Raw genomic sequence first — 65332 nt, 5'->3', positions numbered from 1 at the left:
CAAGTCTGCTTGTTTTTTTATTGAACTCTTCAAGACTCAAAAGGTTATAGTAACAAATATTGCTCACAAAAAAAACACAAGAAATAGGCTCATTACAAATTTGTCATCTCACAATCTTGCATTTATTGTGTGACAACTTTTACAAACAAAATGTTCTTATTGAAGCCTTAAATGTTTAACCATGTACTGTCATTTATACCGACGGGATATAAAGGGGCATCTCGAAAAAGGTTCAGTCTTAATAGGCAATAATGGGGTGAGGCTCACCACTTTGGAAAGAACTGCAGAGGAAAACAGTCCAACAGCTTAAAAACAACATTCCTGCAAATGTAAGGATTTCACCATCTACAATCCATAATCTAATTAAAATATTTAGAGAATCCAGAAAATCTGGCACTGCATTAAATTACATGATTTTATAAAGGATATTACATGGGCCATGGAACAATTAAGAAAACCAGTCTAAACATAGTTTGTCGCGACATCCACAAATGCAAGATAAAATGATTCAATGCAAAGTGAAAGATATACAACATCCACAAATGCTGCAGACTTCTCTGGGCCTGGGCTCATCTGAGATGGACTGACGCAAAGTAGAACAGTGCACTGTGGACTAAGGTACATTTCATATTATATTTGTAAATCATGGACTTTGTGCTCCAGAGGAAAAGGACCATCCAGATTGTTACCAATACAAAGTTGAAAAGCCAGCGTTCTGATGTATATGGTTGGGTTAGTGCCCATGGCATGGGTAACTTTTACATCTATAAAAGCACCAATAACGCTGGAAAGTACATACTACACTGTGCACAATTATTAGGCAAGTTTTATTTTTGAGGATTCATTTTATTATTGAACAACTACAGTGCTCTCGGTCAATCCAAAATGTTTATGAACCTAAACCTGAATGATTAAGAAAGTAAAAGTGAGGTTTTGTCTTTCTTAAGAGAATATACATACATGCACAATTATTAGGCAACTATTAGTGTGCAGAATTATTATGCAACTAAATTAAAAAACTAAAATTTTCCCATCTCACTTGTTTATTTTCATTATGTTACAGTAATAAAACTCAAAATTTACAAATAAACATTTCTGACATGTCAAAAAAAAAAATCAATTACCAATATAGCCACCCTTCTTTTCAATAACTGTCACAAGCCTTCCATTCATGGAGTCTGTCAGTTTCTTGATCTGTTGATGATCAACTTCTTGTGCAGCAGCAACCACAGCCTCCCAGACACTGTGCCGAGAGGTGTACTGATTTCCTTCACTGTAAATCTCCTGTTTAAGCAGGGCCCACAAGTTCTCAATAGGGCTTAGGTCAGGTGAGGAAGGGGGCCATGTCATTATTTATTCATCCTTAAGGCCTTTACTGGCTAGCCATGCGGTTGAGTACTTTCATGCATGCGATGGAGCATTGTCCTGCATAAAAATCATCGTCTTCTTGAAAGATGCAGCCTTTTTCCTCTACCACTGCTTGAAGAAAGTGTCTTCTAAAAACTGGCAGTAGGTTTGGGAGTTGATTTTGAGGCCATCTTCAACCCTAAAAAGGTCCAACTAGCTCATCTTTAATTATTCCAGCCCATACCAGTACCCCACCTCCACCTTGCTGGCGTCTGAGTCGAAGTGGAGCTCTGTGTCCGTTACTGATCCAGCCACGGGCCCATCCATCTGGTCCATCAAGAGTCACTCTCATCTGATCAGTCCATAAAACCTTTGAAAAATCTGGCTTCAGATATTTCTTGGCCCAGTCTTGACGTTTCAACTTGTGTGTTTTGTTCAGTGGTGGTCAGGTTTCAGCCTTCCTTACCTTGGCCATTCCTCTTAGCACTGAACACCTTGTACTTCTGAACACTCCGGGTAGGTTGCAGTTCTGGAATATGGCAGAATTGGAGGATAATGGGTTCCTGGTAGCTTGATGTTTGATTCTTCTCAAATCTTTGGCAGTTAATTTGCATCTTTTTTTCTCCCTGTTGGCTATTTGCAACAAAACTTTTGATGGTTTTGTGGTCACGCCCCTATGTCTTAGCAGTTTCAAGAGTACTGTATCCCTCTGAAAGACTTTTTACAATTTGTACTGTTAAATCTCTTGTTTGGCCCATTTTGCCTGAGAAAGAGAAGCTGCCCAATAATTATGCACACCTTGATATAAAGTGTTGATCTCCTTAGGCCACACCCTCACTCATTACACATTACCTGGTATGCTTGAATTCAATAAGCACTCAAGTTTATACAGCTTGAAGTTGGAAAATTATTTCAAGCAAGAATTGGGAAATAATTTTGCTTTCAAAATGTCAACAATTAGTTTCCTTGGTTCCTATACGCTTACTCAGTGTTATTAAAAGAAAGGTTGATGTAACACAGGGGTAAACATGCCCCTGTCCCAATATTTCTTTTAAACATGTTGTAGGTACAATATTCAAAATGTGTACATTTTCAAAAAACAATTAAGTTTCAGTTTAAACAAATACATGTTTGTACAGTTTTGTATTGAATACACATCGAAAAGGAATAGGAAATAATCACATTGTTGTATTTACATTTTACATAACGTCCTAACTTTTTCTGAATTGGGGTTGTAAGAAATGTAGACAAAAGGTTGATGGTAAAAATTATTGAAATATAGATTTAAATGGTGAAAGATGTTAATGCCTCATCTCAAACAATTTACTAACAAACACAATAAAGAGTCTGGGAGGAAAGCACAGTCATTGTTAGTCTTTTATTGAGGGTTGTACCCAAGTTTTACAGCTTTGTATGACGGCTGCAGGAGCCAGAGGGTTACAAACAGTAATCAGTATACGAGTACAGCCAACAGAAGACCTACTACCTACTACTCTACACCTTAGTACAGATTCTTTTAAGAGCACTAAAATCCAGAAAAATGAGAAAAAATTACAGAACAAACCAAGCAACAAAAGGAAGGAGAATAAAAAGATTAAATGAAACCAAACAAATAAACAGCATCAGAGGAGACATTCATTATTAGAGCACACTGGAGTTGGTTTTCTATACCTTGTAATATCAGGCAACTTCGTTTCTTTTTTGTCAATTTTTATACCCATACAAATAAAGATTGTCCTTCAAAAAGTGCAGTTTCCCCAAAAAAGTTTAAGATAAAATCCTTTGATGACCCGAGGAAGACGTTTGAAAATAAAAGGTACTTCCCGTTTTTGTTTGTAAGAGGAAGACTTCCTCTCATTGATTATAGACACTGTACGTTTATATTTTAATATATATATATATATATTATATATAGTTTCAACAGTCTCCCAAAGTAATGTGCATAATAGGTTTACAGGTGATCCAACTACACACTGTGGATTGATAGAATCTCTATTAAAAAAACATTGTAGTTGTGTAAAATTTGCAGTTTCACCGGCCTCGCTCCACCTAGGCTTATCGAGCAGAGACGAGCTGTGAAAGTAAAGAAATGGACTTTGCAAATCTTAACCGGTCCTCCTCTCCTGCTACAACTGGCCCTACGGTTGCTAGGTAATAAAGGTTTTTTTCAGTTTTTATTATTATTATTAATAGTAGTAGGAGTAGTACTAGTAGTACGATTCAACAATGGCACAACATGTTTGAGGAATATTATTGGGAATCCCATCTCAGCTGTGTTTTAAAATATTTTTGGGATTTTTTTTTATTATTTATTTAAAGAAAGCAACAAAAAAAAAAAAAACCCTAGGTGGACATGGAAGCCTGGGTTCAACACTCCACTGCATAGTCTCTCTGAGCGACACCCACCCATCCCCTCGGTACTGTGCCCACCCGCCCACCCCGCCCGATAACCCACCCATCCCACCCACATCTTTGTGCTGGTTAGACTAAAGCTTTTCAGGGTTTGTTTGTGTGTATTCATACTAAATGTAAAATGACAAAAAAGACAGCAGATTCTCACAGTTTTTGTGTTTCTTTTGTTGTTGTTGTTTTTTTTTTTTTTTTGTGTCACAAAAATAGCCTTAGTGCTTTTGATCGACATTAGGAGCCGTTGGATGTGTGTGTTATGATATAATATAGCATCTGCTCACAGGATAGTTAAGTCAAGAGAAGAACAAAGTCACATTATTTTTTTTCTTAAACATTAAATAGTAGTATCACCAGCCAGCTTCCCTCCTCTCCTAGCCTCTTTCCTTCCTTCCTCCCCTGGTCTGGCCCTGTCAGGAAGCTGCTTGGCAGCCCTGGGGATTGTACATTGCTCATGGTGGTTTTCACTTACTGAAAAAGGTTTTCCTCACATCATCCTTTTGCAAATGACATGTTTTTTCTTCAAGCATTTAACATTGTCCAGCTTTTTATATACACACGCACACACAAATACACAATAACAAAAAAAATCAATCCCTTTCCTTCCCTCTCTCCCTCCCTCCTCAATTTGGCATGATAATGTGTTCGAAACATACACACACGCACACACACAATTTCATCATCTTCCCACAACACACAGTGGATCAGATAACACAAACAGAGCAAGACTAAGCTGGGAACCAAAACAGTAACATCAATGAGAGGCGTTTTACAGACGTTGCTTGTCCCTTCTCTATTAGCAGAGCAAAGCTGCCTCCTGAGCTGCTGATCGGGTGTCAGATTTTGCCCCACTAATGGCTAAGGTAAGGATACTGGGGAGGGACAAAACTGCTCCCAGATCAGCGCCGGGAGAGAGGCATCGGCAAAATTAGAATGAACGAAAGTGAGGGCGGAAAGGGAACATAGAATACTTAAAAGAGTTCACTTGCATTTTTGCCTTTCCTCTCCTGTAGTTTAAGCTTAGGGAGTTGGGAGAGGAAGAGCTGATCCTGGATAAGCCAGCAGAGAGGCACGTGTAACCCTGTGTCTCTGAAAAGCCAGTCGATCACAAACCACACCCCTGTTGCCTGAGTCACTACGAGCCTACAGGAAACCTTGCCTCGTTTCAGTCGAGCTTAAAGGACACACGCATCTCCATGGCAACGGTCACCAACAACCAACATGACAACCAGGCGTGATCACATCCGTCGTTAACTCATTCAAAATGCAATGAACTATGAGCAGTGGCTGCTTTCCTTGGTTCCATGTTTGAGGCCGATCAGGCGTCGGAGAAGCCGCCTTTTTTTCCAAACCGTTTTGAGCTACATTCACGCTCTGACCAGCCGGCCCAGTGAACGGGGAGAGGTAAACCTGGAGGGGGAGAACAACACCTCCCTTCTCTGGCTCCGTCACTGGGGTCAACAAAGCACCATCGTCTCCAGTCACAACACACTCACTTTACCCTGTCACAATTCTCAGACACACCTGAAAACACAGTCGCCACCAGCAAGCCATCTAACTGACCTTCTGTCTACGCTTGCTTTGCCTTTCCACTGATCCACCCAAGTGCAAAATCCAAGGCTCCCCCACAGTTCAATTAGTCAAATTAAGTCAACTCAACAAATGACAAAAATGGTTCAGATGCTCCACTTGATAACATCTGTTAAACAGGACACACGCACACAAAAAAAACAACAAATACACATCAGTTATATATAGTTTAAGCAAAGAGATCTGGAATTAAGTAAACTAATCTTTTTGAATTATTTGGTAGAGAGCAGTTCAATACTGGCACACACCACTGTCAAGTCTGGCTAATACTCAAGGTTCTGTCTCACTACGTATGCTTTGAAGTCGTTTAATATTCACGGCTAAACTTAAAAACACAACTAAATCTAACGTTTCAACTAGTACTTCTGAAATAAAAACCTATAAATCGGTAGCGTTAGGGGAAAAAAAAAAAACACACTTAACACGGAATAACACGATGAAGTAAAGAAATTAAGGTCCATGGCTTCGCTAATGCTGACTTCTTACACACAAACACACACACACACTCTGAAGCGTTTGTTTCCCCCCGGATATTGTGCATCATAGTAACTAAACAATCACTGGTAGGTAGGTGAATCTATTGTTCACACGTGGATTTTGTCGACAAACACCACTGGTGGATTTACATTCACGCTGTTCTCTCACACACACACACACCACCACATCTCCCCCTCTAGCGGTAGAACTCACATCTGTCGCTACAGAGCATCCTAACACACACACACACACACACACGATTCATCAGATCAGGAACTTCAGATGAGTACACCCCCCCCCCCCCTTAATCAAAGGAAAATATATATATAACAGTACAACAATACAATCATTTTCTATTTGTAAACAGGTAGAAGCCACTTGACTTGTTGCATCTTCGGACACAATTAGGATCAAGGCAATGAAATGTGGACGACTTTTGCACTGTTAAAATAGCATCTTCAACCAAGATTTTGAAAGTTTTTCTTCTTTCCTCCTTTCAAAACACCATTTGTGGCAATGAGAGTGATTTAAAAAAAGCAAGTAATATTTCGCATTTTGATGTACTTAATGAAACATTTAAAACATTTTGAGACAAAAAATTAAAGAAAAAAAAAAACACCTCTCAGTAGGCCATGTGAGAGGCTACAGTATGCATAGATACAGATTCGCCTTTCTCTTGGTTTATAGGTCTGACACAACAGAAAATTTTCCACTGACAGTCACACACTCACACAATAAACACTCCCCACTTTTGATTTTTTACATCAGTGGAGTGGAGGCCTGGAGGAAGAGGAGAGAGGGAGCGTTAGGATTTCTACAGCCCGTCCTCCACCCCCCACATTAGGCCCCCCACCCTCTAAAGACAGCATATTGAAAGCAGTGTGTTGAGCTTCTCCAGCTTAAAGCAGTTATTTGGCAGAGAAAAAAAAACTTACAGACCTATACATAGTTTTCAGTGCTAGAAGTTGGATTTTCCTTTCCTATAAGGAGTAGTAGTTTTATTTTTTAATTCACCTACAAGGGGGGGAGGAACTGGCTTGATTTCCTGAGAACCATTGCTGGTTATTTAGCAGACAAAGAGGAATAGTTCAAATAACCAACGCCATGGCCAAAAACACTGATCCGAATTCCCAGAGTTACAAAGCATCGTCTTCATCCTCAATAAGAGTTTATTTTTTTGTGTTTTTTTATTAGTTTTGTACATTTTTTATACAGTTTTTTTTTAAAGGTTTTTAGATTTTTTTTTTAAGGATTTTCTTTTTCATTCCATCTTCTCTTTAAAATGAAGAATGAACACACGTTCCACCTCCTAAGTCTTGTAAACAAGAGGTTGCAGTGTGGCACCTCCAAAACATTGAAAGCCTATTCTGAAAGTGCTGTTCCCCCCCAGCCCACTAGGGGGCTAGTGGGAGGGCTTGCTAGATAGGACCCGCCCCCTATATTAGGATGGGCGGGACTCGCTAGTCCCAGCTGCGGCTACAGTCTTTTGCACTGCAGAGCTCAACGTTCTTTAGTTTTAAAACAAAATTGGTGCAATACTTTTTAATTCTCACTTTTATTATCACCAGATAATCCTCCTAAATCAGCTTTTATTCTTCTTTTAACTATCTGTTGATCTTGAACTCCACGACAACGCAGTAAGGTAGGCGTGCCAAGGCAGAGAGGAGCGCACACATACGCATTCGCACACGCAATCACACACACAAAGTACTTCCACACACGTGCGCGTGCACACGCATACACACATACGGTAAGGACCTCAATGAGTAAACAGCTACACTGGAAAAACTGGCTGCTCCCTCTATATTGCAGATTATATATACTGAGAAAAAACCACATTCAGTGCAAAGTTAAAAAAGCTCATAATCCAACATTGTCAGCAAACAAATGCAAAGAAAAATAAAAAAAAAATATGAAAAAAAAAAATTTAAAAATCAAAAGAAATTGGAATTCAAATAAACATGACGAATGAAACAAAATATATATAATAATAATGAGCTCGATTGAAGCTTTTTTCGGTCTGAAAGAGCACTACCTGGAAGCAAATATCCATCCGTTCACATTATAGAATTGGCCTGCATGATTCAAGTATTCCGACTGATATGTTTTTGGGCTAAAACAAAGTGGACATATGTGCAGAGAGAAACGTAACTTGTTTTCCACAGGGGAGACCCCGTTTTGTTGTATATCTTGTAAGTGAGAAAGAGTCCGACTAGTGCCATTGCATTTATAACTACTTTTTTTTTCTTCAGTTTTTCATTTTTTTTCTGCTGCTTATTGATTATTCTCTACTGACCCTTCCCACGGCCTGTCTGATTGGCAGGCGGGTTCACATGGAGTCTCCGGCCCCCGCCAGGTGATCCACCGGGAGGAAGGAGCTGATTGGAGAAGGGCTGCTGATCCTCCCCCCCTCTGTGCCACTGGAGCTCCCCCATAGGCTACTGGAATAGTTGGGCCCGCCCCAGAGGGAGGAGCTGTGGAGATCGCTGCTGTTCCACTGGTTGGGTTCAGGAGCGCGGCTGGGGAAGGGGTGAGACTGCTCCATTCTGCTCTGAGAGGAGCCAATGGCCTGCCAGCCGGAGGAGGGAGTGGCCAATGACTGCCCTTGTGCAAAGAAACGGTTGATTTCCTCCTCGCTGGCAAACTCAGCCAGAATAGTAGTGTTCCCCAAAACACACCTGAAGAGAGACGACAGGTGAGACACAGAGCTTCAGTCAGAGCTTCTGCTGCTCCAAAACATCCACAATTCATGTGCATTCAAGAAACCGGGAATCGGTACACACGTGAACCTTAACTGTAGTAACCTTTAACTGAAAAACAGTGTTGACAATGCAGCATGGAACTATCAGTATTTTGGGAGCGACCTATTTTCAATTCTTTAATTGGTGCTTCCTGATACTGCTTTGTGTGTCCGAGTGAGTGAGTGCTTCATTACAGAAATGGACATTTAGTGTTTGTGTGTCCTTTGTCCTTACATGTGCAGGCTCTTCTGGGCCTTGGCGGCCTCGTCCTTTGAGCTGTAGCAAACCACGGCATTACCGTGCGGCAGATTGAGGTGGAATGTGATTAGTGGGCCGTGCTGCATGCACAAGGTCCTCAGTGTTGAGCCGTCAATCTGAGACAAACAGACCAAAACACACACAAGGTACAACCGGGGTTGTTGAGCAACTGATGACCAGAATCATGAACAGTTTCTTTTAAGTGTTCAATTTGATACAAATGAGATAACAGAAGAAAAGAGACCCACATATTTTCTCATAGATAATTGTTCATGACTTTTATGGCTATAATAACAAATGTACATGCCATTACCTGAGGTGTGAGATTTTTCAGAACAAGCCATTGGCTTCTCCCTGAGCTGCTGCTGCTGTCACCCCAACTGGAACCTGCCAACACAGTAAACGATTATTAGCAATGACTGATAATTGTGATCCATTTATAATTTTTTTGGGACAATTTAGATATGATTACTGCTGTCACTGTTCTTTACCAGGTGTGTATCTGGACTCAGAGGCACCCCAACCTCCCAGCCTCAGAGCAGATGGGTCCCAGCCGGAGGAGGCGGAGCTGGGCTTCTGGCTTGTGAGGCCGGGTGGTGGTCTGGAGGGTGCTGCCACAGACAGAGCCTTGGGAGGCAGGGGGACCTTCCACAGCTCATGGGCCAGGGAGGAGTTGGACACAGAACCAGCCCCGGGAGACCACTTTGACTCACTGGGTCTGGCTGTAAGGACAGAGGAGGAGAAAAGGCTTTAAGGAGAACCAAAGACAAGTCAAAGTTACATGTAGCTGAAAAGGTCTCTATATCTCTATACGTTTTGGATTCACAGATCTAGGAATTTTATTTTATTGTTGTCACTATTGTCAAATTTAATCTTCTTTCTCCCTCCATGTGAAGTTCAAGATGGCAACAGATGAATTTCCAACAAGAAAGGCATACCTGAAGTGCTTTGTGCTGTACTGGTGAGGGAACCGCTGTGGCTGGAGGCACGAATGGATGACCAGGCACTGTTAGAAGGCATCGTGGTGTTTAGTGATGAGGATGGCCCTGGGAAAAAACAAACTGAAGGGTAAGTGTCTGTGTTCAATGGCATTTAGTTAAAATGGCCTCCGCTGAAGATTGTATAGCCAAAAAGTCAAAGTAGTCATGCTTTTGCCCAGTCTAGGAAACAAATTACTACTTCAGAGTGTTGGCCATGGGATGCATCTTAATATGCAATTCTCTCTTAACACATTAAGACCTAAGGCTGCCTACAAAAAAATAAATCACACTCTTAAACCTGAGCATTATTTTAAAGGTCTCATATTATACACTTTTCTGTCAATATTATATGGTCTTAGAGGTCCCTAATACGTTTTTATTTAGTTGTTTGCTGAAAAAAACATTCAGATCATTTATTGTAGTATGCCTCTATACCCTGATTTTCAGCTAATCTCACGGTGGCCTATTTTTAAAACCGAGCTGCAGCTCCCCTCGTAAATATACTATCTATGAGCTCTCCCCGCCCCTGTCTGGAAGCGAAGCCATTGGCGTTTGCCCATAGGTCCATAGCTTGCCGTGCCTGTGCCGTTACCACGGTTAGGTTTACCCTGAGAAGAACCATGTCTAGTGCTAGTAACGCAGGAGCTCACCCGCACTTTGAACAGTTTGACATGACCAATCCTTGTCTACATGAAAGACTATGTTCATACAGATGCACTGACAGCCACAAGCTAATGGAAACGGCATGTTCACAATAAAAATGCAGCAAAAGATGGAGGCTACTGCGAAGCTAGCTCGGAAGCTAACGGCTAAAAATATCACTAAAATCAGTGAAAAATTAGCTTCAAAGTTAGACTTCGACTATTACCTTCCAATGCTTTGTCTTGCTAAAAATTTTCAGACTGCTGTGGGGAATATAAACAGTGTGTTATGAGCAAAAGCTGGTTGCTTGTCCCAAAGCTAATAGCTATACACCAGACAGGCAAAAATACCAATAAAAACAATTATTTTAGTTTCACCGTTTAAAAAAAAGCACAAGTAGCTTCCTATCCGTTGTGTTATTAAAAACGAGGCATTAATAGACTGCTGTGGTTAAGATAAATTAGTGGAGTATGAGCAAAAGCATTCTGTGTTGGTGTATGTAACATTCAGCATGCTATGCTGGACTACAGGCATCTTGTTGCTTAGCGGGGAAAACAACATGGCTGTCGCTCGGAAAATGTTCCATCGGATCTCGGGGCCGTGGACCAATAAGAAATGGGGGGGTGGGGTTATCATAGAATACTGCACGGTGGAAGTTTCTTTATATGTCCATGGAAGTTTCTGGTTAATAATGTGGGGGGGAAGCATGGACATATAAAGAAAATATGGGGAAGTGGCTGTGCCGACTGTGACGTTATAGTCGGTGAGAATTCTGACTGGAGTATATTGGAGAGGTTTTCAGAAAGAGGGAGGTTTTTTTTTTTTTTTTTTTTTAAACTTTGGCAGTCCCTAGGCACACCGTGGACCCATAGTTATGTTCCAACACATTTAAAAAGTGCGTTTTGCATAATATGTGACCTTTAAAACAACCTCCCAAAACCTGAATGTCAACGTTTAATAAATTCAGTTTTTTCCGCCTCCATTGCAGATAGAAATAAAATCAATGTAAAAGCTTAAACCTTTGGCCTGTAAATCCCTGTCTTTGCTTAAACCTTTGGCCTGTAAATCCCTGTCTTTGCCTTATAATTCATGAAGATAAAAAAAAAAAAAAAAAAAAAACATCAATAAACATCATAAAATATGACTTAATTATAAAATGTCAGCCTCTGTAGTAGATGAAGACATGAAAAAAAGAAATTATTTTACTGTGTAAAGTTTTCAAATGGCTTTTTTATTATTATTATTATTATTATTATTTATTTATTTTCATCAGCCTATTTGTGCCCTGCTATAGTTGTCTGGCAACTTTATTAGCAGTTAATTCTTCCGTGGTGACTTTTAAAAATAACAATCAAATTAAAATATCTGTACGAAAACTTGAGATTAAATATTGTTCCCAAATTATTCAGCCCTAATGGAAGCGCATATTATGTGTAACACCTGAAGAAATACAACCTGAGTGATTGCATGAGTTAGTAAGTGAGTCAGTGTTTCCTACCGTTGTTCCTGTCCCTGAGGTGGTCTGTGTCGCGGACGGTGTTGATGGAGAGGTTGTTGATGACACTGCCGGGGGTCACAAAAGGGTCAGTCTCAGGGTCAATGTTGGGGTAACCTTTCCAAGGCTCCCCTGGCCGGAACTCTGCACACACAAAGGGAACATACAGACACCGCGATGAGCAGTTTTGTAACGCAAACCTTTCGCCTCGTTTGTTTTTACATGGGGGAGCGGGGTTTACCTGGGGGCCAGGCGACAGTGTTTCCATGGGGCGGGGGAGTGTTGGCACGGGGCGGCCAGCCGTCGCCCACCGAGCCCATTGATTGGCCGTGTGGGCTCAGGGGAGACGGGCCAGGAGACAGGAACTCATAGAAGGGAGAGTCCTCCAGACGCAGCCCAGACGACATAGCACCTGTGAGACCAACACACACAAACATGAGGATCCCGCTGACTACTACTCACTGATTATGTTATGACAGTATGCAAGGACACAACATGTGAGTTTAAATCATGGTGCCATCGGAATATTGTACTATTGGTTTTATTTTTTTATTCTTAAAATCGTCATTTAAAAAAGAAAGTCAGGGAAAGAAAACAATGGGGTCAAAGCGACTTATAGATTTTCAGAATCTACAAGCCATTTTCACATATATGAAATAGGTCTCTTTAGAATAACTTAAAATAATCGCTGCATAAAATATTCTGTGTGTTGTTATGTTACAGCATGTACTACAATTAACTGGACAAACATAATTATTCTTTACCAGGTTTGCTGTTCTGCTCCAGAGGGTCAGTAGCCCAAAGTTTCTTCAGTTTGGACTGGGGCGGCTCTTTGTAGCTCATAGGTCCGCCACCACTACCACCACCCATGTCCATGGATACATTCAGGTTAGAGTTCAAGCCTGCAAGGAAGCGTGTAAGAAGAGAGAAAACAGCACAGTGAGATGAAATTCAGTCACCGTTTTAAATCTAGCTAAAAGGTCATTGACATTCTGATAGACATTATAAAGCAAATATCTATGCCTTCATTTATAGTCATTCAATTATACCGACTTAATTCTGAAAACGACGAGTAGCTGACATACTTAAAGGGAAGTTGCTGAAGGATCCGAGAGCAGCAGCATCCTTCTGCATGTCAGGGGCATTGTGGTTCATGTAGTTATCCAGGTAGGGTTTGAGGGGTGGGGCCTGTTTCAGCAGAGAGGGGTCCAAGTGCCGTGGTGGCTGCATCATTGATGGAGATGAACCAATAGGACGTGTCTGGACGGATGGTAAGAGAGGTTAGATAGAGAAAACATCTCTCAATCGAGCAACACCATAGAGAGACTATGGTTTCTGATCCTGAAGTGGGATTCAGAGACACGCACACACACACACACCTGTTCAGTCTGCCGTCCCATAGTCATGGCTCTCTGGCTCTGAGCCTTCTGCTGCTGTTGCTGCTGCTGCTGCTGCTGCTGCTGTTGTTGCTGCTGCTGCTGTTGCTGCTGCTGCTGCTGGAGGAGAAGACGCTGCAGGTGGAGGAATTGAGCATTTTAGTCGCAGGAAATGGCTTTTACTGCTAGAATTGCAAATGCAGGAAATTGTCAAGTTGTCATGTAATGTTCAATGGCCATTTTTCCGTCACTCTACCTGTAACTGGTTGAGCTGTGACAGTTGGCTGAGCTGTGACAGCTGATTGAGCTGGGAGAGTTGGTTGAGCACAGCGACCTGCTGGGGGCCGAACAGAGGGTTCAGACCTCCGTTACCTCCCGGGTACTTCAACAAGGATGGAGGGACCTGAACACAAAAACAATATTTAATTTTTAGTTTGCCTGTAAATGGGATATTAGACACAAATAAAACCATGTATGGAAGAGAAGGAGGGTGGAAAAGTGGCAAAATTGTGGATAAGTATATTTTTATTAAACCAATTTTTTGAGTAAAACATAAAAAAAATATTTGGTGTGTGCACTACCTGAGAGGGCAGGATGGGTGGAGGCACTTGGTTACGAAGGTTGGGTTGGGGAGGGATCTGGGACTGGGGGCCACCTCGGCCCTGTGCTACGCTGTTGCCACCCATCATAGGGTTTACATTCTGAGCAGATAGGACACAAAAAGAGAAATGGTCAAACAAATTACAACATAATTAAGGTAATAAAAGTATATATACTTTTTTATTTTCACATTAAGTGATGACATCCTCTTTCTTTATCCTTCCACACTCACCTGCCGAGCGGCCCCGGGACTACAGTGGGCAGGGGATGGCCCAGGGTTAAGACAGGGGATAGACTGAGCAGAATTGGAAGGGGGAAAGCTCATGCTTTGATTGGAAGAGAACTCATCAGAAGTTTGGCTATCGTAAGCAGAGGAGGAAACGGACAGCTGCGGAAGCAAGGCCAGGTTCACAGCAGATGGACGGCAAGCACAGAGGGACAGGAAGCACGGCAGCAGCCAGAGAGGTGCAGAGAGGGAAGGAGAAAATAAGTAAAAGAGTTAATTTTACAGAAGAAGAGAGGGAAAGGGAGGGTGAGGGAGCAAATAAAGTAATAGTAGAGGAAGCGGTGCAGGAGAGTATGACAGAACATACGGAGTGGGGTGGAATGAGTGGTGGTGGTGGTGGGGGGACAGTAGAAAAAATAGAAGGTGTCAGCAGAGGATGGAGTCAGTAAGATAGAGAGAAAGATAACAGACAAGAAGCATTGAGAGCAAAAGGAAAAGCAGCAAAGCAAAACGAACACACGGTTGCTTCGTACAGAACTAATACAAGTAATTATCTTTACTGCATAGTTAGAAATAACTTGTAGAAACAACTTGCAGATCTACCTAATATTAATACAATTGAGTATGTAAGTGTGAATATATATATATTATTTTTTACTGTTGCTCGTAACTGTCGCAGCCCATCTAATAATTCATCAGGATGACGTTCAAACAGCTAGTATCAAATAAAATATTCCTTTCAGCAGTCCACACATCAAATGCAGTGTTTTAGAATAACCACTGGGGGGCACAAAAGGGCTTAGGGAGCACTACACCTACCTTATCATCCCCACAGTGGAAGTGAGGGTGACCAAAACAACATCTAGTAACATTGTGTTTTAAACAGCAGAGCATATTAGCAACCCATAGCATACCAGGGAAACACTGATGTTTGCGCATACCTTGTCATAGTAAGAGCTCCGATCCATGGCAGGCTCCTTGTGGAGCTGATGTCGAGATCCAGGGTTTTTCCCCATTACTCCATTGTAGTCTCCCATGCTTCCCATGTCCATACGCTTGTCCTGGACCATCCCTCCTCCGCTCTTCATGGAGTCGTCAGGAGAGTCTCTCTGCAAGGGGAACAGCGAAAAATATGATTATATAGTCAGAATAGAATAAATAATCACATTTAATCACAATCAACCAAAACGGTAAATTAAATCCAGCAAAATCATACAGTTGAAATACAAAAAGAAATATGCAACCCCGGCTTAAAAATTGTGTTTCCAGGGGCCTATTGCATAAAACTAGGATAAGGGATTAACCTAGGATATTTCGGTTATCCTGGCTTGCGTTAGCCATGATCCGGTTGCATAAAAGCGGAGGGACATAAGTTACCATGGAAATTTATCCTTTACGTTTAGCCTGGTCCCGACCAGGTGTGGGTCAAATAAATTCACTTTGTACTTATCACTATATCGAGGTGCATCTAAAACAAAATTCAATATCAATTAAAAATTCCTTTTTTCTGTAATTGAATTCAAAAGTGAAACTTAAATATATTCTAGAAATTCATTACACATGGAGTGAAATTAATCTAGAATAAACATACTTTTCAGAAGGTCGACATTTCTGTATTATAAATCCTTTTTCTGATTGGTTGTATGTAACATTCTAATATTTTGAGATACTGGATTTTTTATTCCATGATCAATCAATCATCCAAAAAAAGGCCTGACATATTTCACTTTGTGTAATGAATCTATGAAAGTTTCACTTTTTGAATGGACTTTCCATGATATTAATTGTTTTAGATGCACCTGCAGACTGCTCACTGTCAACTATTTTATCATAAAACAATGCAGGGACATCAAGAACAGTTGGCAGAGAATACATCTCCTGTATGAAATGAACTGCCCCCTCCCCTCACTTACGGTTTAAACTAGCAAGGCATTGTGGGAAAATGGGCCGTCTTTTCCATTTTTCCATCAGTAAATCTGTGTTCGATCTCTGGGTCTACTTCTGAAAGCTGTGGGCTGGCACTTAATAGAATTACTTACACCTGGCTTGACAAAGCGGCTCCTTTACATCCTGGATTGGTGTTTATGCAACTGACTAATCCAAAGTGCCCAGGCTAGACTTTGTCAAGGCTGGTTTTATCAATCATCCTGGATGTCTTTATTCCACTTTTATGCAATAGGCTTCTGGTGGAGCCTGTACAACTGCCATTCAATTGTGTATCCAAATCAAGTAGCCATAGTAACACGTTTTTTTTCATAATGTGGACGTTTAATGAAAAGATTATTCTACAGTGGTGATTAAGTTTTTGCTTTAAACATTATTAAAAGGTTCCATTCACGCTTGAGGTTACTTTTGACCTAATTTTGAAGTGAAAAGTGGACCAAGAGACAAAACTGATTGAGATCCAAAAAATTGAAAACAATGCTTACAGAGAAGTTCATGCTGTTGAAATGGTTCATGAAGGGTTTCATCCATGGTTCATCCTGTTTGTTGACTGGTTTGTTCATCTAAAACATTGCGGACAAAAACATTAATAACTATTAACACTTCAAGTACAACAAAGTAGCTGAAAGAACTCCAAACTTTTATGCCAGGTGTTTGTGTTTTAAAGCAGCTCCGAGTAACATTTAAATATCTTTTAAACAGCCTCATGTTTCCTCACTTAATCATAAATGACCTTTAACAGCAAACGAGACCATCAGTGCAAAGAAAGATGTTTTTATTACTGCGTTTGGTCTGGTCGCACACCCAGTCCGATTTTCGGTTCACGCGTGCATGCTCTATGGTCACATATCCGTATTGGTCGCAGATTTCAGTGTGGCGCAGCAACGCGATTTGAGAAGCCTATCACTCCAGGTGAGGGAAGGAGAGCGGGAGCCTTGTTTGAGACAGTTATTTGACGTCATAATGACTGGTAACGGGGCTGAGCCATCAAAGAAAAAAAAGAAAATGCAATGAAGAAAAGCTAAAAGGGAGAGCGATAGGCGGGCGGGAGGGCGTTGCCAAGCAACGTATACACAATTTCACGGTAGCGAACTAGACTGCTAGCCTGGCTCCGCCCGCCTACCTACTTCCGCTCAATTTTCATTTCACTTCAGTAGTCAGTCTGGGTGTGCGGTGTATTCATGGGTTCCTGCTCAGGCAGATCTCTGCCTGTCCAATCAGCGAACAGAGCGAGTGGCTGAGAACGATGACGTCGAAGTCGCTCTCCAGTTTCAGTTGAATGCTGCGTTCCTTTACACTCGGGAATCGGAAATTTCCGACTTTGTAATTCCGAGTTCCGACCGGTCTGTGTTCCAGTGCATCTGCTCGGGAAAGTATGGACGCCTACAACCTTTCTCATCCAAATAACTAAACGTTAGGCTCTAGCAAGTTACCGTTGCCAGGTACGTTAGATCCATTGAATACAATATGTAGTGAAGTCGGAAATTTCCGAGTTCCCTGTACAACTGAAACGCACCGCCAGAAGCCGGCTCATGACATACGTCTGACCAAACGTGATGCGATTGGTTGGCTAATCCAGAGTGGCACTGGGCAGATCCAATAGTTTTAAACTTCAAAAGACACCCGCCTCCAAGTGAGTGAACGTTTGCCAATTACAGCACTTCCAGACCTTCTGTACAAATGAAATGAAGTACGATGGTCTGGTAGCACCAGGCTACTAGACTGCAGTGTTTACTCCTAAATGAATGAGCGGTAGCCTACAAAAACAAAGTTTACTTTGCCTCACCAGCATCATCAGATGACCATTATTCATCTGAAATAGTCATTATTTACAGCAACATAAACACATTACCTCATCGTGAGCCATACTAACTGCCGTCTCTCGTTCATTCGCTTTGTGTGAGGACACGCAATCTTTCAGCTCCGTGAGAGAGAGTAGTTAGGTGACACTGCTGCATCAACTCATTGCAATCAGGTGTGTGTAGCACTGACTGGTATTAGTTGATGCTGTGTCACCAACCACTCTCACGGAGCTGAAAAGAGTCTGGTGCCCTCACACTTTCAACACAAGGACATGCACTATATTGCTTCCTGATCATTTGAATCTCGCACGCCCGGCACGAGCTAGAAAACAGCTTCACGACAGCTGGCGTCGTAAAAGTACTACCGCTTTTGTCCAAAGGGGTCGCCAACGTGCCATGTTACTCGTAGTGGCTTTAAGAGCCGGGAACAATGTTTGAGAGTTTGTGATGAACAAAATGCGAGAGTTAAATGGGGAGCAAACCTTGTAGGAGCCTTTTTGTTGTTGCCTGTAGTCCCAGGTGTTTCGGTCATGGGAGCGGTTGTCCTGTTGGCTGTTGCTCCACATGCCGATCTCCACCTCTTCTTCTTGGTCCCAGCTATTACCCATGGACGCCTCCTCTCCACCCCACGTCTCCATGGGCTTGGGACCTGGAGCTACGATTTAGGGCAGAGGAACAAACTCAATACCAAACCAATGGGAACTTATCTTTTCTGCCATTTTGCACAAAAGTCAAAGGTCAAAGTTGGCTAGGACCTCTTTATAGTTTTAACCTACTCATCAGATGGTTTTTGCTAAATATTTGAGTGAACCTACCAGACTTATGGTGCCCGCCCCATCCAGATGAAGGCTCTCTGCTTCCCCTATTGGGTTCCTCCCAGGTAGAGCTGGTGTCCATGGGCTTCCCCCAGGCAGACGTCCCGTTGTCCACAGTCACAGGTGGAACAGTGGGCTGTGGCTCCCCCCATGTTGAGGACTCCTTCTGCTTGGGGTAAGGCTCCGCCCAACCTGGAGAAAAGGAGGGATGTACCCATTAGAATGAGGATATACTTAAAGCAGCTCCGAGTAACATTTAAATATCTTTTAAACAGCCTCATGTTTCCTCTTATAATCATAAATTACCTTTAACAGCAAACGAGACCATCAGTGCAAAGAAATACTTTTATATAGTTTTTATTACTGCATTTGGTCTGATCGCACACCCAGTCCGATTTTCGGTTCACGCGTGCATGCTCTATGGTCATATCCGTATTGGTCGCAGTGCAGCAGCGCGATTTGAGAAGCCTATCCCTCCAGGTGAGGGAAGGGGAGCGGGAGCCTTGTTTGAGACAGTTGTTTGTCGTCATAATGACTGATAATGGGGCTGAACCATCAAAGACAAAAAAGAAAATTCAATGAAGAAAAGCTAAAAGGGAAAAATAGGCGGGCGGGAGGGCGTTGCCAAGCAACGTATACACAATTTCACGGGAGAAAACTAGACTGCAGTGTTTACTCCTAAATGAATGAGCGGTAGCCTACTAAAACAAAGTTTGCTTTGCCTCACCAGCATCATCAGGTGACCATTATTCATCTGAAATAGTCATTATTTACAACAACATAAACACATTAACTCATCGTGATCCATACTAACTGCCGTCTCTCGTTCATTTGCTTTCTGTGAGGACACGTAATCTTTCAGCTCCGTGAGAGGTGACACTGCATCAACTCATTGCAATCAGGTGTGTGTTGTCACTAACCACTCACGGAGCCGAAAAGAGTCCGGTGCCCTCACATTTCAACACACGGACATGCACTATATTGCTTCCTGATCATTTGAATCTCGCACGCCCGGCACGAGCTAGAAAACAGCTTCACGACAGCTGGCGTCGTAAAAATACTACCGCTTTTGTCCAAAGGGGCCGCTAACGTGCCATGTTACTCGTAGTGGCTTTAAGTGACGTTGAATAGAGCCAATTCATCATCATCATAAATATTAAGATACAGACAAAGCTAAGACCCAAAGCTCAATTACAAAAATCATCTTCATTGGCCATAAAGAGGATTGTAATGTAAGAGTGGAGTCACCACAGTGACTTTTACTAAAGTGGTTCACACAAAACACTCAGCAGCAACCACTAATGCAGGTCCCCCTATTTCAAACTACATATTCATATATATACGTGCTTTTTTCCTCACAGTATCAAAGCTCTCCCATATTAAGAGTACCGTACTTTCCGTACTATATGCCGCACTGGACAATAAGCCGCAGGTGTTATAATGTTTAATTACCATATGTAAGAGTTCGTGCACAGAGGGGATTGTCGGGAAAGAGATGGCTGCTTGAGGAAGCTCCCACATTTCAACAAACAAGTTGCATATTTGCATAACGTACGTAAATGTTACCATTTTGTGCAATAGTAGCTATTAGGGATGGGCACGAGTGTTTTCGCTACTCGTGTGATGCTTGCATTCCTCGAGGATCAATAGATTCCTTGTTAAAACATTTTCTATTTTTAGGACGCAACGCATCTGTCTACAGAACAACGGTTGACCGCAATAAAGCGCTCAATGCTTATGTCAAACAGTCACAGTTGCCATATGATATTAAGGATTTATTTTCCACAAGTTTAAAACACATTTTCCTAACTGAAAGTAATTAAATAAGCGGGCCACAATTTAAACCGATCGAGTAGGTCTGCGGTGGAGAGAGAAAAGAGAGAGAGAAAAAAAGAATGGGCTGTAGTTGGCTAACATTCAAAATAGACATTTAAAATAAGAAGGGCAGCAAATACAATAAAATTATTGACCTACAATTTAAACACATAGATAGGCTAAATAACTCACCAAAGCAGTAGAAGTAGTAGGCTACCGCGTAATGCTCACTCCTGTCCGTGACTAATTACCGCGACTAATTCCTCGTTAACGGAACGTTACACCGTCAGCTTTTGAATCTCAATCCTATATTCCATAATAAAGGCTTCTTAAATGTCGTTTGCTCGAATGTGCCCGAAGTCAGCCTGGCTTCTTTACGTGATTTTCCAAGTTTTCCAGCACTGCATTCAGCTCCGCGGTGCTGTGGAGACCACACACTGGCTGCGCTGCACGGAGGTGGCAGTTATTTGCGGTTTCTGTTTGACACAACGCTTAGTTTATTTAACTTGGATCAAAATATTTAATTTTGTTAAACTTTATATCCGTTTTGTGCCGTTTTGTACACGTATATAACATTTTAAAATAGGGGCGGCCCGCCGGCCGGCCTAAAGGCTACAAACACTAAAAAAAACAAAAATCGATTTTCCTCATCCACCAATCGAGATCATTTGAAACGAGGAGTACTCGAGTACTCGATTACTAACGCCCATCCCCAGTAGCTACAGAATATATACTGTGCTGTGTAATAACAGGGTCGAAAAACGGGGAAAAAGTCGCGGCTTGTAGGCCGAAAAGTACGGTAGCCTTATCAGGCTAGTTTAGGTTGGCGGTTGTGGGTAAAAGGGACATCAATGGCCTAAATTTAAAAATGTTGAAGTATAAAAATTTTCTAGAACACTAATTGCATTTTCATATATGCATTGATGCTGAAAGTTTGTCGTTTTATATCCTATAATTAGTCTCCTGCTCTTGAACCCTGTGTCAACTTACTTTTGCAAGTGTTGTTTACTTTAACTCTTGTGGGTTTGTAGATGTGTGCATGCACCCCAAAAAAAAACATTCAAATGTGAGACTGTGTGTCAAGTGAGTCCAAGTATGATTTCAAAAGGCTCCTGTTACAGCTGACCGCCCAGACCTGCTACTTTCCCCTCTGCTGGGGGCGTTTGGGGAGATGCCAGGGATAACTCCCGTAAAAATAGGACAGATCATGGGGCAGCCTCAGGCTCCAGTGTCCCTCATGTGACTAGGTATGCTCACACACAAGTGCACGCACATAAACACAAACAAAGGCAGATTAATCACGATTAATTCTATTATTAGAAATATGCCCGAAAATTTGAGTTCTCCGTATATATTGTTGTAGGAAACAAAAGATAAATGACAGCAGGTGGATATTAGGGGTGTGAACGTTTACAAAATTGTCTAACCGTGTACACGACGGAATTTTTTTCGTGTACACGGTTAACCGTGACGTCATTGTCCTCGTGCGCCCGCCGTCCTGTAGGCGAGTGCACACACACACATACGCGTTCGCCTGTCATGTGCGCCGTCATTATCGCGCTTCATTAATTTCCTGATTAATATAGCCTATCGCTTTCTACATGTCCACGTTTATGCAGGTTGAACAGGTGTTATAAAGTTCGGGCTACTTACAAAGAACATTTAAAATTTGAAGATTTTGTTTTTAAACGGTTTTCGTTTATTGATTTTTCCTAAACGGTTATGATTTACTAAACGGTTACTCGTGTACACGTGCACACCCCTAGTGGATATATACATTAAAAATTTGGTGTTAATTCTGAAAATAAATTAAAAACAAACTAAAACATAGGCCTACCACAACATAATTCAATTTGGCTGTCTCTTTGCTATGTCTCTGAGCAAGTGAGTGTCTGTCTGTCTGTCCAACAGTTAAAAACATAGGCTAGCGTGCTAGCTGATCCTGGGTCAGCCACAACGTTAGAGTGACCTTTTTTCCCAGAAATGAATCACCCTGCGTTAACGCGTTCATTTTGACAGCCCTATTAGTTATATATCTATAAACACTTCCTTCACCCAGTTTTTTCGCTGTTGATCCATCATCCATAGATTGCACTTCAGTGTTCAAATAATTAACTACAAATTCTACAAGCTGATTATGTTCTCATTACAGTAGCTTCCTGATTTGCCCCACCCTTTCTTAACATTCACTTTGCTGCTTCACTTAGCTGCCTGGACAGCGATCTGGAATAACCCCAACAGCCCCTCCCTTCCCCCCTCTTAGTCCACTTCTACAGAATAGCTGCCTTACTCTGTTTAGTTTTCCCATCTTACATTGGAACCATTCCTATTACTAAGTCATTAGGCCCCCCAACTCTCTCCCTCTCTCTCTGTGTGTGTGTGTCTCTCTCTCTCTCTCTTTCTCAAACCTAACAAGAGCCAGAGTTTTTACAGCAAGCAGAATTGGCGTGTGAAAGAAAGGGAGGAGGAAAGAAAGGCGAATGAGAGAAGAGAAAAATCGATGCTCTTAGCATTCCAAAAGGATGACTCAACCAGCTTACAGAAAGCCCTAAACATAGACAACGTCGTAGGGAGATGGGAGAGAATAGCTGTATGTGTCTGTTTCTCTCCCCATGCTTCAATGCAAATTATGTATGCTTTCAGAAACATTTGTGAAGGTGAGTGGGTCCACACTTTCGTGTTTGCACAGTCCAAATCCTTTTTAAGACCTTATTCCCACTATCTTCAAAAGTGTGGGTGGGACCGTGCACCTTTTTAACCATTCCTCGGGCTTACAGAGTGCGCTTAAAGGCTTGCACTTACATGCTCGTACCATATTAGATACTGGCTCATGTCTTAGTATTGTACCACAGAATTTGACAAAAAAAAAAAAGAATAATAATAATAAGAATAATAATAATAATAATGTGCATTTGAGAACCTGCAGAAATTGGGAATGACACTATGTCAATCAATTCCTGCAGGCCAAAAACACTGAAGCATGTAAACAGTAACAGTTGTAACGTGGCCAATAATATTTATGTCAGACTATAAAAAGGAAGCGAGTGTGACGTGTTGGAACCATCATCACTCTTTTTAACATGTGTGCACGATGTGTAGGGCACATACACATTTGTTTGTTCTCCTGTCAATTTTTGTTTTTATAGTCAAGGCTGTGTGAAAGACTGCCTTACTGTTAAAACTGCGGTCCTTAAATTTGGTTTGTTCGGAAATTATTTATTATGTAGAGAATATAATTTTAACGCATTTTAGTAAAAGATAAGTGATAACTATTGGTACCAGCAGCCAATTAATATGGCTTGAGCCAGCCTCTGTTCCATTCTATCTCAAACATATTCCAACGTACCAGGATTGCAGCTTTTGTCCTGTGCATGCGGCTGCTGCATGGGCGGTGGAGGATGCTTGACGCTGTGTGCAGGGTGGGACTGGTGCTGAGAGGATGGGCCCATGGCTTCCTGCTCTGATTGGCCAGTTCTGTTCCACATGTTGGCGGATCCACCACCACCACTACTACTACTACTACTGCCTTTCCCTAGGGAGAAAGTTTAATAACACGTTGAGTCATAAGCTCACAATGAGAAGCCCTAAAAGATTTTTTTTCTTTTCTTTTCTTATTTTAAAAAGACATTCATAGTGGGCCGCGTGTTTACCAGGTTCTCCCCAAGCTGCTGTCCCGTCATCTATCTCCATCCTCCGACGAACAGACTCTGGAGAAGGCTCTTCCCACCCGCTTGACACTTCTTCCTTCTGACCTCCTGTGGGCATGGGGCCCCCCTGCCATCCTGCTTGGATAATAAAACCAAATAAATAATAGTGAGTTATCAATAGTGTGTCCTCCCACTCGACTTTGTTGCCACCCAATGTCAAAACACTTATTAAAAAAGGTGGCAATTCTGGAGAACACTTGTTGTCAATCACTGTCAAAATCAGTGAATATCTCCTGCCAAACCGCTACCTGTCCATACTATGTGTGCGCTGAAATTAAATCTAGTATAAATATACAGCCTGGGCTCTGTAAACTGGTACTTAAACAAAGGATATGTAAACAAAGGGGCCCACCGTAGCTAGCAACATGCCCATTTATGGAGCTACGGTAGTGAATTAACGTTAAAAAAATTAGGCACACACATACACACACGGTACAGATAGGTAGCGGATTGCAAGGAGATATTCACTGATTTTGACAAGCCTTCTCCAGAATTGCCGACTGCACCTTAACAGCTCGTATTCAGTTTTGGTGCCCAATAGTCTTCCTTACTAAATATTAAAGACCTGGGAAAAGGGGGACCATTCTAATTCTGTTAAGAGAGGATACTCCGAATAACATACCTGTGGGCTTGTTAGGGCCTTGATTGCCTCTGGACGTGTTGGATTCCGGACCTTTTCCCCACTCGTTTGAGGGCTTGGGATTGGGCTCACCCCAGTTCTGGGCTCCGCTGTTGTTCTTCATTGGCTCCCCCCAGCCTTGGCTGTTACTCTGAGGGTTAGGTTTGTGGACCTGGTAGTTGGACCCTGGGTTTGGAGTACTCTGGTCTGGAGTATTCGATCCTCCACTCCCTCCCCACGTGTTGCTGCTGCTGGTGTTGGTTCTGTTTTGATCGTTCCAACCTCCAGAGCGATCACCGTCTCTGTCCCTGTCCCAGCCACCTGAGCCTTTTTGAGGCTCCCCCCAGTGGTTGTTGGTTCCTTGTCTGGAACCATCTCCACCGTTACCCCAGTGTTCACTTCCATTTCCACTGTTGGAACCCCAACCATGCTGCGGTTTGGGCGCATTAGTCCAAGTATTTGACCTAAGCAAAAAAACAATGAAGTTGATCAATAGAATAAAAAATGGATCATGCACAATAATAATGGTTGCAAAAAGCAGAAAATGGGATAACATTTGAAAAAAGGTGTAGTTTTTCATTGTTGCCGTGTCATTTTTTTTTTAATTTCTAAAGTACATTCTCTTAACTGAATAAACAAACATTCCTCGCGGGAAAATTGGACCACTGGGACACTGTTTGAAGTGATAAAGCTACCTGTAAAGTCAGTGTTACACTGCTGTTTACATCAGCAGGGCCCACAGTTTTGTTTACAAACAAATTCTAGTCTTACCCAGGTGCCTAAAAAACATTTAGTTTTGATTAGGGCTGTCGCGATAACCGCACAGATGAAATACTGCAATATTTTCAAGCCAATCGCAGAGCATGGGCGGCCACCGCAACAACCGCACGTGACGTCCATGGACCTGTTATAAAAGGTGACGAACCCCCGTTTTTCAAAACTCATATTTGGAAAAAAGATTTGAAGACCAGATCTTGTTTTTAAAAGGAAATTAATTTTATTTATTAAAATCATATACGAACATTTAATAAAACACTTTCCTTCATTGCAAATGAACAGTAGTACAAATAGACCGAACTCTGATGTGTTTACTACAGACTTTATTCCTCTGCTCCGCTGTGATCGCTCTCACTGTCATCTCTCTATGCTCTGGTTCGGTCATCCTTGCTGCTGTCCTCGGCATCTGAGACGCAACATTTATTTAATGCTCATAGTTAATCACATAGCCGAGTGCTGAAACGAAAGCTATCAACGCCGTGGTTTAAGGCTGATATGATAACCGGGGCACGTTACAGTTGTCGTTTGGAAGGCTTCGGCGATCTCCGTTAGTTTCAGTTTAGCCGATAAAGTTACAATCACAACGACCGCATGGACAGCGTTTAAATAAAGCCTCTTATTCTTATTATCATTAGGGCTTTGATGCAAATGATGAAATCTAAACATTATGGCGGCTGTGGTGTGCGTAAAAGGAAAAGCGCAGTTGGCAATCTGATCTCTCCTTACTGCCACAGTAAAAGTCGATCGCACAGCCGATTCCTGCCTCTGACACGTTGACTCGCAACATAATGATTTGTGGCTTTGCATTGGCTTTTGCGATGTCCCGTGCCTCTTGTTTTCTCTCCACACAAAGCGTTCTCTCTCCCATTGCACACACGCATGCCCCGGCCGCTTCCGAGAGCACAGACAGTGTTGGTTCCAACCGATAAAAAAAATTAAATAAACACAACTGAAGCTATGTAAAGCGCTTTGAGTGAGAGAAATGCGCTGTATATATTAAATATAGCCTATTATTATTAAGCTGAATGCGGAAAAAAACCCGTCTTATATTCGGACCAATACGGTACAAATAAGTTGGCTTAATAAATAGAGACCTATAATTAGGCCTAAAAAAGGGGTGGAGCAATTATATCGCATACCGCACGGTTTAGCCACCCTAACTCACCGCACGGGGTATTCCTTCATCGCGACAGCCCTAGTTTTGATTTATAATAATAGAATTATTGAGAACCGGGACAAAAGGCCGTCTTCCGTATGTAACTGCTGTTATGTTTAAAACTAAAAACATTTAAAATTGTAGATGTTATTAGGGATTAAGAATAGAATGTCTGGAGCACAATTATCCCCTTCAATTTAATTTTATCATTATTATGTCAAACAGATGACACTTGTTATCTTCTCACAACGTCCAAAACAGTGTGTCCTCAGAGAAGGTTTCAATCTTTCATATGCAATAAAACCTATTAAAAATGTACTTTAATGATTAAAAAGAGCTTTTTTCATCAAAAGCAACACTAAATAATCTCTCATATCAATAAAAACTGTTTTTCTACAACACATTCATGTTTTATAAGAGTTCTAAGTGGTGGGACCACCTTACTGTAACTCAACACCGTCAGACATTTCATTATGTAAAATGTAATAAAATCAGGCGAAATAAGGGGCAGCTGTCACTTTGAAGGACCTCTTGCCAAATTCTACCTCTGCAGAGTACATTAGAGTCAGACAGGCTCTGATAAGTGTTGTAGTTTTAGAATATTTTACATTCCGAATCTTGAAAGTCCTGTGTCACAACCACAACACCGACTTACAATTTCTGAAGAAGTTATTTGAAATGTTTTGATAATTTTATTTTCCTGAAGCAGCTCATACTAGCACCTAACATCAACAGAAAAACCAAATGGCTACTAGATAAATTCCATTTGTTATGTTTAAGAAACGTTAAATATGTCAACACCGTCAGACAGGAAATCTGACATCTGACGGTGTTGATCGGCCAATGACAGTAAAAAAAAACTAAAGCTGGGAGGTTGTGTCAAAGCTTAAGTCAGTAGCTTAGTATATGTTGGATACATACATGTAATTTAATTTGCGGAAACATAGGGTTTGTATTTTTTCAACATTGCACCCTGTTTTGTCCCACTTCTCAAGAATCACTGCAATACTATGTGAGTGTGTAATACACCTCCTACGGTGCCCTTCTGGTCAGCTGCAGGGTCGTCTGCTGGAGCCACCGTTCACTGATGTTTCGGCCCCTAGCCAGTACATCTCCCAGTGGGGTGGGGGTGGGGGGGGGCCGTAGCCAGTTGGGGACGTCTCCCCGCCCCCCCCCCCCCCCTGCAGCTGACCTTATTACTTACTACTACTACCATTTCATTTACTTCAGAACGCTGCTGCTCGAGTCCTCACTAGGACCAAAAAAGTAGATCACATTACCCCAGTTCTTAGGTCTTTACACTGGCTTCCTGTCACTCAAAGAATTGATTTTAAAATATTGATGATGGTCTACAAAGCCTTAAATGGTTTAGGGCCAAAATACATTACCGATCTGCTGATACGTTATGAGCCGCCCAGAGCCCTTAGGTCGTCTGGGACAGGTCTTTTAAAAGTCCCCAGAGCTAGGACTAAACAGGGAGAGGCGGCATTCAGCGTTTATGCGCCCAATGTCTGGAACGGACTGCCAGAGAGTCTGAGGTCCGCTGAGACTCTCAGCTCTTTTAAATCGGGTCTCAAAACGTTCTTGTTTCCCTTTTAACCTGTAATTTTTTTTTTTTTTTTTTTTGTAAAATGTTTTAATTCTTTTATTTAAATGTTGTATTTTTATCCATGTTTTAAATTTGTTCCTTTTTTTTGTATTTGTATTCTTTATTTGATTTTAACCCTGTGAAGCACCTTGAGTGGCCCTGTGCCTGAAATGTGCTCTATAAATAAAATTGCCTTGCCTTGCCTTGCCACTGTAATGTTTTGTAATCTAACTGCAGAATCTGCAAATATAAAAAAAAATCCCACTCCTCTGAAACTGCATAGTGCACCTTGAACTTACTTCAGACAATATTTTTTGCATCAGGATAATCAGTATTTCTTTAAAACATGAATTACCTGTCATCTTTGTTAATGTTGTTGCTCCAGGTGTTACTGGTGTTCTTGCTCCCCTTGTCCCAGCCACTCTGCCCACCTCCTGCATTCGCCGAGACTTTGCTGTCCCACCCAGACGTTGGCCGCTCTCCCCAGCCAGGATTTCCAGCACTCGGGCCTGAGCTGCCCTGTCCACCTCCCCAACCTGCGTACATAAAAACAGCAAACATTTTCATTTAACATTTTTAGTTTTAAGACTTACGTTTATATCAACAAAAAGTCCATTGACAAAAAAGGTTTGATAGACACTACAGCCATACCTCCAGAGGTCTGGGAGGGGGCTGCTGGTGCCGCTGTTCCCCAGCCGGAGCCCCCGGTGCTATGCTTTCTCTCATCTCCTCTGGGAGCCTGGTTCTGATTGTGGGGAGAATTCACATCCCAGGTGGTGTTCTGCCGTACGGGCGTCTGTCCCCATCCAGTGTTGGACAGAACCCTGGGATCTACATCGGGCCGAGCCAAAGCTGACTGTACTGGCGGAGTATGGGGGCCCTTTCTGCGGTTTCCCCCTTTTGACTGGCTGCCGTCTCTGTCAGAGCTGGACCGGCCACCGGAGCTCTCTCCACTTCCCTCACTTCCACCAGAGCGTCCCCAGCCTCCAGTGCCAGTTGCCAGGCCTTGGGTTGGACCTCCTACCCCTCCACTTCCCATGCCCATGGCGTCATCCTCCAGGCTCTTCCAGCCATTATTGGCAGAGCTTCCTTTATGACTTCCAGCATCTAAATGGTTGTTACCAGGAGCTGTTGATCCCCATTCTCCATTCGCCATCTTGTTGTTAGATGAGGAAGAGGATGATGAAGATGAGGAAGATGATGCGCTGCTCCCCCAGGGGCGAGGTATCCCTGCTGATGGGCCCATGGTGGTTTGGTTTCCATTTCCTGGTGTTTGGCCGGCAGGGCCTGGGATTCGATTTGAGCCGACACCCCAGGGTGCATTGCTCTGGGGCTGGTTTGAGTTATTGGCGGGCCCCTGGTCCCAGCGTTGGGCCCCAGTGTTATTGTGGTTATTATTACTCTTGTAAGCAGCAGTAGAGGAGATTTGGGGGTTCCCACCCTGCGTTAAGGAAAGGTTTTGGGGGTTCACAGTGTCTGCATTTGGGTGACCCTTGTCTCTGGGGTAGGTAGTCGCGCCCCAAGGCGTACCAAAGGCCCCAGGACCCCCCAGCTCTCCTTGGGGGTGCTGAAGGGCTGAGGAGGGGTTTCCATTGACCAGCAGACCCCCGTTCCCTCCGCCAAAAGAGCCCCAGGAACAATCCCCACTGAGTTGGGGTGAGGCGGTAGAGTTTGGTGGAGTAGAGGTCATTGTGGCATTAGTAGTAGTAGTAGTAGTAGTAGTATTCATCATAATAGTGTTATTTGGTCCATTGGATTCAGTGTTAAGGTTGGTTGGCTGTAGGCCACCGTTTCCACTGTTGCTGCTTGCTGTACCATTATTCACCTCAGTGTCTTCCATCATACTGCTGTTGTTTGGAGCTGCAATGCCACCCCAGCCCGGCACAGGGCCCTGTTTGGGAGCTAGACCCAGTTTGGAACTCATCCCCGGAGGCTGTGGTTGGCCCTGGGACACTGGGCTTGGATTCTGCGGCCAGGCACCGTGGTTGGCATTTGGGTTTAAAATGTTTGGGTTTAACCCTCCATTAATGCAGGGGGTGCTACCGCCAGTGGGGATTATGTTGTTGCCGGACTGGGTGCCCCACACGCCGCCGTTATTGGCGGGCTTGTTGTTGTGGTTACCCATGTTATTGCTTCCAATACTGCTGGACCCAGCCATGGAGTAGAGGGAGGGCCCGGTGATGGTATTATTTCCATTATTTGCACCGTCAGTGGTTCCCATCCCTCCGCCAATTACCTGCCGACTGTTGCCGTTGCTGTCTCCGTTGACTGAAACTCCGACCATCATGGCGGAAGTCACCGAGGAGGGGGAAGAAGCCGTAGAAGACACAGAGGAAGAAGCTGACATCATCATCACTGTTGTCACAGCGGCGAGGTTTTTCTCTGAGCCGATGGAGGAGCTAGAGTCTGCGTCCATGCATTCTGATGCCAACTCAGGGTCTGATCCTGAACCACAGCCAGAGGAGGATGAAGAAGAGGAGCAAGAGAAAGAAGAGGAGGAGGGAGGCCAGACGGACGAGTTAGTGGAAGAAGGGTTGTTGGGCTTGTCGGTGCTTCCGTCCACTAGGACTTTGCCCCAGTTGCTGTTGCCGTCAGTGCTGCAAGGAGAGCCAGAAGACCAGGGGGAAGGTTCATACTGTGAGTCCAAGCCCGGATGCTCCAGACCTGGAGAGAGAAGAGGTGGACATGGCAGAGGGTACCGTTAGTGTGAAGTCTTTTTTTTTGTCGTTTTTGGGAAAAACTGACCAATTAGCAAAGGTGATATTTCATCATTGTGGAAAAATTATATGGATAAAATAAAACAGATTTAGTTTAAATTCCCTTCATTCACAGTTGCTTTTATATTTTTCCATTTCCTCCGACCTTCAGCTGCCCAACTGTTCTGGATGTGATTGGTGCCAGGCCTGAGCCTGGACACAGCTGCCACCATTTTGTCACCACAGCGGGACCCAAAAGCATGCCAAAGCTGTAAACTAGGATTTAGGGAGGAGGACTACTATCATGAGACGACGAGAGACAGAGGGCATTGGGGAGATGGAAATTGAGTGTGAAGAGAGGGAGGGAGTTTGAGGGGGAGTTGGTGGCAACTTAAAAAGATTCATGCTTGTTTTAACCTTGATGTTTTTCCAAATATATCTCTCTGAGATCATTGGCATTCAGACATAGCTCATCTCTAGGAGACTCCAGAGACCTTTCCTGATCCGTTTTTGCTTTTATGTACAATCTGCACGCTTAAAAAGTATTAATGGCAAGTGCTTCACTTTTCAGTGCTGCATTATTTATCAGCATTTGCTAGTAGAGTGTCACTTAAAATGCATTCTTGCAGTGGGAGCCCCAAATAATTTGCTGTAGTGAGCTAATGTTTGTTGTATTAAGGTTATTTCGATAAACTCACAATAAATAGCCCACAGCACTGGTTCTAGGGCAGCTCAGCGCTGTTCTGTCATTTGACAATTCACACAAAAAGGTTGCCAACTTCCTGTGGCACGTATCATGTTCTTTTGCCAAATCTTCTAATGCAACCTTTCTCAGTCATTCCTCTCTATGTGTGTCTTGGATGTGCTATCAATGAAATGCATCATCTATCAAGGTCAGCTCAGACTGGGTCTACCTAGTTGGTCACAAAGCAAGAGCCGAAGAAAGACAATGGGAGGAAGAATGGAACGCAGAAAAATGGGGAAGGAAAAAGGTAATGTGTAGTCACCTGTTTGATTAGGGGAGTGGCTGACGGAATCCCGAATGGGAGCCATGCCTGGAAACAGAGAGGAAAGACTGTCAAACAGACTCAGAAGGAGTTAGAGAAAGAGCCAGCAAACAAACACAGTGGGGAGATGTTAGAAATAGTTAGGACAGGTAGCACATTCAATGAGAATCAAGAAGAGAAAAAGCGATGCAGTCAGAGGGGTTCAAAGTTGTCACTATAAGAGTGTTAGAGGACAGGCCCTGCTAGTTGCAGTATAAATGTAAAGGGGTTAATACAATATTTGAATTTAAGAAAGCATAAAAATTACTTATCTTTTCAAAGTGTGTTATTTTCAGACATTCATCTTAACTGAATATTGTGCCTATTCTCTGTTGGCTTTTAGTGTAACTTGCTTTTGTGTGTTTCTGATAACTGTATGACTGCACACTGATGTATATCAATGAAACACATGTTTACACATTAAAAAAAGTATTATTTTAGATGAGTCAATGTTGCACACAAATTAAGCTTAGCCAAGATAACACATCCACATTTGAAAATGTATTGCCAAATATATGTACAATTGTTTTCTTACTAATTGCAGAAGGTGAATATCAGCAGACAGTGTGTGCTTGTATGGGCTAGTTTCTTTGTTTGGGGATACAAACAAATCTAATGAATTAAATCTAATAATTATGCACTGCCGTTTGCTTTCTTTCTTTTTTCTGAAGGTTTACCTGCGGGTTCGGCTCCTGGCTGCGGCAGCTGGCTGAGCAGGAGGGCGTCCCCTGGCTGAGTGAACAGGTGACCTCTGGTTCCCAGGGCGACAAAGTTGAGGTCAAAGGTCAGAGCTCAGAGGACACGGCCTCAAGGGCCTGTGGTGAAGAGGCAGGGCTTGTCAGAGCGGGCAGCAGGCTGATCAGGCCACCTTGGCATTGCTGTAGACTGGATGTGTGGGTGTGTATTTGTCTATAGGTGTATATGTGGGGAGGGGGAAGGGGGATCTGGTTTAGATTTAGGACTCTGTCTTGACTTGGTATTTTCCAGTACTGCAGAGAGACAAAAGAGCAAAAAACGAGGCCAAGTTAAAAAAAATTATGCATGCCCATTATCAATAACTACAGAAACAATTATCAGTTGGTAAAAACACTCAATTACAACGTCAATCATCAAACCATGCCACCCACACATTTTCAAGTGTTTAGATTTGTTTCATGGTGCCACACATTTGGCAGGATGAAAATATATAAAAAAACTATACAATTAGGCATGTACGTCGTTTAACCATTAACTGATGAGAATAAGTATAACCAATTAATACTATAAGTTAAACGGTTCTATTAAAATTATTTGCAGCGTGTGTATCCTAACACTTGTAACCGCGCAACTGTCTGTATGGAAAGCGCCCCGACAATGCATGCTCTAGTACAGCCTCTCAATTGTGTTGCCGCTTGTCAGGGGTGCCCTCAAAAAAATATTATCGCATTGCTGAAATATTAAATAAAAGAACGATGGTAGGCTACCATGAAAATGTAACATCATCCGCCCCATAGGCCTACATCATCTTAATTTTACTCAAATGCCACATTCCCCATGTCACAACGTCAATATTGGGGAATAGCCTGCCACCAAGCAGCAGAGCCCCCTCTCTCCCTATGCAGGAGAGAGCACGCAGAGAGCACTTGGTCCAGCAGCGGCCACCGCGATGGAGCAAAGACGTGGTGCAAAAATCACCTTTTCTCCCTCTCTTAGCCTGTCATATAACAATTTTAACGTAACATTTGTGTGGAGGTCTGTGATGTGGAAATGACGTACCAGGGCATATTTAGACAAGGGAGCGCCATACTAAGCACATCATGTATATTATTTTATTTTCTTCCCTGTTTTAAGTCAGCTGAAAAGACTATTGGCTCTCCTTCGCCATCCTTGGATAACATCTTATGGTCTTCACGTGGCATCTCCATAGCCGTGATGCACAATAACATTTAAGGTGAGACACAGGCCGGCTCTCCAATGGAGCAAGATCTACTCTTTTTGCCAGAGGCAGCCACTTCCACTATGCAAATTCAATGATGCTATGAAAATGAATTAAGAGCCTTCTTGACCCTTTGAACACAGCCATATCCTTTCCCTGTGTATTCTTTCTCCCGTTGAAGGAGCCTTATTATCACCATCTCTATTTACACCTGCTAAAACACTAGAGTGTCACAAGTATGTGAGTCGGGTAGATTATTCAGAAGGCAGCATGTAGAAAGACTGAGGGGGAGATTGAGCACCCTGCACACCTTTTCTTCATGGGGACTAGATTAGTGTTACACAACAGGCTTAAAGCTTGCAGCACTGCCCTTGGACGCCACGGCAAGCAGAGAGAGAGAATAAGTAGCAGTAAGGGGACAAAGACCAAGAATAATTAGGAGAGGGAGTTAAAACAACAAAGAGGAAGGGGAAGACGGTACAAATCCGTTGAGTAGGACACAGACACCCTTCAGTAAAAGTGGACCAGTGTATTTTACAGCAAGAAGTAAAGTGTCTGCTTGCTTGCGGGCGTGCGTGTTTGAGTCTCCTGACCTTTTCTTCATTCAGGTTAGCAATTCTGTTAGCTCTATGTGCCTGCTGCAGCAGTACACAGGTCTATTTATAAACTTTCAGTTCAAATAGCCACCAGTCTGTACACTAGCCAATATGATAAAAGAACAAACAAACCAATGTGTGGACATTGAGCATTGATGCAATGAAGCCTGCATGTGTTTGGGGCATGTGTTTCACATTCTATTGATATAAATATTCAATGAGAACTGGCATGTGTATTGTAAGAATGACCTTATTATAAAAAAGACTAAATAATCCAAGTAAAGTAATTCATACTTAATTCCACTCAAAAACTGTCTTCGGAAACACAAACCAACACAATGCTATAAAATCGACCAGACACACTTAACAGAGGCAAAACTTCACCTTTTTTACTCATAGCTCACTAGCTAAACCTTGGCATACTGCCAGTGTCTAAACATAAAGCCAGCCAAAGGCTGCTAAGCCGCCCCTCTGGAAGCAATCAAAGAACAGACATGACAATGATATCATTACAATTGTACTCTCCCCAAAATATTGAAGAGAAGCATAGTGCAAAAGGGAAGACGAACAAGAAACAGAGCAGAAAGGTAGTGTGTTGACTGGGGGATGGATGTGTACTCCCTCCGGCAGCCACAGCACTAAGGACAAGCCCCTTCAAGCAAACTAAGTTGTTTACTTCCATGGATCTTGACTCAACCTTTCAACATGGAAACTCTGTCAACCCTAAAGCATCTGATTCAAAGCGGCTATGCAGGGAAGAAGTTTATCCTTATAAGGCAGTGTATGTCTAAGTAATGTAGTAAGCAAAGTTTAACGATTTACTTGACAGTGCTTATCATGAACTAAGTAATTGTGGGATAGCTATAGGAGCGTGAACGTGTAACTGGTTAGTAAATCATAACCGTTTGGACAAAAATCCAACAAAAAACATATTTTTTAAGCTTTGAAAATTATTTCAATGTGTTCTGGAAGCATTAATTAATTCACATCACAAACACAAATTATTTAGAGATGATAAAAGCTAGTCTGCAGAATCCGTCTGCCCCGCTCAGTGTGTGTGTGTGTGTGTGAGCACTGCAGACACGCAACAGACAAACATACATAAACGTGACATGAAGAAAGCGATATTTGTCTGTCCACAGAGAAGAGATGAATGAATGCCTGACAACAAGCAGCACGCTAGTTTAGCAGCTCACAGCCAATTGTTACAAAAAAAGCTATAAAGAAAGTCGTCTTTTTTGTGTACACATTTAACCATATGCATTGACTATGCATATGATAAAATGTGTACACAAACATTGCTGCTGTGTAACTATAATTTTTAACATTCACACCCCCATTGTGATTTCTCTGAGCACTTTTGCAGACTTCAAGTATTTTTCCATCAATCAAACTGCGAGGCTGTATTGGTTGTGTACATGCATATTCAAGAACTGAAATGATTAGTCAATGAATATATGAGTATGAAAATAAACAGCTATTTCAATTAATCACGTGTCTGGTCACATTTTCTTGTCCTTGCTTCTTAAAGTGAAGATTTGGTTGTCCTTTTTGTGTTATATGACACATTCATTTTCTGACACTTGATAAATCAATAATTAAAATAATCTTTTGTTTCAGTTAGGTTATTTGATAGGCTATTGATCACTACAAAGGTAGATATTTTTTAATAGATAACGATGTTAAAAACATCCCATAATCCTAGTGGGTACAAGCGGTTTCTTTGCTGGTGCTCAGTACATAGAGTACAGTTTGTTCCTTTCCCCCTGCTTCCATCTGAGAACGGCTTTCATGAGGGCCCCTGGACTTGGCAGCAACTCCACTGCTGCTATCATCTTACAGACAGGCTGAGGGGAGGGGGGAATATAGGGACACACCACAAACTCACAGTGCGACAGTGCGACAGTGCGACAGAGAGAGAGAGAGAGAGAGAGAGAGAGAGAGAGAGAGAGAGAGAGAGAGAGAGAGAGAGAGAGAGAGAGAGAGAGAGAGAGAGAGAGAGAGAGAGAGAGAGAGAGAGAGAGAGAGAGAGAGAGAGAGAGAGAGAGAGAGAGAGAGAGAGAGAGAGAGAGAGAGAGAGAGAGAGAGAGAGAGAGAGAGAGAGAGAGAGAGAGAGAGAGAGAGAGAGAGAGAGAGAGAGAGAGAGAGAGAGAGAGAGAGAGAGAGAGAGAGAGAGAGAGAGACGAGAGAGATGAGAGAGAGAGAGAGAGAGAGAGAGAGAGAGAGGATCTGAATATGAAAAAAAACAATGATACCAAGGTGAGGACGAGGGAAGAGAGAAGTGGAATGTTTAGGGAGAAAGAGGCAGAGGCAAAAGAGTGTCACTGAGGTTGATACGTTAGGAATGCAGCTGCAGCTTCTAACATGTATAAAAAGAAAAGAGGTCAACTTCTCGAAGTCAGCGGCCCATAAACCGCATACAAAGTGAAGTTCCTTTAACAGACAGGGCAAGTAGCAAACTACAGACTGCTAGAGTTGCAAAGCAGCTAACATGCTTACACCTAGAATAGTGAAAATGAAGATCAATAGACTTAACCAATAATATGCTTTGGCCCCATTCTCTACTTTATCTGTTACATATACTAACATAACTAATAGGAGTATAACAGGTGAATTCAAACCAAGGTAAAGCTAAATAAGCACTTTGAGTGGCCTTGTGTCTGAATTGTGCTATATAAATAAACTTGCCTTGCCTAAATAGATTGCCTTGCCAATTCATAGAAATGAAAAGCTGTTACTGTTTGGCCACCAAAGACAGAGCCTGTAATAAATACAGGAATATTTGTATTGACATTTATAACTATTTCAGAGTTATGAGTATTTAGAGACATTTCTACACCACTAAAAAGAATGTAGGCTAATATGAATTCAACTTGCATGAAAAACATACGTTCCAAACTGTTAATATGTAAAGAATGAAAACAAGACTAAGTAGTTTTAGGTCCAGTTAGCTCAAATTGCCTGGAATGGGTTTTGTTTTACATGCTTTTTTTTCTATATTTAGAAAGTGATACCAATCAATTACTGGCAACACCATACATTCACACTACAAAAGGACACCATTTCACAAGATGTGCCATGTTTGACTTGACAGTCTAAAATACCATGCAGTGACCGTTAACTGAGCATTGCTTTTATCTTGAGCAATAGTTCAACATTTTACGTTTTTAGCTTTTTACCTCATTCTATGGCTCAAGAAAAAGTAACAGACCCCATTCCTGTGCATGCATTTTATTTTAATGGGCAAAGGTTGCATTTATTGGCACAAAGGGTGGACTGCATAATACAGGTACAGATATGCTACATGATATGGCGACTCATCCCAAATATATTCTCTGGTGGTGAACCAACCTATTAAAGAGAGCTCTAGTTGTTAGGGAAGACACGGTTGTCATAGCAACATTCCTAAACACTCCCAATTCCTCTGGGCATGTCCAAGCAAGATGAAGAAGCAGATTCCTCTCTGTCCTTCCCTTAAATATGCAACAAAAAACATCATCAATCAAAAGATAGTAAAGCTGGGGGGGGGGAACCCTATGAGCGAAAGAAAGCTGTCAATATCTCTCCAGCTCCAGGTGAAATCCATATGATGGATTGAAGAGCATAACAAAGTGTTCCGAAATGCACTCAAGTGCAGGTGTAAACAGTATGCATCCCTTTCAAACAGTGTGCAGTACAGGATATTGCATGTGCAAGGTTGAATGTGTGCAGGAGGAGATAAGCGTACTTGTCACATGGTCCACCGTCATCACGTCAACTTTGGGAGGGGTTCGGAGGGGCACACATATACACCAAGGGCAAGGTACGCAAAAGTACAAGCATAGGGTTTTGTTTATGACTCATTAGCTGGTGTGTTCATTATTCAGTCATCCATTTGGCTTTGCAGTCAGTAACCTGTCCACACACACAGTCTGAAATGACTTTATGACTTGGGATTTCAGCCAGTTTCAATAATGGTGGAGATCAGATTATCGTCATCAATTTACATTTATTGATATCACTGATCGTTAACAAGAATGGAAGTCATGCTGAGTAATACAATTAGAAATCATGAGACGCATTCAATCCAGTTGTGTTTGTTTTTTAACAGTCTTCCTAGTGTGTGAAGCTGCAACAGACTAGTTTTTTCATTCGTTTCATTTAACCTGCTGCTTTTTTAGAAAATAATGAACAATGCCCACAAGTTTTGAGAACCCAAGTTGATGTCTTTAAAAATGCCAACCCTCACAACCCCAAATAGATCTAATTAACCATCATGCTAAAACAAATCAACTTTGGTACAGAGTATTAATCAGTCAACCCACTAAAACACTAAATGTGCATCTCTACAAGTGAGTGCGATGAACAACAGAATTGTTTTACAATCGTTTTGGATTCAATACGAAAGACAATTAAACTGGTGCACACTAAAGAAATCAGCCTATAGACTCCAGCTATAGTAAGACACTGTTAAGTAAGGACACTGAGTCTTTCAGAAGAACGATGACTACACTCTGGAGAGGGGGCCTTCCATGACGTGTCAGTTCACAGTTTAGTACCACAGAGACTCATCTGTTTGTACAAATCTAACAATATAGTAAGAAGTAGAGACTACAGATAGAGCAAGACGAGGTGAGAAGAGCGAAAACAAAAGCAAAAGACACACACGGGCAATTGAAACAAAGACACACTCAAGGTCAGAGATAGATGCTGTCAGACTTCCTACCTAGCCATGGCAGTGGCTTTCAGCTGTAACAGTAGTAGTCTCGTACTAACAGGGCTCAATGGAAACTGTCACAGCAATTCAAATGGAAAACGTGACTACGTCAGATGGCAAAGTACTCCAGCGCTGTCATAAGAGAAAAGCACACGCCACGACTGGGACATGCAAGAGATAAAAACTCAAGACTATGCAAATGATAAAAAAGGGAATAATAGAGATTTTATTCTTTTTATAACTCATGAAGGCTTCAAAGCTTAAATGGACAAGTAGATTAAAATTGGACAAGGCTTGAGGTTTTGAGCAACGCAGTTGGCAGATTATTTTTTTTAAGTCTCCAAGGAGTTGACCAAGCTTGGCTATTTTATACTGTGCCAATTTCAATCATGTATTGCAAGGATCTTCTCTCACACAAAACCGCAGCACTGATGACTGTGAAATTATTTAAAGCTTCCAGCAATGCTTTTACTAGCTACAGTCAAATAATACAAGCAGGTAGACATCACACTGGCAACAGAGTTTTCTCTTATCTACACAGTGAAATCATATCAGGTTTTACAAAATTGTGTTGTCCATATTAATGCAATAACATGACCAAAAAGAGCCACTGAAAACACAAACAACTACGTCCCAGCTTCTGACACTTGTGTGTGACACCTTCTCTCACCTTTTGACCAGACCTGTATCTTCTTATTCTCCTTCTTGGTCACACTCTCCGTCTTTCTCTCTCTTCCATCCACTGTTCTTGCGTTATGTTTCCTGTGGACAACAGAAGGAAACGCCATTACTTTTATAGTTATTTTTTAATTGGATTTTGTGTTTGATTTGGCATTAACAGGGCTGTACGCTTATTTTTTTAGGTGGTAGCACTGGTGCTAGTAAGCAAAAAAATACAGTAGCAAAAAAAATTATTTGGTAGCAAGTATGATCGAAAACTTGCTTAACCTTAACCCTTGCATTTCACTGTAATTACCTTTGAGCATCTCATCTTGGTCTCCTTTGAGATTCTCAATTAATATTATATCCTAGTGTGTGCAGTAATAATTGTAGAATAATGAATAGGGGTGCACTGATTGCAATTTAGACAAAAGAATCTAACCTGCCAATTGCAATTTTTTGCTGATTCAGAATTATTTTTCCCCCGTAAAAATATAAAAATAATATCTATATCTATATATGTTTTGTATATACATATAATTATTATATTAATAATAATATTTTTTTTTAGAAAATGTCCTGTTAATTAAAACCAAACTTTAAAACCTTAAACATAGCCTATTAAATAGATAAGTATACATATTGGTACAATTTAGGATAAATTAAATGGGTTGTTGTGAATGTGTTGGAAGTTGTTCTTCAGTGGCTTACTTACTTTGTTTTTAGACTACTGTTGACTTTTCTCTGCAGCTGAATGAGTTGCCTTTCTAGCGAGAGCACTGCAGGGCTGTAAAGCGCTAACTTCCTGTTCTTACCGGCTTCAAAATAAAAGTCAACTCACGTTTGGCTAGTAACGGGCTTTTAACGTGAAGGCGCACAGGAAATGTTCTGTTTGCACACGCGCTAATTTAACTGCGGTAATCTCCTTCCGGTTATTACCGTTGGTGAAGATTTTATACGGTAGAATCGCTGCACAAGCACAGATCCCGAGGACACATATCTTTCACCAGCCAAAGTGAAGGGTGGACTCAATAACTTACTTGCCTAAGACCACATTTACCCCCATTTGGAGTGTTAATGTAGAGCCCTCTAAGCAGTGTTGTGCATCTCTCCTCTGTGTTTCAAAGACAGCCTCTCCTCATTATCAACTAGCACTAGTGCGAATGGACTTGTATTCATCATCGCACGTGATCAATTTCAGTAGCAAATGCGATCAAAACTGTCGCACTGTACAGGCCTGGGCATAAAAACAGCGCGTTTTCCTTAACCCATTGATGACGGCTGCTGCGCGATGCCACATTGTATCTCCTGCCTGATGCTCCGTCGCGCAGCATTGTTACTTTATCTAATTTTCATGGCGTGCGCAACATAGAATGCACCGTCATTGGTTCAAATACACATAAGGTGGGTTTTGCTGATTTTTTTAAGACCACGTGACCACCCAAAAAATATGTGGGTTGCCGAAAATCACGCCAAACAAAATGAATAAATAAATAATTTTTTTTTAAAATACGCCAGCTGTGTCGGCGATAGTGTATTACAGAACAGTTAGTGGCGTTCGGAGCGCAGAATCAAGGTCTACTATAGGCTACTGACGAAAATCACACAACACATTGCATCTATTTATTAACAATATTTATGAATTTAGGCTATATTTTGCTGTTCCAACTCAAATTCAGCCTAGCCAGGCGAAAGTTAAGTTTCAGTTTCGTTTTCATCTCCGTGGTATACAGCCGTTTGGACCAGCTGATCGGCTCCCGACAGCAGGAGTCAGTCTGCGTTCCAGTTGTACTGGGAAGTCGGATTTATGGTGCCAGTGATAACTGAACTAAATAATAAAATAAAGCTATCTTCTCCTTCCTATATCTGTCTATCTTTATCCCTCCACTGCACACTCAGTCACTACTATCCATGCTAAAAGGAAGCAGGATTATAACCTCGTTTAGCACATTATTTTTAAATATTTTATATTATTTATTTTATTTTTTCTCCCCCATCTATTTTGACAATTTTTAGAAAAATGTGTTGGTTTGTAAGCGCTAAGGGAGCATGTTTAAATAAAACCTGTGAACCTTAACTTTTAAATGTATTTTATTTCATGTTTCTATGTGCTACACAGGCTTAGATATTAAGGTTTTGGTAGACTTTACAATTCATACTATTTTTTCAGAAAACCCTCAGGCATTAAGGACATGCATCCTAGATTGCCATAGTCATCAATGGGTTAATCAGCAATGCCAAAAACAACATTTTAAAAAAAAGCATTAACTAGTGCTTGAGGGATTTAGCCAAAGTTAGACCCCGTTTCCACCTGGCATTAACATGTGGTTTTTGTGATCCGATCACATGAATACAGCTCTAACTACAGGTGAGAACACTCTCAAGACGCATTGAGATCGGATCACAAAAACCACATTCGGAGGTGGTTTACGTCGCTTGTATCCACATTCTTTTGGTAATGGAAACACGAATGTGACTCTTGTCCACTTTAGGGACCTCCTACTCAACTGCTGCCCCCTGCCTGGGCGGAAATACGTTGAAAATGCATCACTGGCGTTCATGCAGCTTTTATAGAAGCCTCATGAACGAGTTGCAAATGACAAGTTTACTCCTCTGTTTTCATTTCACTGCGTAAATCTGAAAACACGGAAATCGCTGCTATTGACTGGAGAGCTGCAAGGCAACGACTTCCTGTTCTTATCCGCTTAAGAATAAAAGTCAACTCGCGTTTGGGTAGTAACAGGCTTTTAATGTGAAGGCGCACAGGAAATATTCTGTTCGCATACAGTATCTTAACTTCATACAGAAAGCCGCCTGTGTATGCTACTGGTGTTGGTGACAAGAGTGTAGCAGACGTTAGAAAAGGCGCCCCGCAAACACACATCTTTCACCAGCCAAAGAGGCGTAATAACTTACTCGCCTAAGAGTTTTTACTTTTATATACTATTTATGATATTTCCCGCATTTGGCGAGAGCCCTCTAAGCAGTGTTGTGCATCGCGCCTCCTTGTCTAAATGAGACCGTAGCATATCTCGTCAACCTAGACTGGTAATTATCTTCGCATGTAATGTATTTTAATAGCAAATGCGATTAAAACTGTGGCACTGTACAGCCCTGTATGTTTACTTGTTTGAACCCCACCGGTTAAAAACACCAATGCAAACGGAAATGATGAACGTGTTGATTTAAATACAGCGCGGGTAAATGGAATCCGATCACAAGTAGACAGAAGTCACATTTGAAAATACAAGTGGGAACACACGGACTGAGAGCTGTCCACTTGTAACCTGTTTCAAAAAGTCAGATGTTAATGCCAGGTGGAAACAGGGTCTTAGACGTTCAAGTAGACGAGGAAATACAGACCTTGGAAATCCACAACTAATTATTCATGTTGTTCACAGAAATCCAGAAAACCATCAATAGTTAGACATTTTCTTCTCAAGCAAACTGTAATTTACATATAAATGAAATATGTAATACATTTATGATTTCCAATATTTTGGGATAAATACCAGAAGAACACATTTAGATGTATTTACACTTAATAGTATTGCCTGGTGAAAAATGAAACCATCTGGCTGCAAGACATTTGTATAAAAAAAAGAAAAAGCATTTCTACTTCTCTTGGCCAATTACAATATAACTATTCTTGGCTCCAAAGGAAAAAAAAACAAGTTCTTCCCCATAGTGCCATATTAGTTAATATCAGACTGTGGCTTCTCCCTGTGGCAGTTTTAAATTTAGCTGCACTTGTCCCGGTGGGTGTGCCATTTGCCTGCAGGAGAAAGCTGCAGGCTGCAGTCTGATCCCATTATGGGATTACAGCACATCACTTACCTTAACTATAAGGAGATGCTTAAGCGACGCAGACAGACACCGTGAAAGCAACATTTACTGTGTAAACATTTGCGATACTTGCCAATCATACTAATATTAAAATATTACTGTCAACAAAATGTGATTACAAGATTCTGCATTAAATATGTTTAATATGTTGGAAACCGCTAAAGAACTCCATTGAGTTGCAAGGATCATAACAATGTCTTATGTCAAAACTTGCAAAGTCAAACTTTTTCAGTTACATGTCTATTCTGGTAATCAAATTAAAATTACAGATCACATGGGCCATTCATCTTCTCCATTTCACCACCACTTTGCAGTCACCAGCCACCTTTCTCTGTTCCCACACTCCCTTACCCCTTCCCCCTCTCCTTCCTCCACTTTCCACCATCAAGTGCTTCAGCAGATGGTTCTGGGTTTAACAACAACAACAGCAGCAGAGCCTGGTGGGGGCCCTCCTGGAGAGCACACTCACACACACACCATGGACAGCATCTGTTTATGAATGGACCGACAATTGCCCATCCCCCGACAGCTACAGCTGACAGAGGGAGGGGGGACCTCGAGTCACCGAAAGAGCAAAAGAAGGGAGAAAGAAGATCAAGGGCGGTAAAGCAGGGGAAGGGAAAGATGACCAACAAACTGAAAATTTTAAATGTTTGCTGGTTGTATGGTTTGTTTTCTCCTTATTCCTTTTCCAGTGCCAGATGGTACTTAAAACTAAACAAGCTATTTCAATATGTCACTTTGGGGAAATTGTGAAGGTCTTTTTTCACAATTGTTCAACATTTCATAAAACAATCAATCAATCGTGAGAAAGTTTTTAAAAAGTATATATATATTAGTGGCTGCCCTAGACTGCAGTACAACATGAACCGCTTAACTATGTTCATCCTATTGCCTTATTTCACAGCACAACTAGGATTGCAAAGGGGTAGAAAGTTTCCGATTTTTCATGGGAACTTTCGCTCTGGAATTTTGGGAAAATTCTAAATTGGGAATTATAGGAATTGACTCAATGGCGGTCATTTAAATTATCTGTTTCATATCCAAACACAAATCTAAACATTAACATTATGTTTTGTCATGACATCCATGCAAATAATACAATTAAAAAAACATTACATTTGAACAGAATTATTTGTAAGTAGAACATTATCAAGTTTTGATTATTTCATGAAAAATCAATAATTTCACTGAACAACAAAAAGATGAATGTTCAGTAAAATATTACTCATCTGTCTGACCCCACCTATTCAATAAATTAAGTAAAATTCCCCCCCATGTGATGGAGGAATGCACAGTGCATGTAGGGGGCGTGGCCTCAGTACCCCTGCAGGAAGCAGTGTGCTATGTTCAACTTTTTTTATTCTTTATTATAAAGAAAAACATTTACACAATTCAAAAGCTATGTTCAACTTGCCAAGTGCACTTGCATGAAATCTGGTTGTTTTAGTCAAGATTATGCTTAAATATATTTTCCCTAACTATATTTAAAATTAGGGATGGGGCCGATCCGATCCAGTATCGGGTCCGATATGGGCGAAATCTACGGATCGGATATCGGACTGACAGCTCCGATATAAAATCCGATACATTTTTTTTTTTTAAAGAGCGAGAGCCCCGCGCGAGCAGATGCCGACGTTCGGTGGAGGGAGAGAGGATTCGAATACTCGTTCTAAAAAAAACACACCAAAGTCGGAGTTTTTCCCCGTGGAAGCGAACAGAGCTGTTGTTCCGTTCCAAATCAGCTGTGCCATCGTAGCTTAAAAGGAGTTTATCAATCCATCCTGGAACACAGTGTTAATTTCGTAGACTAAGACTATGACGAAAAATATTCGTCTACGAACCTTTTTCACGGACGTAAACTAAATAAAAACTAAATAAAAAGGCAGATGTGATGACGAAGACTGAGACTAATTTAACTGACACTATAGTCTACGAATAGGAACTAGACGAAACTGTTAGGGCGGGACGAATGGAGAAGAGATCCAATCAGAACTACTCTTTTTGTGGGACAAGTTGGGAAGAAATCCAATCAGTGCAAAGCAGCGAATGCAACCCTGTGTATGTGAAAATCGACGGGAGACCGCGCAGGTGTGAGCGGGTGGAGTGAGCCGCTGTGCTGAAAAACCCTGCGGTATGATGGACAAAAATGATAGTCAGGGATATCCTGCCCGTTAACGATGTCAAGGGGAAAGGCTAAGTTCCGCGATCTGTTTGTAGTAGGCTCTGTCTCGAGTTTGAATACACAGAGCCGTGTGAAACTGCCGCCTCCGTCCGTTAGTTTCTGTTTTTAAGTTACAATCAACTCCGACGCATGGACAGCGTTCAATTAAAACCTCTAATTGTATTATCTAAAAAGGCTTTGATGCAAAAGAAGTCCAAACACACACAGCGGCAGCAGTGTTGCTTAAAGGAAGGCGCAGTTGCTCAAATTTATCAGCACCTCAACTGCGTGCTGCTGCCCAGGGGCGGCCTTAACGATCTCGGGGCCCGTTTCAAGACCTAGTGTGGGGGCCCCCACTTTTTAAAAATATTTTCTTTATTTTTATTTTTTTATAAATAATGCTTGTGCATGCTCCCCGCAAAAAGAAAAAAGATTGTGGAATCCAGTTGGTTCATAGACAGATCATGAGATAATGGACCCCCGGGCACAGGCTCTTAAAGCCCCCTCTCCCCCCTATCCAGTCAGGTACACTGATTTTATGTGAGATTATTACTAATGAAATAGAATACATGTTTTGTATTACAACCATTAAATCTGTGTCTGTATTGCATATTCAAACCTTAATACCATTCAATGAAGAAAAACACTTAGTCGACGAAGTCCGCTGTAGATTTAGTCAAACTAAACTCTGCTTATATTTAGTAGACTAGACTAGACTAAGACTAAAATATTTTAGATGACTAGAATAGGACTAAGACTAAATGGTGTGATATTCAAAAGACTAAGACTAAGACTAAATCAGAATTTGCTGCCAAAATTAACACTGCTGGAACATGCATTTTCGGGGATTTATAAATCCATACAAAAGATCCAATATTGATAGTCTTTTGTGTCCATATTATATACATTATTGACCGTGTATTCCTATGATGCAGTCACTGTTGATTGGCAATAGCAGCGCTGCATTGGGAATGTAAACAAACAGCTAAACTAAGCTAATGTTAGCATTTCGCCGAGCACTGCTTTCCCTTCCGAGATCACGTTAATGTTGTGGTATAAAGTTAAGGGAAACACATGCTGATATTCTTCCTCCCTCTCTGTCTTCCTACTAGGGGTGTAAATCTCTGCTTTCATCACGATACGATATTACATCGATTCATTAGACAACGATATGATCTCTAAAATCTGCTGCGATACGATTTTGATTCGATTCAGGGGCCTGCGATCGATATGAGATGATATTATATGCCCATTTAACACAAGATGGCCTATCTCATTATCTAAAAATACATGATGATATAATAGCGTTCTTAATCGTTTGTATAATTTTCATCCATTTTTATTCATTCTGAACAATAAAGACCTTGAAATTAACAGGATAAACAATAAACTTAAGCTGCTACCTCTGCCATTTCCCTCTTTTTGATGACATTTTATTTAATGTCAAGGGGAATTCCTTATAAAATACCTCTATGTAAAATACAGCTAAAAAAATATTAGCTTGAATTATTTGATTGAAAGATTAATATCTTTCATAAGATTAATATCTTTCAATCTCTTACTATTCATATCTTAAGGTGTTGCGGCAGTAAACAATGCTTGGAGTGACATTTGAGTAGTTTTGGGCCGTGTGGGGTTTCAGGGCACAGATTGGTGGATTCCTCGCTAGCTTAGCTCATTAGCCTAATGGAGCTATCCACTTTAGCTGAGGCTGCAGTAGCTCGTAAATTCACCCCGAGAGCGCAGGAGCTTCTCACCGCTGAGAGAGCAGCCGAGCCGCGCATTATTGGAACTTTACACTGCCAACCGGGCAGCGCTGTGCTGGTGAGCCCGCGGGGATAACAGCCAAACTGCGCCGCTAGCTTGGCTGCTAACCCCGCGAGCCTGTCGAGCGGCGCGCTGCCCCGGTATCGTCGGTTCGAATGCTCTGTCAGCGGGGATATATGATCCTCTCCCCATGGTGCCAACACCGATAGGTCTGTTACAGATGGATTTTAGTGTCCGAAATTAACTTTGATAATCATACACAAGCGAGAAAAGCCTGGTGCGGTCAGGCGGAAATAGTGTCACAAACACCCGAGCAAGGACATTGTCAAAATAAAAGAATATACAACATCGATTTGCATCGATGTTTGGACGTTGCATCGATGCAGTTGGATCGTTCGCAAATCAATTGATGGATCGATCTACAGTATCTCACAAAAGTGAGTACACCCCTAACATTTCTTCAAATATTTCATTATATCTTTCCATGGGACAACACTGAATAAATGACACTTTGATACAATGTAAAGTAGTCAGTGTACAGCTTGTATAACAGTGTAAATTTACTGTCCCCTCAAAATAACTCGACACACAGCCATTAATGTCTAAACTGCTGGCAACAAAAGTGAGTACACCCCTTAGAAAAAATGTACAAATTGAGCCCAAAGTGTAAATATTTTGTTTTGCCACCATTATTTTCCAGCACTACCTTAACCCTCTTGGGCATGTAGTTCACTAGAGCTTCACAGGTTGCAACTGGAACCCTCTTCTACCCATTCATGACGACATCAAAGAGCTGGTGGATATTAGAGTCCTTGCGCTCCTCCATCTCCCGTTTTAGGATGGCCCAAAGATGCTCAATAGGGTTTAAATCTGGAGACATGCTTGGCCAGGCCATAACCTTTACCCTCAGCTTTTTTAGCAAGCCACTGGTCATCTTGGAGGTGTGTTTGGGGTCGTTATCATGTTGCAATACCACTCTGCGGCCCAGTTTACGAAGGTTGAGTGCACATGGTCAGCGTCGTACACAGAGGTTGGCTTTGGAAAATAGACGTATGAGTGCTGCCAGCATTGCTGAAGGGCTTGAAGGGGTGGGGGGGTCAACCTGTCAGTGCTCAGACCATACGCCGCACTCTGCATCATACTGGTCTGCATGGCTGTCATCCCAGAAGGAAGCCTATTCTAAAGATGATGCACAAGAAACCCCACAAAAAGTTTGCTGAAGACAAACAGACTACGGACATGGATTACTGCAACCATGTCCTGTGGTCTGATGAGACCAAAATACATTTATTTGGTTCAGATGGTGTTAAGAGTGTGGAGCGGCAACCAGGTGAGGAGTACAAAGACAAGTGTGTCTTGCCTAGAGTCAAGCATGGTGGTTGGAGTGTCATGGTCTGGGGCTGCATGAGTGCTGCCAGCACTGGGGATCTACAGTTCATTGAATTCTAACATGTACTGTGACATACTGAAGCAGAGCATGATCCCCTCCCTTCATAAACTGGGCCGCAGGGCAGTACTGCAACATGATAACGACCCCAAACACCCCTCCGAACGACCACTGGCTTGCTAAAGAAGCTGAGGGTAAAGGTTATGGACTGGCCAAGCATGTCTCCAGTCTTAAACCCTATTGAGCATCTTTGGGGCATCCTCAAACGAGAGATGGAGGAGCGCAAGGTCTCTAATATCCACTAGCTCCTTGATGTCGTCATGAATGGGTAGAAAAGGGTTCCAGTTGCAACCTGTGAAGCTCTAGTGAACTACATGCCCAAGAGGGTTAAGGCAGTGCTAGAAAATAATGGTGGCAAAACAAAATATTGACACTTTGGGCCCAATTTGGACATTTTTTCTTAGGGGTGTACTCACTTTTGTTGCCAGCAGTTTAGACATTAATGGCTGTGTGTCGAGTTATTTTGAGGGGACAGTAAATTTACACTGTTATACAAGCTGTACACTGACTACTTGACATTGTATCAAAGTGTCATTTATTCAGTGTTGTCGCATGGAAAGATATAATGAAATATTTGAAGAAATGTTAGGGGTGTACTCACTTTTGTGAGATACTGTACATCGATGGATCGTTACACCCCTACTTCCTACTGCGCTTGGTGCCGCTTTTAGTTTGCCTCGCTCTGACAATGTCAGAGCTGTGAAATGAGCATTACATTTATATTTTAACAATTGTTGTATATGCGTGTGTGTGTGTGTGTGTGTATATATATATATATACACACACACACACACACATATATTACTACTCATATATATATATATATATATATATATATATATATATATATATATATATATATATATATATATATATATATATATATATATATATATGAGTAGTAATATTTGCTGACAACATATATTGCAGTTTAAGCTACTTGTGCAAAAATAAAAACATAAAAATAAAAAATAAAAGAATATTTGGAATACTGAATTGAGCTTCGAATACAAACTTAAGTTTTTGGATATTCGAATTATTCGGGCCGGCCCTAATGCATTCGTGTATATTTCTTGCTCTTTTAAATAAGAATTGCTTAAGCCTTCCTAGCCTTACACATAACATCACCACAAACAAAGAAATGTAGAATAATTATGATATCGTATCGGACAGTATCGGTCGATATCCAAAACCCAGATATCGGAATCGGAACTAAAAATAGTGGATCGGTGCATCCCTACAGTCCCCTCCATAAGTATCGGAACAGTGAGGTCAATTCCTAAATTTTTGCTGTAGACTGGAAACATTTGGGTTTGACACCAGAATATGAATATGAGACAATAGATCAACATTTTAGCTTTCATTTCCAGGTATTTACTTCTGGATCTGATACACAACTGAGAAGATAGCATTTTTTGTAAAGGAACACCACATTTTTAGGTGAGCAAAAGTATTGGAACAGATAGACTTAAAGTAAATTAAAGTGAATAAGACTTAATATTTTGTTGCAAATCCTTCACTTGCAATAACTGCATCAAGCCTGTGACCCATTGACATAACAAAACTTTTGCATTCTTCTTTTGTGATGCTTTTCCAGGCCTTTACCGCAGCCTCATTCAGTTGCTGTTTGTTTTGGGGGGTTACACCCTTCGGTCTCCTCTTAAGCAGGTAAAATGCATGCTCTATAGGGTTTAAGTCTTGAGATTGACTTGGCCAGTCTAAAACTTTCAATTTCTTGACCCTGATGAACTCCTTTGTGGTTTTTGCAGTTGTTTAGGGTCATTACCTTGCTGCATGATGAAGGATCTTCCAATCAGTTTGGTTGCATCTTTCTTTAAATTGGCAGACAGAATGTTTCTGTAGACTTCTAAGTTCATTTTGCTGCTGCCATCATGTGTTACTGTGTTGTTGTCAAGATGAACCTTTACCAAAGTGATGGAAAGGCTAAAGTTTGGAGAAAGAAAGGATCTGCTCATGACCCCAAGCATACAAGCTGATCTGTGAAACACGGTGGAGGCAATATCATGGCTTGGGCTTGCATGGCTTCTTCTCGGATGGGCTCATTAATCTTCATTTATGATGTAACACATGATGGCAACAGCTAAATTAACTCAGAAGTTTACACAAACATTTTGTCTGCCAATTTGAAGAAAGATGCAACCAAACTGATTGGAAGATCCTTCATCATGCAGCAAGATAATGACCCAAAACACACTGCAAAAACCACAAAGGAGTTAATCAGGGTCAAGAAATGGAAGGTTTTAGACTGGTCAAGTCAATCTCCAGACTTAAACCCTATAGAGCAAGCATTATACCTGCTAAAGAGGAGACTGAAGAGAGTAAACAAACAGCAACTGAATAAGGCTGCGGTGAAAGCCTGGAAAAGCATAAAAAGGAGGATTCAAAAGTTTTGTGATGTCAATGGGTCACAGGCTTGATGCAGTTGTTGCAAGCGAAGGCTTTGCAACAAAATATTAAGTCTTATTCATTTTAATTTATTTTAAGTCTATCTGTTCCAATACTTTTGCTCACCTAAAAATGTGGTGTTCCTTTACAAATAATGCTATCTTCTCAGTTGTGTATCAGATCCAGATGTGAATACCTGGAAATGAAAGCTGAAATGTTGATCTATTGTCTCCTATTCATATTCTGGTGTCAAAGCCAAATGTTTCCAGTCTACAGCAAAAATAAAGGAATTGGCCTCACTGTTCCGATACTTATGGAGGGGACTGTATTTAAAATCACTGTAAAAGCCTCTGTAAACCTGGTCTAGTCAAAATCAATATGATCTCAAGTTGGGTGTCTCAATATGCTTTAAAAAAATATTGATATTAAATGTTCATAAATATTATAAAACTTAGTTGTTTGCCAGGTCTGAAATAACATAATTCAATGGATTTAGTGAATTTGGGTTGCCAGGGCCTTTAAGGGCCATCCTTAAATTTAGTAAATTCCCGTTTATTCCCATAAATTTCTGTTAATTCCCATGGAAAGTTTCCAACTTTGAAAATTCCCGGAATTTTGCAACCCTAAGCACAACCCAGAAATGAAAGTAGGAATTTTCAAAATCACCAGACTGATTGAAGCCTGCAACAATTGTCAAATGTACAAACAAGAGGGTGGTGATTGCATGTGTAGCCTTCTAGAAGTAAACATTTTCACACAATAACCCCAGACATGCACCCAAAAATAAACTGGGACTTGTGATGAGCCTCCACAAATATAACTCACAAGAGTGCCTCTGTAGAACAAAAAGCAGGCGGTAGTCGCGTGGCTAATTTGCATCTAAAACACCACATCATTTGCATCAATTTGCATTAGCATGTTCACACAAGGGTTGAATACTGGAGGGTCCATTCAGAAAAGCCATCTCTCAATCAGAGAATGACCTGGACTTGAGTAACTCCTCGTCACCAACAGCCCAACAGTGATGGCTTTGTGAGGCTGACACTGAAAGATGTGACGTTTCTAGAGTAGCTGTGTCCAACCTGTCGTCTCAACAGCACAGCCAAAACCAGTATGGTTCATTTCAGGTCATGGTAACTTAATAAAAAAATTCAACGTGGCTGCTTGCTGAAGAGGGTGAGGCAATAAGTGAATCTAAGCATTTTCTACAGCGTGGCATTTTGCAGGTTTCTAAAATCATTAAATGCTCACAGTTATTTAAAAATATCTAACCATGGGGCGCCTTTAGCTCAGTTGGTAAGGCGTCCCCCTCCCGGGCCGGGCCCAGCAGCAGACCCGGGTTCGATTCCCACCCGCGGTCGTTCTCTGCATGTCACTCCCCTCTCTGCCCCATTTCACCTCTGTCTCTCTGCACTGTCAATAAAGCATAAAAATGCTAAAAAAAAAAAAAAATCTAACCATAAATGAGCAGCTAACAAAGGAAAATAGTAGGCATTATGCCAAACTGTGTTTAGTAAAGTGCAACAATTGCAATGCCATTTTAAGGTGGGTAAATATTTGGCATTAAGCAACTTTGACGAAAACACCATCTCACAGCTAAACAATCTACACCTATTGGATATTATATTATTGGATTGCATTGTTGGAGTCCGAACTGTGGCTCAGTTGGTAGAGCGGGTCGGCCGATTATCAAAGGGTTGGAGGTTCGATCCCCGCCCTGCCACTTGTGTCATAGTTGTTGTGTCCTTGGGCAAGACACTTCACCCACCTTGCCTCGTGTGAATGTTGATAGTTAGCCTGCTATCGGTGTATGAATGTGTGTGTGAATGGTAACGTGTAAATGGGAACAGGTCTCCCTTGAAAAAGAGTCTTCGGACTCAATGGGATATACCTGTATAAATAAAGGTTAGGAACAGGTTACCAGCAGCATATGCCTCGTTTCTGCTCCTTGCTTGTCCCTCATTGCAATCTGCAGGTGTGGCTTTACTGTTCAGAGGGGCAATGGTCAACTACCTAATCCCCAACCAAAGGCAGAAATGGTCCAACACGGTACCAATCCATAGCACAGCCATGTTTACAGTGCTTTGTCATCCACAAGTTATGGACACCTCTCCCCTCTTGACATTTTCAGACAAGAACAAAGACTGCAGGACAACCAAAAGTGAAAGTGAAGCTAGATAGCACATTGTTCTGCAAAGGCAAAGGAAATAACACCAGTCACAACAAATTACACTTTTTATGCATTACGATGACGAATGCAACAGACACACAAGCAATTAATTGGAAGTGTGCAGAAGCACAAGTGACTCACTGACTTTTGTTTATGCATTACTGAAAGGGCTTGAGATTCAGAGCAATGAAAACATATTCAGTATTTGCCTCGAAAGGATGTATTCCCCCACTGGGGCAACAAATGTTAAACATGCATTACATTTATGTAACTGTGGTTTGCCTTTTATAGAAACGTTCACCAAATTATATTTAGAAACTTCAGAAGAAAGCTATGATTTGAAACAGAAATTACCTCAAACAGCATTTTGGCAGTGTTAAGGGACAAAACCCGTTTTTTTACCTAAATGTATTGATGACATCAAGAAGATACTGATATTTGAAATCAAACAGTATTATATGGGAGGTGAATTTGTAAAACTATTTTCTATCGTCATTTGTCACCAATACATCTGAGAGCATAATATAACTTCCCCTTACGTTGATTCAGCAGCAGTCACTCTCACATACACTCAGCTGGAAAATATGTTCATATGCTCGGAAAATGTGAAACTTCAAAAGGCATTTGGCAATCAACCGTAAAAAAATCAAAAACAATAAAATATCTTACAAAACAATATTTTTATACAATAATACAGAGCAAAAACCTTACAGAAGATACAGTATATGTATAGAAACTGCACTGATCCAGCTTTAATAAACAGAGAAGTTTATATAGTCTCACTTTTGGTTTTAACAACGTCCCAAAACATTGACAAGCACAGGCAGTTTTGGAGATGAGAAGGTGGTGAGTTGATGCACTAGTTACTAATAATAACTAGGGATGCACATAGCAACTTATTTCCATGACGTTAAAACGGTAGATTTTATTTCGACTAGTCTATTTAAAAAAAATTAGAAAACCCGAGCACAATGTAAACACTTTAGGAGCCCTTCAGCCTTAACATTCTTCTAGACGATTACCAAGCCATTAATGTAAATGCCATTGTAATGTGCGGCGTACTGTTTCTTGTTAATATAATGGCCCTGTCATCAGACACACATATGCCTACTGGATGGATTTACACACATCGATCCCTACGTCAAGTTATCCAAGTCGGATTTTTGTATGGTCCGAGATCGTTGTTGTAAGTTTGTCTTTATAAAGTTTCTTGCTAAACACGATTGTAGGTACTACTGTTTGTCTATAGCCTGACCACGAGTCCCGCTGCGTGTTGATTTGGGTTCGTCTCCACCGTTGCGCGTAAAGGCAGCATTAGAACAGACGAACAAGAGTAAACAGCAGGCCTTTAGGCAACCGTCAAGAAAACCTTTTTGCTTTGTGCTGCTCTCACCTTTTTATCTCTCCATCTGGCCTACACACACACGTTCATTCACACACATTTTATGTTCAAGTCCAAGTGATGGGCAATACCTTAGGTTACTAACCGACTAGTATTTCTAGTGCCGAGTCTGCCGACTAGTGAGGCAGCGGACCTTTAACCGACTAGTCATGTATATCTATAATAATAACAATAAATAAATAAAAACTGAAATTATCCAGGAAATCGAGCATGAAAAGATGACTGATTAACATAATTAGGATTTAAAATCAGAAAACCCTTTAAACACAGCCCTCAGTGTGGGTTTGATGAACTGGCTGTGGTCCTATTGTGTGCCCACATGTAGCCCAACAGTATGAACACAATGAGCTGCACAAACACCTCTCACCACACAAAACATCAGGACTCTGGCCACTCATTTACCGATTTTAAAACAGCAAAGCTCACTCAGCACAATGCGCCCTAGACCAACCCAGACCATCCAATTCAATTCAAACGGAACTGCATGTGCTTGCATAAGCAGCAGCTGCCCACCCCGTCCCCTTGTCCCACACACACAAACCCCCCTTTAGTAGGCCACCACACACACAGGTTGTGCTATCCTCTAAAAACAAGTGGCTAGAATATATATAATATATTTATGGTGGCACACTCACCTGTTAAGATGCGTTTGCTTCTTTGGTGGTAACAGCTTCCAATTCCGAATCTCTAAAAGAGTAAGAGATACGAAGTTTAGGCCATGTCCAAACGTACATGGCTATTATGAAAAACATATTTTCCACACGTGCACAGAAAATTCCTGTACACAAGACAGTGTTTTAGAATTTCTATCCATACACACAGCAACCGAAAAAACTACTAAAAACGCTTATCATGCCAGGCTAGCAGGTGGAAATAATGTGTCACATCAATCATCATAGAAGGTAATTGTGAACATGCGCATTGAGTGTCTTCTTGGGTGAGGGTGGCACATGCTCAGTAGATGTAAACAACAACTGCTAGGCGCAAATTGAGGTCATGACACAAGTGTTTCCCAAAACCGTCAGTATACCCGTCTTCACAAATACAGAAATACAGTTTTTCCAAAATCTCCACTTTGGTTGGAGTTTTCAAAACGCTCTGGTTTAAGTGTCTGCGTGTGGACAGAAGGCCAAACCGCATAGAAAAGATATGGTTACGAAAATACCTGTGTACGTATGGACATGGCCTTGATCTCAGGTATCAAAGACCACATTCACAACAAAAAACAACCCAGTCATAAATAAGAAACATGCCCTCCAATATTTTGTTTTCTAGTTGTATTGGTTTTTTGTCTTAAAACGCCACCCTCCAAAAGCTCCATGAGTGATGGTTACACAGCCAAGTGCTAAACTGGAAATAGTAAACATAACCCCATTCTGATTTCTCAAATGATATGTTGATGAAGTATCTCTCGAAGACAAGCATGCATACACAAACAAACAGAGAGGCTTGTGACGAATTGCTGTATGCAAAGCATGCCAATTAGTCGATGATGTGGAAATCCAGGTTGAACTGCATAACAGGTTAATGCACAATCAGGGGCCCCTAAAGCTGAGGCAGGAATGTATGTGTGCCTGTGTGTGAGTGACAAAAAAGAGAGTGTGTGTGTAGGTCAGAGTTACAACCCGGGTCCTGATCGGCCATTATCTCAGCTGTTGCCTGACTTACAGCTTAACCAACATGGCTTCTCTCGCGCCTGGTATTTTTTCCTGCGCGAGCAATGACCAACAATGGCCTTACCATGGCAACATGATAACAGTCCGTGTACTTGCATTATTAAACTGAAGACTCGTCGAGCAAGTAGAAAACGCTGGGGTGAATACGGGTGCAAGTGCAAAAGCAGCATAGCAGAGGGTCTGGCGTTGAACTTAGAAGCCAGCTGCTTCTCCGTCTATCTGCCGACAGAGGGGGTTAAACTCTACGACCGAATAGCAACTCTGCAGGGTCACAATTTCAACAACCAAATGTACTTCAATATCAACGTTAAACCCCTCACTTTGAATGTTAAGAGACATTTGAACAAAGGTGTCCTCTGGTGCAAGTCTCCAAAATGCCGGACAATCGTCGGTAATTACCGCCGAGCAACCTGCGTCGTCAAATTAGCATGGATGCTAATGCTAATTCTCACAGCTAACGTTATGAAGCCGCTAGTTAACATACCGGTCTTACGTAAAATGTTGTCATTTTGAGTTTTAATAAACACAGTGGGGCTCAGAATCCACGAAGAAATATACATCCCATCCCAAAACACGTCTCTGGAAACAATGATATGGAAATACAAAATGCAGTCTTTTGACATATGTGCGTACAGCTAGTGAACTGAGGTTAACCGACTAGTTAGCGTTAGCACAGGGTTAACCTGCCCCACAAATACAGACGTTTGGCTGTCAAACACGCATTGAAAGGTTCAGCCATTTGCAGGCGAACGCTATCCCCTGGGTTATCAGCCGATGCGTTTGCCTTTTACGTTTTGCAACCTGCAAAGCAACCGAGCTGCCTTTGCCAAATGCTAGCCAGCTAGCTCGGGGCTAACTAAACAACAGTCTCGTCCACACTCCCTGGTCTCTGCTGTTCTCAGTGAATATTAGCTCGACAAAAAAAGACACAACCGTCCGGTCAGAAAACACGGTTAAAAACAAGCCTTACCTCATTGAAGTATAAAGTGCAATAGAGTGGAAAGGAGAGCCGACTGTAAGGCTAAAAGAAATTCAACGCGTCTGCAGCATCTACGAGGGGAGGCATCCGTCCTGCATGATCGCCATTTTCTTAACTAGCTGCTGCTGGCTAACCTTCTTTCGCTTGAGCTCTGCTTTCCCCTCCTCTCTCTCTCTCTGCATTCACTTCAGCTCTGAATGTGAGGGGGGAGACAGGGCAGGAAACACATTCACCACTTCCTCTGACTGAGAAAAACCAAACACAGCCAAAAGAAACGAAATGGTAAACGAGAGAAAAGTAAAAGATTGTCGAGCCTGTTCAAGGCATGGACATATAAAGGAAGGTTCAAGGCAAGAAACGTTGTCCCTCCAAATGAATAAACCCAGCCGAAACGTCACCACGGCACCATAAGAATAAGAAAAACATGAACAACTAAAAATTACTTAATTGTGGCCTATTGATGCCACATGGATAATGAAACTAAATAATGGATACTTAAATAAGTAATAATTCATTTAAAAAATATCAGAAATGAAGGAAATGTGTTAAAAAATGTGACAATAAAAAGAACACAGCTCCCATTCTTGATTAGCCTATAATGTAGGCTATCTGCCTGGGTAGCCTACAGGCTACATTTCATGTGGTCCATGGGTCCAAGGCGAGGTCTCCCATCACATCCACCATGACCCTTATAACATTGTGCTAATGTAGGCCTATACATTTTTTTGGGATGTGTATTACATTAACAGTTTATTAAACGGGTAGGCTACTCTCACAACGTTTTTATTTATAACATGAATGCCACAATATGCCTCTTTGTTAAAGTAAAAAAAAAATACATAGGGTCCGTGAATAGTAGGCCTATGTAGCCTATGTTTCGAATGATGGATATTATTATGTGAATTTGGGAAATATCATATGCTTGCTGTTGGATAGTGATGTCTCATTGCTAAATTCAATGTTGTTTTAAATTAATGTCTTGTAGCCTGTTAATTTTCATATGTGGGATAACCTTTTAAGCCTCTTTGTAGAGTAAAAAGGACTGTGAGTTTAAAATCCAATTTCATTTAGCCTAGGGGAGAGTGGCCTAAGTTGTGCCGGTGGGGAAGTTGTGCCACCCCTTGTTTCTAGAAAACCGTGGAAGAAATTGGAAATGTGACCACATATTTAAGAAGAGCCATCCATTTGACTCATCCTGTAAAGAAGGGAGACACAAGGAATAAGATATAAGCACATTTAAGCTAGAAAAAACTGTTTTGCCTTTCAAAGTAAAATTTCCATGATCAAGGTTTTTGATTATTGTGTCTGAACAATTATTGACAAGTTTGAAAACATTTGACACATGTTTTAGTGCTTTAGTATGCTACACTTTGAGTCTATACAGTTAGCACGATGCCAGCCCTTTAACTGCTGCATCATGCTTATTATCCAAAATTCTGGGGTTGGGGTGATTTGTGCCAAAAGGCTTAGGTGAGTTATAAGTAAGTAAGTAAGTAAAATGTATTCATAAAAGCACATTTATGACAGTTTGCACTGTCCAAAGTGCTGTACACAGTGCATCCAGTAGGTAAAACATGAAGGTAAAATAACAATAACAAAAATAAAAGACATAAAGCCCATACATCCACATATAAACAAAGATAGTAGTGCAGAGGTAAGATAGTTAATGGGGAGGAAAAGCCAGGGTGTACATATGGGTTTTGAGCCTTGATTTAAAGGCAGAAATGGAGCGGGAATCACATTTGTCAGGTGGCAGTTGGTTCCACAAGCACGGAGCAACAGTGCAAAGTACATTTCTGAGAGTTGTTCCAGTGGCATGGCTGTATACGCTGGTCACCAAAAAGAAAGTGATAGTCTACAGTAGCTCAGAAGAGACTGACATCTCCATTCCACATAACGACACCACTGACTGTTTATGAGATACATATCAATGGCACAATTTACCCCATGGTATTCTCTCTTGTGGCACAAATTACACCACACTGGGGGCAAGTTGTGCCACAAGACAACTTTTTTCCCGAAAGCTATATTTCTTAAACAGTTTATTCCAGATCCAAAGTTTTTATTGCCAGGGATGCACAACATCCTGAAATATATGTACATATTTGAATTGGAGACTTTACTGTCAAGGCCTCACTTTAAAATCACTTTGAGTAAAAAGTGGCACAACTTAGGCCACTCTCCCCTAACCTATTTTCTTTGTATTTTTTTGTATTTCGGCCTCCTAAAAGGAATAAGAGAAAATGCAATTAATTCTTGTGTGTTGAGTTTACTTCTGAACTTATGGGTAAGTGAATTAATCATACACACACACACACACACACACACACACACACACACACACAGACAGACTTAGAAATAAAAAAGAAGAACTAGCATATTTTCATTGCGTTCACAAGCTTATCATAGACACCCATGTTTGGCTTTATGTGAGGAAACAATTTTATATATATATATATATATATATATATATATATATATATATATAGGCTATATTTTTTTAAAGGGATCGACTGAGACAAGAACAGAGACAGAGAGAAGCCTGTACAGCAGAGAAACAAATACAGTGTGGAATCTGCCAACTGCAACGTTTCACAAACGAGACAAAGGCTGTTGCTGCTTACGGGAGAGAGCAGGCAATAGCCTACGTGTGTGCAAAGCAATGACCATTGACCCGCCAATGGCAAAAACAACCCCCATCCACAAATTACCTCTCTTATCTGTGTATTTGACTGTGAGGGGGAAACAGAGAGAGAGAGTTAATGTCCTGCCAGGTAATGATTGTATATGACCAGGCATCAAAGCCAGGGAGTCAGATTACATTTTACGTTACATAAATAAATGGTTCAACTCTCTGTGCCAGGGGACTGTTGCCAAATGCGACCTAAAAAAGTGCCTTATAAATAATTTCCCTCCAAATGGGAAAATAGGTAAAGAAGTGCCTCATAAAGAATTTCCCTCCAAATGGGAAAATAGGCCTATTGAATTGATTATTGATTATACCTTTTTTAATTTGTAAGTCTAATATTTTGGATGCTTTCTGATTCGTGCCCTAACTCTTAAATTCAAGACATGTTGAAGACACAGAACTTGTTGTATGAATGAAAGGAATCCTCACCTTAGCATTGTTAGTCGTTTGCAACAAACTCAAGTAGCATGAAAAGGTAACTAGTGAGTTTATAAGACTTGTGAATGGTGCTGTTTTTGTGACACATTTTGTATTTTATGGCCAAAAGCTAAGACCAAACATGGGGGTACAAACCAACCAACCGATATTTCCGCCCCTAGAGACATGCTAGCAAGCATGACTAATAAAATTATACCCCTACTACTACGTAATGAAAATAATAATGATAATAAACTAATAATAATGCAGTACTAAAGGTATATAAACACTCACCTTGTGACAATTTAATTAAGGTTCAGAGATCCATCCAGAACATATTTTGCTGCTGTAATCCAACTAAATTAAAAGCTTCCTGCAATTCAGTCTGAAATTGTCGCTTAGAGAAGGTCTACTTAAACTTGTTTAAATTGTTAGCATTATAGCTGCTTTGCCATTTTAAGTCTATAGAAAGTTAGTGCATGCTTATATTTAGATTCTTCACGGAAATTCCGAAAATCACTCTAAAGGCAAATCAGACAATTCAATAGGACAAACTGACATGCTTGTTCAGGGCACTTTGACACATGCCTGCAAACAAACCCCAGAGCTTGCGTGCCTGTCACTCATTAACAACTTGTTTTGATAGAAGATACCAAGTTATAACATTAGTAATAATGTCTAAATCCAAAACGTTGTTGAAACTACTGGGACTGGGGACACATTTATTGATGGTTTTGAAGGAATAGTTAATTATTATTATTATTATTTTAGCTTTTTGCCTCACTCTCTGGCTCAAGATAAGATGACAGAAACCGTTCCTGTAACTGTGCATGTGTTTTTGATATAGAAAATGGCAAAGGTCTCTCATCCAGGTTAGCTTAGCTCAAACACTGTAGTCATGGGGAGCAGGTAAAAAGATCAACCTTACAACATCACTAAACCTTCTGTGTGCTTGTTGGGACTTGTTTATTTACCAAAGTATGTTGCGCTCTATATTTTCACACTTCATGTATTTTAAAACAAAATACAACCTGGAAGGAAACCAGGAATTGCCTGTGACGGTCACGTATGTATTTCATTCTAAAATTACATAACTTGTAAACAAGTCCTTACAAGCATACAGGAGCGTTTAGTGATTTTCTAAAGTTTATCTTTTGTCGTTCTCCCCTTGAGCAAAGCTATAACCTGGATGAGAGACCTTTGCCATTTTCTATATCAAAAACACATGCACAGTTACAGGAACGGTTTCTGTCATCTTATCTTGAGCCAGAGAGTGAGGCAAAAAGCTAAAAAATAAATAATAATAATAATTAACTATTCCTTCAAAACCATCAACAAATGTGTCCCCAGTCCCAATAGTTTCAACAACAACTTTCTGTCACCATTGCTTGAGCCGAAGAGATAAAACGGATTGCTCCCCTTCTTCACGCCCATGCCAGCAAGTCAAGCTGTGCCAAAGCCACAACTCAAAAGTTGAGTGGATGAAGTTAAAAGTGTGTGTCAATGACAGTCTATTAAAGGCTTGTTCAGCCAGTGTCCACTCATGCATCAGAACATACTGTGTGTTAGATTAAGCTGGTAGACTGTAACAAAACAGAAAAGTCCAGAGACAGCCGGCGTCAAAACCTAAACAAAGCAAGACAGAGAAGAATAGAGTAAAACAGATTTGCCCTAGTTTCGAAGCAGTGAATTTTTGCACAGGAATATCCAGAGTAACAAAACACTTTAAAACAGCCCAGAAACTCATAGCCAACAGTGAAAAGGACAGAAAACTCTGTGTGTGTATGTGTGTGTGTGTGTGTGTGTGTGTGTGTGTGTGTGTGGGTGTGTGTGTGGGCATGTGTTTGTGTGCGCGTGCATGCGTGTGTGTGTGTGTGTGTCTACAGGGCAGTGGGTTTTGTAACTGTGACAAGGCAGTCACCTGACAGGCGGAGCAGTGTATACAGAGTGTGCCAAAGTTTAATCATTCACGCACACACAAAAACACACACACACACACACAAAGTTCACATTCAGGAAATAGTGTGGTTCCTTGGGCAAACAAATGCATACAATTTAAACATTTGCTGACACAGCACTGGCTGTGATAAAGTTGCAATTGGATACACGTGTACACACCCCACAAACTAAACTTCAAACCTGTTGTAACATGCACACACAGATGCAGCTGCAGGAGAGAGAGAGTGTGGTGTAAAAATGGGAAGACCATTGTACTGGACAGAGAGAAAGGAGCATGGAAAATTGGATTGAAATGTGAATGTACGGGAGGCAAAGGGAAAGTGAGCAGGGAACATAAAGTTGGTGAGGAGAGAGAGAGAGGGGTGAGAGTGTGTGAGAGAGAAATAGGGAGGGAGAGAGACAGACTGACAGACAGAAGAAGGTCAGAAAAGAGATTTGCATGTCAAGTAGTAATAGGCTTGTCCTGAGTATAAACACTGCTAAGCTGCAGTGCTCACAGTGCCTCAGCGTGCATGTGTGTGTGTGTGTGATTATGTATATATGTGTGTGTGCACACTGTATGTGCATGCAGTGTATTATTTATCCAGTGGTCAAAACAAACTGCACCTGTCAGAATTACACTTCTATTAGTGTCTTCAGTCCGACTATGATGCAACTTCTTTCTTGTTCCCCTCTCGTCCTTTGAGTCTGATCCCAATTATCCATCAGCCCTTTACTCTGCCCTTTAACTGCCTCCCCCCAACCAGTCCATACTTATCACCACAACACATAATTTTTTTCATGTTCTCCCATGGTTCTCCCTCTCCAACATCATTCTCCCTGCTTCCACCCGCACCCACAGTAGCAGTCAGTGTTCACACACACACACACACACACACACACACACACACACACACACACACACACACACACACACACACACACACACACACACACACACACACACACACACACACACACACACACACACACACACACACACACACAGACTCATGAGCTGTCCGTCTTCTCTTCATACCTCTCTGTATTCTTTTTCATCAATGCGTTTCCTTTGAGCATGTCAAGTGAAATCAAGCCATTGTTGATTTAAATCTTTTAAAATACCGCAAAATATGTGACGTGAAGGGAATTGGTTCAAATAAATTAATAAAAAATCACCAACAAATCCCCCAGTAAAGAAGCCAAATGGGTTGCCTGAAATGTCATATGACATGGATTGTGTCATATAATAAGGAAAATAGAGTCTCCACACACACAAGTAAATCACCAAAACAATTTTACTGTGGACAGTTGGCCCTTAGAAATAGTGGACAGAAGTCTTATGCTTTTGTTTAAATAATGTTTTTCTGTTTCAGTTCCCTGCAAAGACGGAAGAAAATCTATCAAACAATTATATTTTTCTTATTTCTTGGAGCTCTCACTGTCTCTTTTCCTTCATCTCTCAGCCTCTTTCCTGGAAAGGTACCAGCTTTGAAAATGGATTTTCTGTGGCCAAATTTAGACCTGGTCCTCAACCAATTATCTGAGCATTCATTCCCCCTTCAGCTCTCAGCAGCGCCTTCGCTCATAACAATCTGAAGAATACCAACCTAAGCTGTCAATGTTTGGGATTTTTTTTCTTTTACACACAGATGACTTTCATTCATCCTTTTGCAAAATATGCACGATCATTCTTCATTCTAGACAGCTACTATGACGTTATATCCATTTCTGTCCCTCAAATCCTACCCTGGTAATCCACAGTTGCCGCTAGCAAATTTCAATTTGCTCCGCAGCAGCTTGGGTCTGCCTTTCCAGGCTACTAAAATCCATCACCAGGCAGTGAATATGCAGATAGTCTTGATAAGAGTTCTGTGTGACCATGGAACTTATTCAAATGTACCCCGTTATTTAAATTCCCTCTCATTTATATTCATATCACTCATCCAATGCTGGCCTTGCTCCCGCCATTAACACAGGAACTCATGCATAACGGCACTCGAAGGGGGCAGCGATTGGCTGCTCTTAGTGACATTCATCTCTGGCGTACATATTTAACCGTGCATAGAAAGGATGAGAAACAACACACACACACATACAGATACACACTTGCACACCACAATGTGCAAAGGCCAGTCATATAAAATGTCAAAGAGGGGGTGTGGGGATAGGAGGACAGAACACTTAAGGCCAGACCCTGTCACACTGACACTTGTTAATTATTAATTTGCTATTTCAGTGACAACATACTCCTTTTTGGTTACAATATTATACTGTTTGATTTTTTTCGCTTCAAATAAGTATGATACTGACTCTTATATACCAAAAATTGTGCTAAAAGACTTGCCTTCTGCTAGCCTAAATAGGAGAACACTTATATTAAGATAAGTAGATGACAAGATCAATACCCCTTTCATGTTTGTACAGCAAATATGAAGCTGCAGCCAGAAACTGCCCGGCT

The 65332-nt window shown here is 41.4% G+C and overlaps 1 protein-coding gene across 3 annotated transcripts; it reads right to left on the bottom strand.

Moving 5' to 3' along the window:
- Positions 1-6189: 6189 nt before the first annotated feature.
- LOC307263214 (trinucleotide repeat-containing gene 6A protein-like) lies at positions 6190-57937 on the bottom strand. Of its 3 annotated transcripts, none has more exons than XM_080044318.1 (26): positions 57819-57937; positions 55808-55859; positions 39981-40072; positions 32781-33092; positions 32065-32112; positions 29013-31025; positions 28717-28897; positions 24844-25304; positions 24165-24299; positions 23861-24046; positions 18700-18891; positions 18367-18539; positions 16568-16645; positions 15080-15247; positions 13894-14013; positions 13569-13715; positions 13316-13447; positions 13022-13196; positions 12701-12838; positions 12178-12348; positions 11940-12080; positions 9758-9865; positions 9311-9541; positions 9133-9206; positions 8796-8935; positions 6190-8498 (listed from the first exon to the last, which is right to left on the bottom strand). In XM_080044318.1, the coding sequence occupies exons 5-26, from the start codon at positions 32108-32110 to the stop codon at positions 8150-8152; spliced, it is 5559 nt and encodes a 1852-aa protein (XP_079900444.1). In that variant the 5' UTR covers positions 32111-32112; positions 32781-33092; positions 39981-40072; positions 55808-55859; positions 57819-57937; the 3' UTR covers positions 6190-8149. The 3 variants fall into 3 exon arrangements, with proteins under 3 accessions (XP_079900444.1, XP_079900446.1, XP_079900445.1); XM_080044320.1 differs by having other exon boundaries at positions 24165-24296; XM_080044319.1 differs by lacking the exon at positions 39981-40072.
- Between the last annotated feature and the right edge of the window lie 7395 nt (positions 57938-65332).

This window comes from Ammodytes marinus (assembly GCF_949987685.1).
Source record: "Ammodytes marinus genome assembly, chromosome: 16".
In the NCBI taxonomy this organism is placed as follows: domain Eukaryota; kingdom Metazoa; phylum Chordata; class Actinopteri; order Uranoscopiformes; family Ammodytidae; genus Ammodytes; species Ammodytes marinus.
The sequence above is the reverse complement of the archived record's forward strand: the minus strand, read 5'-3'. Positions and strand labels throughout refer to the sequence as shown.

Coding starts and splice junctions, on each gene's coding strand:
- LOC307263214 (XM_080044318.1), bottom strand. CDS start 32,110: ATGGCTCCCATTCGGGATTCCGTCAGCCACTCCCCTAATCAAACAG. Junction 18,540..18,699: donor GGGCGGGCACCATAAGTCTG/GTAGGTTCACTC, acceptor CCTAAATCGTAG/CTCCAGGTCCCAAGCCCATG. Junction 12,081..12,177: donor CACTGTCGCCTGGCCCCCAG/GTAAACCCCGCT, acceptor TTGTGTGTGCAG/AGTTCCGGCCAGGGGAGCCT.